Source organism: Heteronotia binoei, chromosome 1, assembly GCF_032191835.1.
Source record: "Heteronotia binoei isolate CCM8104 ecotype False Entrance Well chromosome 1, APGP_CSIRO_Hbin_v1, whole genome shotgun sequence".
Lineage (NCBI taxonomy): Eukaryota > Metazoa > Chordata > Lepidosauria > Squamata > Gekkonidae > Heteronotia > Heteronotia binoei.
The window spans coordinates 97,373,683-97,445,771 of NC_083223.1; the positions used below are offsets into that span (position 1 = coordinate 97,373,683).

Below are 72,089 nucleotides of genomic sequence, written 5' to 3' on the forward strand. Positions count from 1 at the left end.
TCAAAAGAGCTTTCTCAGTGCCACCTACCTCACAGGGTGCCTTGTTGGGAGAGGAAGGGAACGAAGATTTGTAAGCTACTATGAGACTCCGAGTGAAGGGTGGGGTATAAATCCAATCTCCTCCTCTTTTTTATGAAGAGATCCTGCAAGTTAAAAAAATTCCTTACCTAATTTGCTAGACCAGGGATGTCAAACATGTGGCCCGAGAGCCAGATCAGGCCCCTGGAGGAGTCCTAACAGCCCACAAGCAACTTGTTGTCATCTCCTCCCTTCTCCCTCTCTCTTGCTTCCCTCTGCATCACAGGTTGCTTTGTTAGGCTTCCTCAATCACATAGGAGCTATGGACCAAAGCCTCTATTTTCTCCATTGGCTGAGGCTCCTCCCTTGGGGAGGGAGTGAGAGTTTATTTTGTCAGGCTCTCTCAATCACACGGCAGAGCTACTGAGCCAAGCCTCTCTGCCTTCTATTGGCCAAGGCTCCTCAGAGCAAGAGTTGTCAGTTATCAGAGACTGTTGAATAAACAAAATATTGCAAGAGTGCTAAAGTTTTAAGCATGTTTTATTTTAAGGGTTTTTTTTAAAAAAAAAATCTTTGTGTTTGTCATATCCTTCATAAAGTTTATATCTCCACTACCTGGCATTACATTTTATGACACACATGGCCTGGCCCCACAAAGTCCCATTTATGTCAGATTCGGCCCTCATAACAAATGAGTTTGACACCTCTGAGGGTTCACTCTTATGGGGGGGGGGGGAAACAGTGAAACTTTAGAAAATATCCTTGTTTATTGATTAGTAAGAAATACAAAGTGGCACATATTTCCACATTTTCCATGCTTTCAACTATATTATTGTAACAAGAAAAGAGAAAATGACTTGCAGAGGTCTTATAGAGTTTCTCATGTCACAGTTGAAATGACAGCAGTGGAGAAAATCACGGGTGATGCAAAATACGGCCAGTCCAGTTCCTAATCTCTCATGACAGGATCTTTCCTCCTGTTTAACTTGCAACAAGAAAGTTTTCTGGTCAAGCTGTCCCCACCATGACTGATGGAAGTTAAAAGTTGACTTTGTAGTTCCAATCTGAGAGTGATCTTCATACATACAAGCCAACACTTCAATCTGCAGGTTGTGGGAGAACGCTGATATGCAGAAAATTATCAGGGTAACTCATATGCTCACTTAGCCACTGTACTGGTGTCTCCAACATTGGTTCTATTCCATGAATCACCACTTGATTCTTTTCACCATCTAATTCCAAGAAAGACAGACCACTAATCAGACAACTACAGGCTAAGAAAAGTCTCAAGCAACAAGCATAGTTTCATTACACAGTGAAATTCTCTAGTACTTTTGTTTTCCTGAACGGATCATCGTATTGCTTTTGTACAATTAACTGCATGAACAGTAAGAAACTGTTATAAGGAATGTAACAGACTTGAATCCATAAAATTCTAAAAAAGAAAGTTCATATTAAAATTGTCATAGTGCAGCATTAAGGAAGTTTATATATACCCAAAGATTTTACCAATTCTAGTTGAAAGCAGTTGCAAATGGATTTGTTTCTTTATGTTACACAAGTCATAACTGTTGTTAACTAGGGCTTTGGGAAGCATCCTAGAAGAAATTCACTTGGAATTCATTAATACTTCCAGATAAATATGGTTTATCACAAATTTAACACCTCAATATAAAATGAAGGCAGCAGTTCATAAATGAAGAAGAGAAAGGAACCACTAGGGAATATACTGGACAGAAATGGATGGCAAGTGTAGTGAAACCATTCTGCATATTTTATTTGTAACTGCCTATCAACAGTCAAGGTTGAGGGTTTCCAAAAGAAGGCAGAAGGGATGTGCAGCAGTCTAGGGCAGCATGTGTGTAAAAATATGCACTTAAAAGAAGGAACTGAATGGGTAGAAGAAGCTGGGAAGGATGTGGAGAGATTTGAAGTTGCTGCTTTAAAAAAAATGTAACAGCCATAATGACAATCCTAAAATCCCAAGGTATGCACAAAACAGACATTAGAAAGTTATTGTAGATGCTTTCCAATTTAAGCTTAAATATTTTACAACTTCTGCAACTTCAAAAAGCTACTCCTCTTTTGGGGAAAGTGAATGAACTGATGAAAAATTGGTGGTACTTTCAACAGAAGAATGAAACATAAATTAAATCTGGGAGAGAAGTTTTCATACAGCCTCAAGTCAAGCTTGATTTATGGCTCTGAGAAACACCATGGCTGCCTGTTTAAAATGCACCTGCATGGCACAAGCAGTTACCTGCACAACTTATTGGACTTCAGCAGTGTCTAGGGTCAGTGTTTAACCCATTTTGTCTTGTCCAAATCTAGGAATTTGAGCCAAAGGGTTTGGAAGGAAGAGCAATGCTCTATTATTATAGAGACAAGGGTAAAATCATCCTCTCTTATGTTTTTCTCGAACTGACTGAACAGTGTCAGTAAAAAAAAAATTATGTATATAATGCCACTAGGAATATCTAGTCACCTGGCTTAGCATTAAAATATGGAAGTTTGAAAAGATACTTTTTACTTGGGTGAATCAGCAAAAAACAAACAAAAAACCAGCTAATTAAATCCAAATTCTAAAAAAACAGACTTAGGATCTATACTGCATACATCATGTTGAAGGTTTTCTGCCTCAGTCATGGTGGTAATATTCAGTGGGGTCAGGTCAAAGAGGGTTAAAGTGAGTCAGGATATAGTCAGCCAAAGAAATACATCAAACACAGACTTTAAAAGGGCAATTAATCTTAAACAGAAAATGCTTCCTGGGGAATGAGATCTCAATCTTAAGAGCACACTACATGATGTAGCAGTAAAAAAGTACATATATAAGCCTAGAGAGCTTTTATCCTGTGATCACAAACAGAAGGGAAGTGCTGTTCAGAAATACAAACCCTCAAATTTCTTCCGGGCTTCTGCCCAGTGAAAATAAATGGTCAAGTCATGATGAGTTACACAACATCAACAACCATTTGCACACACAGTTTTTAAAGATCTAAGGATTAAATATTTATTAAATTTGGCCACAGAAGAAACTGAAAAATCAAGAGCAGAAGATATAATTGTATGCTTTGATGAGAACTTGTGTTAATAAAGAAATAAATGCAGCGGTAACTTCCAAATATAAGTAACAGACCTTTTTCAAATAAGCAAAAAAGCCAAAGGGGCAGGGGTGGGGAAGCTTGCTGTTCCTGACTATTAGAGTGATTCCTCAGCGGAACAGGCTTCCTCGGGAGGTGGTGGGCTCTCCTTCCTTGGAGGTTTTTAAACAGAGGCTAGATGGCCATATGACAGAGATGAAGATCCTGTGAATTTGGGGTAGGTGTTTGTGGGTTTCCTGCATTGTGCAGGGGGTTGGACTGGATGGCCCTGGAGGTCCCTTCCAACTCTATGATTCTATGACTTTCAGCCACCCCAACCTATGGTAAGATGGCTTTTCTCGCTGGCTTCATCAGTTTCTGGCACATCACTGAACTGAGCATCTGCTGTGTCCAACGTCACTCCAGGAAAAACCCTTCATATGTTGATTATTCTAAAATTGTCTTCCTTGACTTCTCATTACATCAGTCTATGGCAAGAAAGGTAACGTTTTTAGAATGGCTAGTGTCATATGGTGAAATAATTAAGTGAAGAAGTCCAACACACAAATAACATTAATTTCCAAACTACCCAAGGACCTATTAAGTAATCACTACCAAAGCCAGACTTTGAGCGGACTTCAGAAGATAGTGGAAGACAGGAGGGCCTGGCGTGACTTTGTCCATGGGGTCGCAAAGAGTTGGACTCGACTGTATGACTGAACAACAAAAAAACTGAAGCCAGGTGTGAGAATAGCAGCCTTCCTCCCATCCCACTTGCATATGTCAGCTCTGACACAAACACTATCACTGAGACAAGCTTGTGCACACCTTATACACGGGTCTTGTCATTATTGAGAAATAGTCCCTACATCCCTAGAGTAACTTGTGACAACCGAGCAGTCTCAGGAAATCTTGCCAATCTCAGATCCAGAGACATTCTGCCCTTTCAACCCTATTTTCACTTGCAGTTCCTTATTAACAGGATCATATAGCCAAGTCCATAGAGAGAGGTAGGGAGAGAATGTGCAAACAGAAATTCTTAATTTCACAGCTGTTTTCCTAAGCAGACACATTCTGTAATGTAAAAGGTATGTAGGTGGTATGAATCAAAGTTTTGAGTTATGTTCCTGGATAGTAAAAGGCTTATTTAGTTGAAAACAGTTTCAGTTATACATACTACATACAATGCATGCTTGCTTAGTAAATGTATTTAATTGGAAAAATTTATTTATATTATAGTTCACCTCTCTCACTGCAAGGCACATTACACACAATGTATGTCAATACAATCAACAGGATGGGACATTTAATAAACAATACAATAGGATATAGGTTGCAGAAGTCTGAAAACAGAGCTGAAAGAAAAAGAATACTCATTACCACGGCATGCTAAATAATGCAGCAGTAGGACCATACTTACAGCAAGAGACAGTACTACTATACACAGCAGTATAGTCAACAGTCCCTGCCCCTTTACCAAAGCATACCAGTATAAAAAACCCCTCCTGAATGATCCAGTTTTGCATAATTTGTGGAATGCCAGAATAGGAAATATGATTTAAATTGGTCCCATGTCTTAGTGACTTAAATTACTCCAACCATATCTGATTAAATAGCATAAGCACAATTCCACTGAAATGATGCACCACTATATATCCAATTATAAACTTTGCCCCAGAATGTGGATTAAAAAAACCACACAATGGGGCCAGATAAAGAAAGGGGAGGTATTTCTACAAACATGAGGGCACCAGAAAATTTAAAAGGGAGCGTTTAAATTCATAATAGAAAAGCATTCATGCACTTATGGACACTTCACAGCTTCAAAAACAAATAGGCTGACCAAGATTTCACAAGATAACAGTCTACCTCAGCAGCAGACTGGTAAGTGAAAATGGCTCTGGAGCAAGTTGAACTGAGTGGCCCCTGAGGTTCTACAAGCCAGCCTTCTAGGGTCACTCAGCTCACCAATACAAAACAGCTCACCCATTGCTTCCTTTTGAAATGTGGCAGTATTGTGTGAAAAAACAGACTGTAAACTGACACCAATTACCACTGCCCATGAAAGGTCTGCCTCTGATTTATTCTGATAGTCTAGCGGCTCCCTACATATTTTCCTTAAAAGGAAAGAATGGCTAAACAGAGAGGAGAAACCGGCCTGGGTGTGTGTGTGTGTGTGTGTGTGTGTGTGCGCGCACAAATGCAATGGTGTCAAATGCAGTGGTGGTACAAAGAAATTCTGCTTCTCTTGTTTAGGAACATGCTAAGAAAACTCAGTTTCCCCCATTGCATATGCCCACACTTGAACCAATAAGACCTGTCCATACACCATCATACAGTCCAACAACCAACCCACCAGCACTGCAGATTATATGATTATTGCACTACATGGTCAAAAATAGCATCTTACTCTGAAAAACTTTTTGCTGGCTCACTTTATAACTTTTTTGAGTGAACTTGTCTGCCAACTTCTGGCTTCCTTAATGAAAGGGCTTAATGGCTTTGCCCTTTCAGAATTCTTACCTGAAGTTTGTACAAGGTGGTCAAAGGGGGGAAAAGGATACCATATTAATCCCAGTTTTTTAAAAAATAGAAAAATGGGAAGGTAAGAGTAAATAAGTAAGGTGGTTTGTTGATCTATTCTACCATTTGAAATGAAAAGAAAAAATATCATATGGAAGAGAGGGACTGAAGAAATAAGTGGCCATTAATTTTCACCACTTAATGAAGATTTACTCTGTAAACTTCTGAGGAAGTCACCCAGCAACAGAACTGAAAGCTTAACAAACTGCCAGAGTCTGATACAGCTCAGTTCAACGACTGCAGTCATCTCACTTAACGCATGAGGATTACTAAATTAATTTCAGCTCTGTTTTATGTTGCATTTAGGTCCCAGAATGGTTTTTATTGCCCCATTTTATCATTGGTATTATTGTTTTAATTGTGAGCAGCCTTTATCAGTTTAATGCATCAATTTATTTATTAATTAAAATACTTTATACTCCATCTTCCCTCTTGGTATTACACACAAACAGGCTGTCAGTTCCTCAAACCTAATTCCAATTTAAAATGAAGGCTCACTTAGCTATTGCAGTATTTAAGCATCCCTATCTACAACCATCTGACTAAAAATGGTGCACTCTTACATATAAACAGATACATGGCTTCCACATCTACATTCTGTAAAACAGTTTTCAAAATGATTATGCTTCGACTTGTTTTTTTAGCTTGACAATTATTTTTCAAGACAAGCTGGTTTAAACAGGTTTTGAAATTTAAGAAAAATGAAAGTGACTACAAATAAGGAAGCATGCATATTTTATACAGTACCTTCAGAATTAATAGCAGCAGGACAAGCTTCTTTTAAGAGATCTCCCAGAGTATTTAGCTGTCCATCCGCCGCAACAGGACGGAACAGCTTTTGTATAAAAGGTTGCTCAGTTGTTGCCTGACAGTAATAGAGAACATTAGAAAGATGTTACTTTACCCCACGGCACCATGATAGGTAATATACATCAACAAGCCAGCTACATCACTTGCAGGTTATAAATATCTACAATACTAAGCCTCCAAGGGATTCTACACTTGATCTTAGGCTTCCGGTCGAGATGCAATAAGGGATTCTTGTAACAGGCAGTGATCATAAGGCCTCTAATCCTACCCTTTTTCAACTTCCACATACTTAATAAGAAATAGAGAATGTATATATTCTACAGCTCTGGTGTGCTGGGGGGAAAAGATCTTTAAAAATTGACATTCAAATGAGACTAACACTCTTCTTCTAGCCCTAAGCAGTATATGTCCAGCACCATTATAATTTACAAAAAATAATTGCTGCTTGTCATTCCCATTTTGTCTGATGAAGTCTGCTCAAGAGCATATGAAAGCTTACATTCTGAATAAAACTTAGTTGGTCTTAAAAGTCACTTGTCTACTGCTTTGTTCTATACCACATAAGATAAGGTGTTTTTAAAGTCCGTCAATAAAAATTTAAGCTCAAAATACGTGGGCAAATAAGCTTCTGGTGCTATTTATTTATTTATTTGTAATTTATATCCCGCCCTTCCCACCAGGTGGCTCAGGGCGGCTTATATATATGCTATGTAAAAACTTATCAAATCCGATACCAAGAGATGAGCCCAGAGGAGAGTATTTAGTAATTGAGTAGCTCACTCACAACTTTAATTCCAATAGCTCACATAGTAGAATTTTTGCTCACAAGACTCCACAGCTTAGAGGGAGCATTGGTCACAACTGAGAAGGTCCTATCTCTTACTGCTCATAACTCTCATAATAAAGGAAGCAGCAGGCAAGATGGACAGGTGTGCAGCTGATGGACAGGTGTGCAGCAGCTGGCAACTCTGTAGATACCTTGATCCCAAGTAAAAAGCTTTAAAACGTAATATCCAGCATTCTTGTGGTTCTTAAGTGAATAGGCAATACTGCGGTTGCAAGACTGGCATAAAATCATTGTTATAATTAACGCCAATCAGCAATCTGGCTGATGCATTTTGTGCTGAGACTTCCATGCCATTTTCAAATGCAGCTCCATAGAGAATGCATAGCCATAATTTAACCAAGATGTGACCAGAGCACATGTAATTATGGCAAGGTCTTGCTTTTCAAGGTGTTACCAAAGAGATTGTAGCCAAGGGCAACAGCCTTCCAACATGAGGTGGTCTTTCCTGAGAGCAGAGACAACCCAGTACCCTGAAAAACCCACAGACCTCCACAGCAGTGCCCCAGAAAGCCAGGCCTGGCACTAAAGGTGGGCCTGCCAGGAGCCTTGCTTGACCTGAGAGAGACACAAGTTCACAACAACAAGCTGGTTGCCACATAGTGCAGCTCCCCGCCCCCGCAAGTCTCCTCTCTTTCTTAAGAACATAAGAGAAGCCATGTTGGATCAGGCCAATGGCCCATCCAGTCCAACACTCTGTGTCACACAGTGGCCAAAATATATATGCTTGTAGCTGCCACCACCTCCTGTGGCAGTGAACTCCACCGCTTTGGGTGAAGAAGTACTTCTTTCTATCCGTTTTAACCTGACTGCTCAGCAATTTCATAAAATGCCCACGAGTTCTTGTATTGTGAGAAAGGGAGAAAAGTACTTCTTTCTCTACTTACTCCATCCCATGCATAATCTTGTAAACCTCTATCATGTCACCCCGCAGTCAAAGTTTCTCCAAGCTAAAAGGCCCCAAGCATTTTAACCTTTCTTCATAGGGAAAGTGTTCCAAACCTTTAATCATTCTAGTTGCCCTTTTCTGCACTTTTTCCAATGCTATAATATCCTTTTTGAGGTGCGGTGACTAGAATTGTACACTGTATTCCAAATGAGACCGCACCATCGATTTATACAGCGGCATTATGATACTGGCTGATTTGTTTTCATTTCCCTTCCTAATAATTCCCAGCATGCCGTTGGCCTTTTTTACTGCAATCGCACACTGTCTTGAAATTTTCAGTGAGTTATCTGCCATGACCCCAAGATCTCTCTCTTAGTCAGTCTCTGCCAGTTCACACCCCATCAACTTGTATTTGTAGCTGGGATTCTTCGCCCCAATATGCATTACTTTGCACTTGGCCACATTGAACCTCATCTGCCATGTTGATGCCCACTCACCCAGCCTCAACAGATCCCTTTGGAGTGCCTCACAATCCTCTCTGGTTCTCACCACCCTGAACAATTTAGTGTCATCTGCAAACTTGGCCACTTCACTGCTCACTCCCAACTCCAAATCATTAATGAACAAGTTAAAGAGCATGGGACCCAGTACTGAGCCCTGCGGCACCCCACTGCTTACCATCCTCCACTGTGAAGACTGCCCATTTATACTCACTCTCTGCTTCCTATTAATTAGCCAGTTTTTGATCCACAAGAGGACCCGTCCATGACTCTCAAGCTTACTAAGGAGCCTTTGATGAGGAACTTTATCAAAAGCTTTCTGGAAGTCAAGGTAAACAACATCTATTGGGTCTCCTCTGACCACATGTTTGTTCACCCCCTCAAAGAAATGTAACAGGTTAGTGAGGCAAGATCTTCCCTTACAGAACCCATGCTGAGTCTTCCTCAATAACTCGTGTTCATCAATGTGCCTACTCATTCTGTCCTTGATAATGGTTTCTACCAACTTTCCCAGTATTGAAGTCAGACTGACTGGCCTGTAACTTCCCGGATCTCCTCTGGAACCCTTTTTAAAGATGAGGGTGACATTTGCTACTTTCCAGTCCTCAGGAACGGAGGCAGATTTCAATGAAAGATTACACATGTTTGTCAGAAGACCCACAAGTTCAACTTTGAGTTCTTTCAGAACTCTTTGATGTATGCCATCCGGACCTGGTGACTTAATAGATTTTAATTCGTCTATCAGTTGTAGGACCTCCTCTCTTGTCACCTCAATCTGACTCAGGTCTTTCAACACCCCTTCCAAAATAAGTGGTTCTGGAGCGGGCAAACACTTCTCATCTTCCACAGTGAAGACGGAGGCAAAAAATGCATTCAGCTTCTCAGCCATTTCCCTATCCTCCTACAGTAATCCTTTTACCCCTTGGTCATCCTTCCTGGCTGGTTTCCTGCTTCTAATATATTTGAAGAAATTTTTATTGTTGGTCTTTATGTTTTTTGCAATATGCTCCTCATAGTCCCTTTTTGCCTGCCTGATCACAGTCTTGCATTTGATTTGCCACAGCCTGTGTTCCCTTTTATTAATCTCACTTGGACTAGCTTTCCACCGCTTAAAGGAGTCCTTCTTACCTTTTACAGCTTCCATTACTTTGTTTGTTAACCATGCAGGCCTTTTCTTATACCTGTTTGTGCCTTTCCTAACTTGTATATATTTTATCTGAGCTTCTAGGATTGTAGTTTTAAATAACCTCCAAGCTTCCTCAAGGGTTTTGACTGTATTTACCCTTCCTTTCAATTTCCTCTTCACATGCCTCCTCATCTCAGAGAATTTACCCCTTTTAAAGTTAAATATGGTTGTGCTGGTCTTTTGGGGCAACTCTCTATTTATACAAATGGTGAAATCAATAACATTATGGTCACTGCTCCCAAGCAGCGTGATCACTTTTACATCTCTCACAAAGTCCTGGGCATTACTTAGGACAAATCCAGGATCGCCACACCTCTGGTAGGTTCTGTGACCATCTGCTCCATAGCACAATCATTGAAAGCATCTAGAAACTCAATCTCTTTCTTTCGACCTGAACACATATTGACCCAATCAATCTGCGAGTAATTAAAATCACCTATTATGACACAGTTTTTACGTTTAGCCGCTATCTTTAATTCTTCCATCATATTATAATCATCCTCTATTTTTTTATTTGGTGGGCGATAACTAACTCCCATAGTTAAATTTCCTTTTGGGCCCTATATTTCGACCCAAAGCATTTCTTGGTGGAACAATGGATAAGCTATAGCTATAATACAAAAGCCCCCATTTCTAATGTGCTAAAAGGCTGGCTCAGGAGTTCCATGGCACAGAGCGGTAAAGCTGCAGTACTGCAGTCTGAGCTGTCTGCTCATGACCTGAGTTCAATCCCAGTGGAAGCTGGGTTCAGGTAGCCAGCTCAAGGTTGCCTCAGCCTTCCATCCTTCTGAGGTAGGTAAAATGAGTACCCAGCTTGCTGGGGGGAAAGTGTAGATGACTGGGAGGCAATGGCAAACCACCCCGTAAAAAGTCTGCCGTCCAAACATCGTGATGTGACGTCACCCCAGAGTCAGAAACAACTGCTGCTTGCACAAGGGGCTACCTTTGCCTTTTTAAAGGCTGGTTATTATCTGACAGCAAGCACAGACAAAGGGCCATACCTCTAGTATGAATAGATTATGACTGCTACTGTGTTTTCTATTATAAACACTGTCACAGTCCAGGTTCAGAAGAACCTCTCCCCTCCAGCTAATCACGTCTTTCCTGACAGTTATTCTTCTAGTTGATAGTCCTCATCTGCATTTTCTCTCCTCAAGCTCCAGTCTATCAAGAAAATAATTAAACTTCCCAGTTTTACCAAATAGCCATCTCCTGGTTCCATTCTATTAGCAAACATAGAATATTACACTTTTTGTCTAACACCTGGGAGAACTCAGACCTTGCTTTTGTCAAGATCTCAAAAAAAAACCATCAGGTTATTGTTTAAACCATGTAACACACTCAGCCATATCTCCAGGTTATGTTTTTGTCTATTTAAGACACTCTGGACATGCTCAGTGTGTCCTGTCTTGCCAGAGACTTGAACCCCAAAACTCTGTTTGGGTCAATTCCATATTCACATTCTCTGCTCTATGGACCACACCTGGATAGGTAAATATCACCTCTGTAACAATCCCTGAAAGTCTCTATTCCTCACCACTATTTTCCTAGCCTCTTGATTGTGTGTATTGTGATTGCTGATGTGTGACTGTATTCCTAAACATGTTAAGCTATTTTAAATTTGGAGTCTTCTTTCTGACACTTGAAATCTGTATTACTGGTGAGAGAATCTGCTCCAAAATAGTTCTACCTAAGTCTCCCTCTGCTAATTCCCCCATAAAAAGAGAAGACAGCCAGCATTTCTGGTAGCAAGGTGTTATGAGCCAAAGGAAATTTCTGCTTATATCTGCAAAACGGGATACAACAGCACCCTCAAGTTATAAACCTGTTCCTTCAGGGGAACTGAAATGCAATCTAGAACAAATTGACTCTTTTTGATTAGCTACATCACTGACCAACAATATTTCAGCCTTAATCTGGATTTAGGTTGTTTATTTTCATTAAGCCCTAGGTTGTAAATTTTCATTAAACCCTCCATGCATAGGGGTTCAGCACATTAACTAATTCATCTGACTCAGATAAGGAAAAGTAGAACTGGGTGTTATGTGTACACTACCAACACTTCACATGAAATCCCTAGATGACTTCCTCAATCAGCTTCACGTATACGTTGAAAAAAACAGGCGGCAGAATCAAACTCTGCCCTGAGGAAAACCATACAGAATTCAACAGTTATCTCTTAGTAACATCTTCTGGTACTGCTCTCACAGACAGGACCAGCACCACCATGACTGGTGGCATCAAAGGCACTGAAATATCCCAAAATAATCCCTAGGGTCATACTTTCTCTGTCTTCATCTATCATTGTGACAGAGTAATTTGAATTCCCAAAATCAGGCTTTGAAACTGTACTGAAAACCTGGCCAGCTACCACCCACTTGAACATCTTGCCTAAAAAAGGACTATGTGCAGGAGTGTCAAACTCATTTGTTATGAGGGATGGATTTGACATAAATGAGACCTTGTCCGGCCAGGCAATGTGTGTCATAAAATATAATGCCAGGTAGCAGACATAGAAACTTTATAAAGGGCACAGACAAACACAAAGATTTTTTTAAACAACACATTAGCACACTTGCAATATTTTGTTTTGCAGTCTTTAATAAATGTCACCTCTTGCTATGAATTATTGCATCAAAACTGCAGACAATGTCTGTGCTGTACCAATCTTGAATATGGTGTTCAGGTGTTGTTTGGATGTGCACATCTACAAGTTGCAAACCTACTTTTGGTTTCTTGACATTCATTACAGAGATCTCATGGTCAATGTTTTGAACCCAAAACTCAAGAGGAAAACATGAAGCAGCTGGGCATTGTGAGTTTTTGTACATAAGTTGCTTCATGTGCTGGTCAAGAACGTGTGAAGGCACCATGGCACAGACTGAAGGCTATGTGCTTGTCTACAAAACTATAGTCTTCCCCAGAAAAATAACAACTCCTATGCAGCAGTGCAAGAACAGAGAGAGCCATGTACAGTGGTCAGTATCAGCCTACCAGACCTGGCGCCCTAGGAAGCACAGCTCCGCCCACCCCTGAATCCCCACGCCTGCCATGGGCCTACTTGAGAGTAGACACGGGCAAGGGAGAAGGAAGCAGACAATGGCTAGTTGCTGGCGGGCCTGATTGGCGCCCACTGGGGGCTCGATCAGGCCTGAGGACTGTATGTTTTACACCCCTGTGCTATAGGATAACAGTTATTGAGCTCTTTTAGATCCAGGACTGCTTCTTCAGTAGGGGCTTTATAACTGCATTCTCCAAGGAAGGCTGCTACTAATTGCTTCTTTAGCAAATCATGTATTGTTTCCAAATAGCAAGTAGATGAAAGACCTAGTATTCAGATTTTGTGTCTAGGGTAGAGATACACTACTTGTTTAGAAGAATTGTAATGGAATAAACTAGATAGATTGAAAGCTTTTCAGCCAGTAACCTATAGTTTAAGACTTGCAGAGGTGTCATAGTTCAATACAGCAAAATGAAGGCAACAATATGACGAACTGATATTAAATAGCACCATTTGTTCACAGGCAACTTGAAGAACTGTTGCTCTTTGTAAAACATTACAGATTTTAAGTCATTAAATGCTTTACAGATACAATCATAGCATGAAAAAGCTCTATAACATATAAATTATCATTCTTAAGTCAATGGACTAGCTCATCTTTACACTGATGTAAAAATGGCTTTCCTAGTTCTATTTAAAGCACTGCAAATTACTTACATGTTGAACCTACACCTCTGCCTTCTTATGATTTCTTGTACTGTTACTTATGTATTATTTCTTATATTACTTATGTATTTCAGTACCATTTCAAAAATTAGTCTCTAATCAATTCATTTTGAAACAAAATAGCTGACACAGCATAAGATTTTAAACACTACCTGTATTTTTAAAAGTAACTCAGCCTTCGAAATGAAGCAATGCATATTACTTAAAGCAGTGGTCCCCAACCTTTTTGGCACCAGGGACCGGTTTTGTGGGAGACAATTTTTCCATGGACTGGGGGGGGGGAGGGGGGATGGTTTCGGAATGATACAATTTTGCAATTTATTTATATTAGTTTGGTGTGGTGGTTAAGTGTGTAGACTTTTAACTGGGAGAACCGGGTTGATTCCCCACTCCTCCGCTTGCAGTTGCTGGAATGGCCTTGCGTCAGCCATAACTCTTGCAGAATTGTCCTTGAAAGGGCAGCTTCTGGGAGAGCTCTCTCAGCTCACAGGGTGTTTGTTGTGGGGGAGGAAGGTAAGATTTTGAGCTGCTCTGAGACTGAGTGGAGGGCAGGATATAAACCCAATGTCATCTTCTTATTACTACATTGTAATATATAATGAAATAATTACACAACTCACGGTCCAGTTGCTAAAAGGCCACGGACCGGTACCGGTCCATGGCCCGAGGGTTGGGGACCCCTGACTTAAAGCACCACAAGGTTCTCCTATTGTTTTACCTTATAGTGACAAAAATCCTTATTCCTTACTTGATTTAATTGAGTCAAAATATTATTTCATAGGGCCTTTTATTAGATATTTTTACATTTAATCTATTAACAGTCAAATACAATTAATCTATATTCTGACAAAATAAGACTCTTGTTGATGTCATATCAGTTCCTACCACCATGCAAAATTCCTGGCAAATATTGTACAGCAGCTCAATTATTCTGGTCTTGGACAGTCTCCCATCAGTGGCCATCAACTCACAATGACTTTGAGGTGTATGCATGGTGGCTAAAGTACTAAATACCCCCTTTGCATTGATGGGGATGCACAAGTGGTGATGGATACAGGGCCATCTTCATGCTCCAATTACCTGCAGCCAAATTACTACCACTATTGGGATTCTGGCATCTTCGTGGCAGGTGAAAGGGACTGACAGGACAGGAAATAAGGCCAAGATATGCCACCTCAAGAGTTGGTTGACACCTACCAGAATGTCCTTCTTTAGGAGTGTCTACACAGCACAAGGCTTTTAGACATTTAACATCTGAGCTTCCAACAGGTTAAGAAGGCTAAAAGCCCAAGAGATATAAAATATTACCAAATATTAATATATAAAACACAGTAAAACTAAATTTAGTTTGAAAATGTTTAAAGGGGTCACAAAATAAGCTTCTAGTAGATTAAAGAAGGAAAATCCACCAGTGACTGAAAACTTGCACTATTAAAAATGTTTGTGCAAATTTTAAAAGCTGCCAAAAACAGCATGAGTGACATTCCTATAATTAGCTGACAGGAGATTTAAGCGATGATAATCATAAGAATGATTTGAAAAAGTAACAATAAAAGGGGTAATCAGAGAAATTTATTATATAGTCCACAAAAAAAGAAAATGAAAAATTACAACAGTTTTTGGCAACTGAATCTCAGAGGAAAAGAGCTTCTGAGTGTGTGGAGTGCCAAACAGCTCAACAGTGGGTATACATTAAAATGTGTAAGAAAAAAGGCAGTGATAAACAGGAACTGTAGGAAAATGTAAGCAATTCCTGCCAACAAATGGGATGGAAAGGAGAAAGCCTAAACAACAAGATTCTCACAGGAGACGTTGCCAATCCAATAATTCAAATTGGCTTGTCATTAAAATACAGGCTTCTTTAAGCCTAGTCTCAGACAAATAATGTGACAAAAACCAGATCAATGGGTTTTTTTATATCCACTACCAGGCTGAAAGAGCTCCCAAAAGTTTCAGGCTGAAGCCATTTCAAAACTGTAAGAAGAGATTTAGACAAAGGACAACCTACATTTCAAGGCAGCAGACCAAGCAAAAGTTGCCAGTTGATTCACATGCTGCTTCATCAACCTTTCGCCTTAAAGTTCACATCTGGACACACCAAAGAGTACATGAAGAAGAAATGACTGAATGGATTCAATATGGGCTTAAATGCTTGAATCCATACAGATTGAAAAGAGAGTTTTCTGGGGTAGGACGGGCCAGTAGGGAGGGTCCCCTCCAGTAAAGCCCAAGTACCAGGGTGGTGGCTGTCAGTTGAATGTGTTGCCTGCTCCAGGGCTAAAAGGAACAGAAGAAAAGGAGGGGTGTGTGGAAAGGGAGAGATCCATGAAAGGGGCATTCCATGTGTGGCAAAACCTGCACAGCCCTTCCCTCTCCCATGACAAGCCAGCAATCTGATTGCCACTAACCAATTAAGACATTTTGAAGATAATGTGAAAACTGCCTTATGCTTGAGAAATCCTATTTACCCCACTCTTCTTGAAACACAACTGAATACAATCAAAACTAGTTTCCTTCCTACCGTAACTTGCCTTACACAGTATGAGCAAAACTAAACATCTCTCTGACCAAATTGTTTTAGTGTTGGCAATCCTATCTGTGATCTCTTCAACCTAAATTCATGAAAAATTCTGGATCACTTATGGCTTTTGATTTCCAAGAAACTGATGTAAAGTGCATTTAAAAGTTCTTAATGAACAAAATGTATTCTTGCCTACGGAATAATTTTTAACTTATTGATTGCACTGGAATATCCACCCTATACTGCCAACAACTGGAAATATGATCTATAAAGGTTAATCTATAGACAGCCATTTTAACTTTCGAAGTGTGGATTTTTTAAAACATCAGCTCTATTGAACTTTGAAGCTCTGTTGTTCTTTTGAAAGCTAATCATTATATAGTTCTTAAAAATCAGAAACAAATACATATGCAGCACATCCGCAGCGGAAACCTTTAGTTGTCATGGTCTGTTATTTAGCAACATGTTATCATTATGTCTAACAGTATCAAAGTAATGTCAGTAATACTTAACCTAAATACTATGAATGTCTCACAGACTGTGGTTGAATTAAGGGCAGCCATTAGAATTACACACACATCTGGAATGAAGCTAAATGTATTTATTTTTATGGAGTAAGGTTTATTACAACTTTGTCTAGACAATGATGCCAAAAAAGATTTTGGTCACAAATAGTTTGGGGACAATTTTCCTAATCATATGTGGGCAACAGCCCATGTCTTCCTCACATCCTTTCATTTGGCAAGGTATAGTCTAAGGAACAAATGTAACTTTCCCAACCTCCTATATGATTAACAGCAACATTATGTCAAGGCCTACAGATAAACTATGGCAACTGTTTAGACTGAGTCTCCCACACAGAGTGCTTATAAAGTTACTACCAACCACCTTCAAAATGCCACCCAAAAATGTTTTATGGTTTATTCAAGTTACTTGTACTCTTTCCATAACCTTAATACACATCTAAGCTAAACAGCCTGCAGCAATGACAGAGTGAACAGATCAAACCTACAACTGCAATTCTGAAATACAGCATTGAGTCATGGGACAGTTTGAAATAGTTTGCTATTCTCAAGCAATGATTATCCTTACAAAGTGTAAAGAAAAACAGGGTTGCTCTTACCTTTCACTGTTGTTCATCGACATTTTCTGTGTAGACACACATTGGGACTGCACTTGTGCAGGCCAGTTGCATAGATTCATTTTATAGCTTTAAAAATTCTAGAATTGGACTGTCTGCCCTAGAGAAAACTGAGCATGATCAGAATTTCCCACCCAAGATGGTCAACTCATATGTCTAATGGAAGGTGGTGCTCTGCAACCATGGATGGCACCAAAGGACAATACCAGAAGCCATGGAGTGGGCCACAACCTTTGCAGAATGCTTTCCTGCACTGAGTCAACTTGAGCCCACACCAAACACATTTCTTAAACAAGGCTCCTGAAGCCAGATGAATGTCCTGACACAGAGAACCTCAAAGGAAAACCAAAGAAAATAAGAAAAAATATGGAAAAGAAATATGCCAAACAGCAAGAAAAAAATTCTACCGAGATAATGGCCTCAAATATCAATCAAAAGGATTATAACACAGAGGAAAAAGCAACAACGAATCAATCTTGCAGTAGTAAAAAAGGAACTGAGGTAATGGGGGCCATCCAGCTTTTATCAGCAGACCACTCAGTTTTTTAAGCTATAAAATCAGCCTCTGTGGCCAGCCTGCACAAGCGCAGTCCCAATGTGGGGCTGCACATGAAGATTGACAATAAAGTTTCCTTTTCAACAACTCTTGTTTAAAAGCTGTCTGAACAGTGGTCAACAAAAAGATATGAAGATGAATACTCTTAGAGGAACTCCAAGTGACATATGAAATGATAGCATCTGCTGTAGATGCCTGTGATCCATTTTACTATTGCTTTTTACATTTACATACCATCGTCTCACACCTTTTCACACAAAATAATTCTTTACAAGATGAGAAAATCTGGAACAATACATAATTAATTAAAAATACTTATACCCTGCTTTTTCACAAAGCAATTTCCATAATAAAATAAAATAAATTAAGAGTCCACCAACTAAGAGTAATCCATTAAACAACAGTATAATGAAATCACATAAGCTGATGTTTAGATGTTGGTTTGAAAGAGTGGTAGTATAAAGAGAGATGTATGGCCACTTTGGGTCATGTGAAATTCCACTGGCAGACCATGAGGCACTTATGGATCAGTAGGATGGCACTGTTTACTAAAAATGCTTTTTTCTAATTTCTTCTGGTGTGGCAATCAGGTGCACTCCTCGATTCAGCTGATCTATGCTACTGTAAAAATAAGGCTGGATTACTGTAAATCACTTTATGTGGGACTGACTTTATAACGATCTCAGAAATGTAAGTTAATTCAGAATACAATGGCTTGCCTCTTGATGAAAAGAATTTGTCTTTTTTATTTAAAAAATGCACATGTTGCCTCTCCAGCAACCTGCCTAAGGTAAAATACAATCATAACTCTTAATACGGTCCAAATATATGGATCAAAAAATTCACATCATACAGCCACGTACAGATAGGGGATTTTTCGCTGCAAAGCTAGAATAACATTGTTTTGCAGAAAAATCCCAAGCATTTTCTTAAAATGGAGGGATTTACAAAAAATCCTGAAGGAGGAAGGTTTTTCTATTCACACAAAGATAAGATAAAGGAAACAATTCTCAGGAAACTATGATGGTAGAAAAAAAGGAGATTGTTGGTGCCACTGCAGCCCACCAGAAAAGAAGCTGGGCAGCAGCGGTGTTCAGAAAGTGGAGGAGGCAATGTGACTTTATCCTTTCTTCCACAGCCACCAGCCAAGTAGTGATGGCTGAGATTAGGGGTAGAGGGAGGAAGTGGTCCAGCTTTTTTCTTCCCTTTCCCCAATCCCTGCCTCTGTGCAGGAGAGCAAACTGCAGTGACTGAGCAGTAGCAGCTGAGGCACTTCCTCCCTGTGTCCTTCCCCACCCACTGCCCCAGACAAAAGGCATTGCGCTATGCAAAAATGTTTCTAATAGCAAAGATACAAAGTGAACCTCTTGTGCAAAGGTGTTCCAGGGAAAGTCCCCCAACCAGAAATGCACTCTGTGTCTAATTACAGCCCATTTCACCTCTGTTGCTAGCAGTACCAAGACCTCTGATGCCAACCTTTAAGAATGGGCAGGTTCACAAAGAAAGCGATAGACATTTAGATATGCTGAGAATAAGTTGAGGGCTTCAGAGTCAAAACCCAGCACTTTTACCCCAAGCAAACTCGAAGCTAATGAAGATTTTGTAATACAGTGGTAATATGCTCATGTCCAATGTTTTACACAAAGAAGAAAAAGAAAAGTTAGGAAGCCCCATAAAGTGTGTACAGTGTGGTAAGAAGAGAAAGTTGCTAAACTCAAGATTCTTGTACTACAACATCTGGAATGAAACCTATAAGGTAACAAGCATTTAAAACACAAAATCTAATAACTTTTTTTTATTTTTACAAAAATTATGCTTACCTGATATATTCTAAAAGGGATGTAGCGAAATCCACTATCTTCTGGAGGGTACTCCATGAGTTTCCTGTTTATGGCCCAAAACTGATCAAATTTGTCTGAAAATGAGAATAATGTTACATGTTTTAATAAAACAGGTCCTGATTTTACTGATTTTTTAATCATTTCAAATTGTTTGAATATCTGCTTCAAATAGAAAGGTGATAAAATAAATAAAAGGAAAGTATGCAGGAACAGAACATATGTCTCTCCCCATATTTCAGTCGGTCCTGATCTAAGCTGACAAAGACTCATTCACACTTAGGCAAGAAATCATTAAATCAGTTGAGTAATTCATGGAGGGGAGAAGAATCACAAACTATGTTTATCAAATTTCAGCACAACACTGAACTTAAGTAAGGTCTTGTAGCAGTCAATATAATAAGGTTAAGTGCACTTCTTGAAAATTCACTAAACAATTATACACAACCCACACTCCTAGTTTATGCAACACTTTAAAATGTGTACATCAGTTAGCTAACAAGTAGGTCTTCTATCCCAAAGCAGCAAGCAACAGTATTCAGAGTATTATGGGTTATAATCCATTTAATTTACATAGGTTCCAAAAAGTTGGATACAGTAATCAGGGGTGTTGAACTCATTTATTATGATGCCAGATTTGACATAAATGAGACCTCGTCAGGCTGGGCCATGTGTGTCATAAAATGTAATGCCGGGTAGTGGAGATATAAACTTTATAAAGGGCACAGACAAACACAATTAAAGACTTTTAAAACTTAAAATAAAACATGCTTAAAACATTAGGACTCTTGCAATATTCTGTCTATTTAATAGTCTCTGATAACTGACACCTCTTGCTCTGAATTACTGCATCAAAATCTAGAGACAATGTTTGTGCTGTAGCAATCTCGAGTATGCTGTTCAGGTGCGTATCTGTAAGTTGCAAACCTACTTTTGATGTACTGACATTCATTACAGAGATCTCATGGTCAATGTTTTGAGCCCAAAACCCAGAGGAAAACATGAAGCAGCTGGGCATTGCAAGCTTTTGTACCTAACTTGCTTTGTGTGCTGATCCAGAGCATGTGAAGGCCCCATGACACAGACTGAAGGCTTTGTGTTTGTCTATAAACTATAGTCTACCCCAGAGAAATAACTACACTCCTATGACGTAGTGCAAGAACAGAAAGACATCAGTGATCAGAAGGGCTTTTGCCCAGCAGGAACTCATTTGCATAGTAAGTCACACACCCTGACACCAAGCCGGCCAGAACTGCATTTCTGTGTGTTCCTGCTCAAAAAAATCCTGGTGATCAGTATCAGCCTACAATATGGGAAGTATAAATTCAAAATTCCCAGTCTACAAAGAAATGTGCTGGGTGAACTTGGTTTGGACACACACTCTCAATCTAATCACCTCACTGGCTTGTCATTATTCCTCATCTGAATAGTTCATATTGCATTCCTACTGAGAACGACTGGATTATGAAGGCATGAATACAGTAAAAAAGAGGAGGGGAAGCCAGTTGCACCCAGGACAGTCCTGGCATAATGAGCCCAACAAAACACTTCTCCCTCTGTCTTGTGCTCTCTCTCTCTCTCTCTTCCTCTTGCTCTGTATCTCCTGTGTGACTGCGAGAGCCTAGCAAAGCAAGCTGTGATCCAGAAGAAAGCAAGAAAGAGGGAGAAGGAAGCACACCACAGCCAGTTGATCATGGGCAACCTACAAGCCCTGGGCAGGCTGCATCCATCCCATGGCCACATGTTTTACACACTGTGCATACTATTAGGAGGAAAACACACTGTTGAATCAGCAAATTTGTTTTTATATACTGTAACTAATATCACCAGACTCTCATAAACCTAGATAAACTCAAACTACAGAATGTCTATTATGAATGCAATAAAATCATATTTTGTTCACAACATCTACAAGACTACCACTGAGTGATAGTCCTCAAAAGCTGCTCTAAAAAAACTCTACACAGTATGCCCCCTCAAGTATCCCTGTCATTTTAATGTTATGAACACTTCAAAAGTAAGTTACTCAAAGTATAAAAATGTTCCATAGAAAAATTAAATAGCATTTCTGGGAATAAAAGGAAAGAGATAGAATACTTTTGCTATATCAGTTTCTATACTGGAAGTTTTGATGTGTATCAGTGATTTTTTTTCATATCACTCCCTATTATTAAAGCTGCAATGAAAAACTCATCTTACAGGTAGAAAGCTGATAATAAGCCTGAAAACTGGAAACTAATAAAATTGTTGTAAAGTTTAATTATTAACTATTTTTATGCTGCACGCTTTGACTTATAAAATGTAATTCGGCTTCTTTATTAAAAGTTTGTAAACAAAATCATGTCTTTAAGAAAGCATCTCAGAACTGTCTGACATCATTTACACCCATACCAGAAAATTCTTTGAAGTGTAAAGAGGATGGTCCTGCAGATATTAACACTTAACTGCTCTAAAGTCTTCAAGATGATCTATATGACAGTTTGAGAGGCCAACTAACACTATAGAAGGTGGCCCACACAATTCACCTGATTCACATACTTGAATACTAGTCACCACAGGTAGATGCAACACAAAAGGTGAGGATAGATCTAACAAAAAAGAGAACCACAGATGAGGGATACTGAGCCTTCCTATTTTTCTGTTTGCAGCCCAATGTCCTTCCTGGTTTCTCCCAAAGGCTGACCTCCAGTAACAGAGCCTGAAAAAAATAACTGTCAAGGAGGTTCAGCACCATGTTTTTTGTATTTTAAATAACACCTCCTACTTACAAGACAAGTGTGTCTAAACTGCCTGAAGAGTTAAGCCATGAGATTCTTGCAAGTATGCAGCTCATTTTGTCACTAGTCAAAAGGATCAGACAGCTTTTAGATGCCTCCTCACTGCCTAAGACACAAGTCATACTACTCTACCAGTCTGACTGTAGCTGCTTCAACAATAGCTATACTTGCCAGACATTCCAGATTCAATATAACTTGAGGGCTCGAACCCTCCTGTAGTAGAAATTCCTGCTGCCCCAAAATCAACAAGAGCTATTTCTATCTTCACCCTCTCTCAAATTCACACAGGAATTCACCTCAAGATTTATCAGACTTGCAGTGCAAACCTGAGCAGAGTTAATCCAGTCAATCCATCAAAGTTGATGCAGACTAATGTGATGTGCCAAACACTTACAATTCTATAGCTAGCCCCATTGTTGTATTACATGCTCTTAAATATTATATGTATTGTGTGGCTTTTTAATCAATAGGAAAATGTATAAATTTTCATTCAAGGATTTATGCATCAGTGCAAAGTCAGTTACAACCAACTAAAAGTGCCAGGTGACTATTTATATATCCTTTCCAACATGTTAGCACATTTTTCTTAAATGCCAGTATTAATACAAACTGAGTTGAGCTTGTTCAGTATATTTTACCTTCAATAAATGGCTGTGTGATAGGCAGGCTTAGATATCTCAAAAGGGATATGAAATTAAACAGGACATTTCAGAAATCTATAATAGGCCAGATAAAACTACTGTGTGACTCCCAGGTTTCCAGAAGCCCAGTTATAATGAGCATTCCAAAAAAGAAGCAATAACAAAATAAAGATCTTCACTGCCACTGAAAGTGGTGGCAGCTACATTAATAGATGGCTTCAAGAGGGGACTGGATAAACATATGAAGCAGAGGTAAATCAGTGGTTATTAGCCACAGACTATAGATGGAACTCTCTGTCTGTGGCAGTGATGCTCTGTATTCTTAGTGCCTTGGTGGGGGGCGGGTGACAGTGGGAGAGCTTCTAGGGTCCTGACCCCACTAGTAGCACCTGGGGGGGGGGGGGTTGGCCACTGTGTGGCAGAGCACTGGACTGGATGGGCAATTGGCCTGATCCAAAATGGCTTCTCTTATGTTCTTATCTCGATTTGGGAAACTTTTCTAGCCCACTTTCTAAATAGTAAATTGTTTTGTTAAAAAATACCAAATTATATTTTCATCTCAAAGTTTTAGGTCCTCAAGAATCACTGTCTCCGAGAAACACAACTTCTACTGTTTGCAACAACTAAAATTTGAATTAATGCCAGCAACAGACAAGTAACATGATGGTAGGTAGGCTATCTAAAAATGTGTTTCCAAAATTGTGCAGCTCCAAGTTTTTGATAGCAACATGCAAGAATGCAGAAGTCTTTAGCATTGTATTGTATTAAACCATTTAGTCTGATGAAATGCAGCTTACAAGGCTATTAGTAGGGAAAAATATATGGTCTTTCATAGAAAAAGCAACTTGCAGATGTATCATTAACTCTGAGGCAGTTATCACAACTGCTACTTTCTTTTCTTTTTTGTGGTCATCAATTTTGTTTCACAGAGGGGTTTAAAATCTTCAGCCTATCTATAATGAAAGCCATACTGAAAGATGCAGCATTTATTTTGAAAAGTTATCTTGGTTTCATAAGTTTTTCTTATTTCTCTTTTACTAAGTAATGAAATATAAAATTAGCATTTGAAAGCTTTCAAAACATTATCTGTTAGGTTCCACAGGTGCAGTTTCCAATGACACACACTGAAACCCATACAACCAACATTTCTAGGCAACCTCTTATCTTGGGATTACCACAATGTTCTCCCAAACAAGTCAAACACATGTCTACTTCAAACATTTTAACAGAATAGTTGATAACTAAGAACATTAGTAGAAACAAAGCTTAGAAGTTCACCTACACAAATCTATACCTCTGCCCAAAAGAGTTTTTCATTAAACTCTTTGCTTTGCTTAAGCAGACTTTTAAATTTCCAGTGGTGAAGCCTTTCACAAGCTCACTTTTTATTCATAAGCCAAACTAAGCTCACTTTTTATTCATAAGCCAAACTATCATTACATTCCCTAAACTGACCTCAAGTTTGATCCTGTACGAACAGAAGCAAATTTGGTAAGCAGCACTGGGGCAAAATGTTACATAGACACACTGAAACCTGTGCTATTCGAACTTTATACTTGAGATGTCCAGACAAGTTAAATTAGGACTCATGCTTAGCTTTAACTAGCGACCCTGTGGTGCAGAGTGGTAAAGCAGCAGTACTGCAGTACTGTGGTCGGAACTCTCTGCTCACGACCTGAGTTCGATTCTGGCGGAAGCTGGATTCAGGTAGCCAGCCCAAGGTTGACTCAGCCTTCCATCCTTCCCAGGTTGGTAAAATGAGTACCCAGCTTGCTGGGGGGAAAGTGTAAAAGACTGAGGAATGCAACGGCAAACCACCCCATAAAAAAGTCTGCTGTGAAAGTGTTGTGAAAGCAACGTCACCCCAGAGTCGGAAACGACTGGTGCTTGCACAGAGGACCTTTCCTTTCCTTAGCTTTAACAAAATAAGTGAAGGTAAGAGTTCACGGTCCTATGTGATTGTTGCAGTTACACCAGTGTCTAGAATTGGATTAATCTCTTTCATTTAAATATCTGTGTACCATCACTGCTACGAAAAGTTTATCATTCTTTTTACCTTTCATCTAATAAAAGTTGTAAACACTTGAATGAGACACAAGGGGCAATATTTAGTTTCAAAAACGTACAAATTTGAACAACTTCCTGTAGCATTTAATAATGCATATGTATAAAAACAGAAGGAAAAAGCATAAGAACATAAGGGGAAAAACATAACAAGCCATGTTGGATCAGGCCAATGGCCCATCCAGTCTAACACTGTGTATCACACAGTGGCCAAAAACTCAGGTGCCAGCAGGAGGTCCACCATCAGGGCAAGAACTCCAGAAGTCCTTCCAGTATTGACCCCCAAGCCCCAGGAATACAGAGCATAACTGCCCTAGAGATAGAGTTCCGTCTATACCTTGTGGCTAATAGCAACTCACGGACCTCTGCTACATATGTTTATTCAATGTCCTCTTGAAACTGTCTATGCCTGTAGCAGTGAATTCTATGTGTTAATTACTCTGGGTAAAAAAGTACTTCCTTTTATCTGTTCTAAGCTTTACTGCTGATTAATTTCACTGAATGTCCACAAGTTCTTGTATGGTGATAAAGGGAGAAAAATACTTCTTTCTCTGCTTTCTCTATCCCATGCATAATTTTGTAAACCTCTGTCATGACACACCTCAATCTATATTTTTGTAAACTAAAGAGCCCTAAACTCTTTAAAATTTCTTCATAGGGAAGGTATTCCATCCCCTTAATCATTTTAGTTGCCCTTTTCTGATGCTATAATATCTTTTTAGAGATGCAGTGACCAGAACTGTACACAGTATTCCAAGTGAGGCCACATCATAGATTTATACAGGGGCATTATGATGCTGGTTGATTTGTTTTCAGTCCCCTTAATAATAATCCCCAGCAGAGCACTGCCTTTTTAATTTGCCTTTTTATTTTATTTATTTAAGAGTCAATATCTTCAGTGAATTATCTACCACAACTCTAAGATCTCTCTCCTGGTCAATTACCACTAGTTCAGACCACATCAACATATATTTATAGCTTTGGATACAATGTGCATTACTTTGCACTTGCCCACATTGAACCTCATTTGCCACGTTGATGCCTACTCGCTCAGCCTCAGATATTTCTGGAGTGCCTCACACAGTCCTCCTTGGTTCTCACTGCCCTAAACAACTTACTGTCATCCAGAAACGTTGCCACTTCACTCTTTATTTTCAACTCCAAGTTGTTAATGAAAAAATTACAAAGCACTGGAACCTAGTACCGAACCCTGCAGTACCCTATTGCTTATCAAAAGATAAATAGAATGTAACCAAAAATACCCTCAAGTGAAAGTGAAGCATTTCCAGAAATTCTAAACCGCTATGTTTTCTTCTTTACTTTGAAGAAAATCACACTATCGCTTTAACAATTCCTAGGGCATAAATACAACAGCCTACTTAAAAAAATTAATCACTTCCCTTAGAAATGGCACTTACCATTCTGTAATCCCATCCAAAGTTGTTTATGATCCTTTTTTTGCATCTCATTGATAACTTGACTTTTATGTTTTAGGACATCTGCTTCTTTTATAGAAGCCATGAAATGAGCCTCGATAACATCTTTAGAGGAACAATGAAGAAGGTCTTTCTCTGGAAAGTTCTAGAAAGAACAAGACCATTATCATCATTATCAAAACAAGGAATGGTTCATCAACTCAGCAACATTTTCTGTAGTGTAACCAATGAGAATAAACATAGTGCATAATCCTCATTTAGTAGGGATGAGCACAAAGAGAGGAAAACGATGGTTCATTTCATTTCCTGATTTGTTGGATTTCTGACCTGGTTTGGGGTTCATTTGGTGTAAAACTCACTAGGAGTCTCCATCAGCAGGCTCTCCTCCAAGTTTAGCAAAGATTGGATTTGGTATGTCTGAGTTATAGTCCCCAAAGCAGGTGCCCCCAGAAAAGCTCAGCTTCTGTCCTCACAACTAATTCTTCTCTTTTCATGCTGCAGAATGTGAGCTCTGTGATTGGCTCCCAGAGCTGCCAATGAAGCTATGGACAACTGCTTCCATAAACATGTTCAGTATTTCTAGTATGTTTAGTATTTCTAGGGCTCCTGGAAGTCCACCCCCAGTGCTGCCTAGCAATTGACTGAATCAGCACCAGACTGTCTTGGAAAACGAACTGCAAAGACAAAACAAATGAAGCATCATGGTCAAAAGTGGTTCAAAACAATCCACAAATTGGCCCAATTCATGCATGAATCGCAATTCATGGTTCGGTTTGTGCCCATGCCTACTCATTAGCCTTAGAAATCTTGATTTCTAATTATGAACTAAAGGTGCTTTGTACAGGAGAAGGCATGACGTGCAGCAATAATACTTAGGACTCCCATAGAACTCCCAACTCCATAATATAGTAGAACAATTAGAAGACGTTTGGCCTTTCCTTCTTCCAGTTTTCTAGCCCAACTTGAAGGCAACCAGCTGCAAATTCCTTCCAGGACCCTACCCATCATGCACTCTGCACCCTAAGTCTCCTTCCTAAGCAAGAAAGCCTGAAATTAAGAGAGAAAGCATACCAACAAAAAGAGAAGTTACATGGGAAAATAGGTATTCTGCTAGTGAAACCCCAGCGTAGATCCCACAGACTTAGTCTGTGTCTTCAGTACTAATTTCTCTTTCAGGAATCATCTGGTTTTGCAGCAAGAACGACATTGTAAAGTAAATACCTCTTTAAAAACTCAATTTTGTACCCAAATGTAGCTGAATTGAGCATGAATTAAAGCGGGGAGAGACAGATCAGCTTCCAGTTCTTACAGGCCAATAAGCTAAAAAAATCCCAAAAAACCATGTATCAACTAGCAATGGGCACGAACCAAATTACAAACCAAAATTAATCACAAACTGAGCCCGCTTTGGCGGGGAGGGCGGGATATAAATAAAAAAATTTATTATTTGTGAACCTCAGTTCATGCCATCTTGCTCCCATGAACCACCCAAGTGGTTCATGTGGTTTGTGTCAGCAGACACACTGGCACCAGTGAAGATGTTTTTAAATCTTTTTATATGCCTTCTCCATGCTGTGCTGCAGCACAAACAATTTAAAGGGATCTCTTTAAATGGTTTTTGCAAGCCACACTGAGAAGGCATTTAATGCCTTCCTAGTTCACTTGTGCATCACACTGCTGCTACCACAGTGGCACAGATTGCAAAGGCCATTTAAAGCCAGGTGAAATCACCACTTCTGGGTGACTTTGCTGTTTGGATTCTACTCCTGTGTGGTACCCTTTAAATGGGTTTCACAAGTGGGTGCCACACAAGAGTGAAGTCCAAGCGACATGGTAAATTTGCCACTTGGACTCCACTCCCACACAGCACCTACTTCCAAAAGTCATTTAAAGGCAATGTTCCTGGGAGAATGTTCTCCCAGGAAGGGAGATTTTCTCCCCCTTCAATTCTGCTGGTCTCGGGGAGCTGCCCCCAGCAGAAAGAAGGAAGATTTACCAACTTCACTTACTTGAACTGGTTCGCAAAGCAGGGGAGGTTCATACCCATTTCCCAACACCAACCCAGCAGCCATCACTTCTTCCCCTGCTCCTCATGCATACAAGAAATAATTTTGAGGACCTCTAGTCTCAAACCTATACATTAAAAAATACCTCAAAATGAAGACAAATGTACCTTAAAATGTACTGTGATATTCCAAGGAAGGGCTGTATTTGATGCATGAAGATCAAAGAGCAAGCCAATAGGATAATGCCTAGAAACAGGTGAAAATGCAGAAGGCAAGAACCTTAATGGCTAGAATTGCAACACTAACCATTACCAAGACAGGAATGTTTCAAATATATATCTAAAATATTTCCATATTAGAATGCTGTCCCTCACACACACATTTCCCCCCGACTCCCAACTAAAATATAATACCATCTCTGCCCAATCCCTTTTAATTCAACAGCATACTGCTGAGGCAGTAACAGTTACTGAAATATAATTTAAGGCATTTGATTATGTGTAAAGTGAATTAATTTCTGTTCTTTTGTGTTTCACCCACATGCCAAAAAGCATTCTAGATGAGAATACCACATTAAATTTTTAAGCCCACAAAAATATATGATGCAAACCGGCCCCATGGATGTTCACTCTATGCATGGATGTGGCCAATTTCAGCAACAAACATATCTTGCATAAGCTGAGATGTAATTTTGAAAGCAAGCCCCTTTCATCCAAACAATAATTATGGGAAGCGACAATTTACGTAGGAATTCCTTCATGCTATCAGTAAATGCATAGAGCCTTAATGACAAGATAAGCAATTAAACAAATGGCAGTCTAGATTTGAAAAAAAATAGCCAATAGATAACCAAATATGTCTTCAGGACCAAATATGACATTTAACCTGGGAGCAGAGAAAAAACATGGTAGTAGAATAATGTGAAATAAGAAACTGTGTGACCACTTATAAAAAAGGTTTTTATCCCCAGGACTTGAGCAGGCCATTTCCAAAGTTACACTGTAATTCTGAGCCTCTTTCTTAGCTTTTAGTCTCTGATAATGTTTTTTTACCCCTTCTGAAGCAATAAATCTGGCTGAGGGGCAAGGAGAGCCAACAACAGCTACTAATGAGCTGCCATTCCAGCTTCTGATGTAGGTCCATCTAGCCTATGGCCAGACAACCTCAAAGAATCAAACTCCTGCCCACATCACAATAGAGGTGAGACTGCAGCAGAGCAATAACTTGCACTATGACTTTTTCCAACTCTCTTTATGTTACTCAGCCTGCTGAAACAAAACAGTTTTTCAAGATGTGTAACAAACTCAACTCTGCCAGTGAGTCCGTTCCAAGTGTTTCTACTGTAGTCATCATCCTGACTAACATTTTATTTCCAGAGAAAACTTCAGGCCTCCACAAATTTGGATTCCACAAATCTGTTACAGCTACCATATCCAGGTAAGCAACAGACACCTTCCATTTCAAATTAAGTGACCTATCACCTGTTTTGGAAGAGTTACACAATACTTTATCTGAGAAAAAGAAAATCATAACTGCATTCATAATGAAGGCAAACTCACTCCTGTACTCTGCTCTGCTGATTTTCATTTGAGGACAACTGAGGCTAATTTGATTCCTCCAGTTTCATTGGTCTCAACTTTCCAGAAGACAGTGTCAAGAAAAATTGCAAGTAATTAGGTCAAAGCTAGAGTTCTTCATGCTTATGTTTCATAAGTACTCCGTGTATACTTTGGCCATCTTGTGATGCTCCCAAACTACTCTCATAATTCAAATACCAGTAAGCCCCCAAAACATTTTTCAGTTATGAGAATAGGAATGCTTAAAATGGATTAATCGAAGTAAAGCATGCATATTTTTCCTCATACCCAGACAAAAGAATTGCATTATATCATTTTAAAACTCATTTCTAAAGCCACAGAAAGCGGGGGCTCCATCTAAATTAATCTTCAGGTCTCTACCGAAGATTCATACTGCCTTCAGACGTTTAAAAGCTAGTTGGATGAAAAATCCCGGCCCACGCCTAACCTCAAGTTCTGACAGGTTTACTGGTAGCTCTTGTCGAATTTCAAGGCTGTTGCTGACAGAAACTGAAAGTGGTAAATAGTTAAACTGACAGAGTCAGGACACAGACTCCCTGAAGCTAATAGCCACACACAATTAGATACGCCCTCAGCAGTAATAGCCTTCTATCACCTCTGCAACCATCCTTCACCAACTACCAGTATCTCAAGAAAAGTTTCAACATAAGCCTTGGATACTCAACATCTTTTCACCTCTTCAAAGAACAAAGAGTGCTCAACTACAAAACAGAGTGACATTTCCCTGAAAGTAGCACAGTTTGTTTGGTGGGTATGAATACCACTTATGGATAGCAATAATATCAAGTCTACCAGTAAACGTATATTTGGAAAGATTGTAGAAGAATTTAGAATTAAGTCTGTCAGCAAATCTGCTTACAACCATTCCGCTAGACAAAGAACCACCAATAATTAAGACCAATAAAAATATTTATATATATATATATATATATATATATATATATATAATGTGTATATGTACTGAACAGATCCAAACTGAATCAGATCTATAAGCTTGAGTTTATAGAGTTTCATGGTACCAACAGGAGAAAAGTGATTTGAGCAGATTCACAAAGGTCTGTGGGAATAAGCCATGCTGTTTGTATAAGAATACTAAGCTGGTCTCAATGACTATAATTCCATTGTGATTTTTAAACAGTGCAATTACTACCAGGCAAAGTGAATTGCAAATGTTTTTAGATAAAAACTCAGAGTAACAAAAATGAAGAACAGAATTTCAATGTTGGAGACTAATATAAATTCTATTTTAGAGAATGGCATAGTTAGGACAGTCAAAATATGATAGCTTTGTTGACTGAAGCGACCAGACACAAGCAAGATCAACTATACAGGATATGGCAGTTTCTTTACACATACTTAGTTATTTAGCACCATCTGCTGGTTACTCTACTCAGAGTTAGGAGGCAGTAATTGAATGGATTTCAGGACATATAAACGTGCCATCAAAGATAAACATTTAATACTTTTTAACAATCCATCCAGCTAGTTCTCAGATTTTGACACAGAGCCCAAATAAATTACCAAATCTTCTGAAATTCTAAAGCACTAGCAATTCATCTACTGCATCAAAACAAACAGTATCTTGGCATCTTGAAAATGAATAACACTATGGCATATGCCACAAAGACTTATGCCACAATAAACCTGTTCACCTTTAACTCTTGGGGGGAGGGGTGTCTCTGAAATATACACGATTTCCCTACATATATACTATAACCCTGACCTGTTATGACTACAGATATTTTAATAGTATTTCAGTTCTTGAAGACCAGACTTTCAAGAAAATGGTCATGGAATTATGTTGCATAAAGTGTAAACAACTATTTTCATCATTTTACCATCTTTAGGAGATATGTTGGGGGGGGGGGGAATCAAAGCAATTTCTTGTTCAAAGTACATTTGCAGAAACTAGCAAGACTTAAATGTAAAATAAAACTCTCATTCTTAAAGAATGTCATTTATTTGCCAGATTAAACTAAAATTTGTGTCAAGTGAAAGAAATGTTTAATAAAACCTTTTCCCTAAAGCAAACAACCCCAAACTTTATCAGTTGCTGTGAGCAAGAGTTTAGGGGGGATTTGCAGCAGGGGGAACAAAAGTTTAAGCTATGAGGGAAAAAATCAGTGGCTTGATTATTCTCAACCATGGCATTTATTAATGTAGGAGTAAGGACAGATATCTCTATGGTAGGTCTTGACAAATTTTCTTCAGATCTAGGACCTAGACCCAAAAATCAAGGAGCCAGACTCATCCATAAAAGACACAATGTTTTTACTGTCATATAAGTTGCCTTGGCAGGTTTCTGGAAAAGGGGCATATACATTTACAGGAATTCAAAATGAAATCTTACACCACCTTGTCACGGTTTCCCCTCACCCCAAAACAGAAACGAGAAGAAACCTTGGGTCAAGGAGCAAGGCAAAACAAATTACAAAACTACTATAGGGAGAATAGTTCTAACTCCAGTCTTAAAGGTATCCGCTACCAGCCTCTTGACTATTTTCTCCCAGTGTCAGAGTGAAGAGACAAAACTTCTCCAGGAATTAACAGAAAAGTCAGCCTCTGCAAGGTTAGCTTGCAGTCCGAGTTTTCAATCTAAGATGTTACCAGAAGGTGGTCAAATCCAAGACTTCTAGATTTAGCCTTTGAGGCTACAGGAGACAAAAAATCATGCCAGATTTAAAAATATAATTGTTTTATTAAAGTATTCTAAGCAAAGGTATTTCTTAAAGGACACAATTGTGAAGGATAAAAACAAGAACTCTAAGCATAACCAACCTAGCCGTTACAATATTAATAGTTACCAGTGTAGTTCACAAAGTTTGCCAGGTTCAGCACCAACCTCTGATTCTCAGAGACAAGTAAGGACTTCAGCGCATTTCAGGAACAGCAATTAAAATGGATTCCAAGCAAGGCTGAGCTGGGCCACCACTGACATGTTTGCCAAGTGATCACCAAGCTAAAAGCAAGACAAAAGCTGGCTAACATAGCAAAGGATTCTGAATGGTCTCAGCCCAGAGGAACCAATCAGAATCAGAGAGAGGATACAACTCTCTTCTCTTGTTTCTGAGACATGCAACCACCTCACTGCAGATTAGAAGTCCAGTTTCTCAGGTAACAAGGTAATTTCTTCAGAAGTTAGGAATTTGCCAATTAAGAGGCCTAAGCAAGGATGGTATCTTTCCATGGCCAGATGCAAGCAGTTAGCCTGAAAGTCACACTCTTGTTCTACCTCTGTGAGAAAATATTTTGTAGGCCTTAAGCCTGAACCAACATTTTCACATTGAGCAAAACTTGTAGTGAACCATAATTCTTTACACACCTATTGACTCCATCAACATTTTAAAAAAAAACCCTGAAAAGACTAGAGCTCAGGGTAAACTGTGCAAGCCATAATGCATAGGGACATCTTGTATATGGAGTATTATCACAGGTTTCTCCACCTGTGGTTTGAAACAGGTATATACTGGCCAGAAGAACCTACTTATAATTCCAGTAGCATTAGAGGAAAGGAGGTATACTGATTTTAGTCAAAGGAGCTTTTGAAATGTTATGCCTTCACCCTTTGTACAGTTCCCTTTCAGCACGTGGAAAGGGGAAGACAATGCTTTATCCACTTCCAGACAGTGCCCAATTTGTACACATTGAAAGTGGCAATAAATATGAAAAAGCAGAATGTTGGAGTATGACAACAGGATGTCTGAAGCTGTCTTATAGGTAAAGTACACATTAATTTCACAAGAATATAAAGTCCTAGCAGGGTTTTTAAAAGAAAAGATTCCTCAGGAGGCTATGTTTTATAAGTAAAAAAGGGTGAGTGCATGTAGTACTTTCTACTCAATGATACAGAGTCTGTCCAGAATAAATACAACTACCTTTTCTCTGTCCCTGTTTGCCTGTGTGTTCTCTCCCTGCACATGTGCCTCAGCTCTGTCTTTTAAGAATGATTCCAACTCCACCAGTTAAGCAAGGTTTTTTGACACGCGTGCCAAAAGTCCTTAAAAGGTGTGGCTGTAGCTGCCAGATGAACTTCTTAAGTAGCACTCCACTGTCTTCCTCTGAGGCATAGCTTTTGGATGAAAGCCTTGACTAAAAGGCACAGGATGGAGAACTACTAAAGAGGGTGGGCTGGCAACTCTAGTCCTGCCTCTTAGCAACAGCTATGGGAGATAGTTCAGGTTATCAGAGGGGCTGAAGAGAAACAGCTGAAGAGGAACTGAAGAGAAACAGTAGCTACTACAGGGAATTGTCCAGGCACTATGGCCCTCTAGTGACTGGATTTCTCAAGACCTGCTCCCAGATACACACTGTATGCAGTTACAAGATTTGGGTCAAATACGTAAATATTTTCAAAAAGTACCTAAAGAACAACTGTTAGCTACTTTTAAACTTTTGCACTTACTTTACTGGGGGGAAAATGTCATTCTGAATAAACAATAATTAATGTTAATTAAAAGACACAGCTTGATTGCTGTGAGATTGCTTTGGAGTACATTTATAGGATTTATACATGTGACCAGTTTTAAAAAAGAAGTTCAACGCCACAGAACAGGGGTGTCAAACGTCCACACCTTGGGCCAGAACCAGCCCATCCAGAGCTTTAATCAGGCCTGCAGGACTCTTCTCTCCCCCATCTTCCTCTTCCTGTCCTCACCCTTTGAAGCTCCAAGGCTGCTGAAGTTTCCTGCTCTTTCTGCCTTGTCTTTGCAGGCTACAGCAGGAAGCAAAGCTGCAAGGAAAACATGGAATGGATTTTACATTAAGGTCTCTGTGCCCAGATAGATAGGGCCCAGAGATCTTATTAGAAAATTCATTCCACGTTTTCCTTGCAATTTTTGTATGTGCTGAAATGTGTTTCAATTGAATGGAAATCAGTTTCACTTTCAGCATTCCTATATAGACAGCTGAATCGCATGCTTCCTGGAGTTGTGTCCTTGCAAATAAAGAGTTGATGCTTTAAGCCAGCTTGTCTCTGCTCAATGGACCTGACCTAGTAAGTACTCTAACCTGGGAACCCACAGCCAAAGGGGGATATGACACTGGAGAACTACTGCCAATCTGAATAGATCCCAGGGGGGGGGGGGAGAAGTCTGCAATGCCGTTTCATTGTTTTCTCAGGCTCAGAGCATTTTATATTTTTAGTTTCTACAGTGATCTTTGTGCTTTTTCTTGATATTTTAAAAACTGCATTGCCAAATCCCACTATTCTCTCACCATTCCATTTTAAACAAAATATTGAAAGACTTTTAAGCATGTTTGTATTTTAAATTAAAAATAATATATTTGTGTTTGTCTGTGTCCTTTATAAAGGTTATATCTACACAACCTCACATTATTACATTTTATGACACACATGGCCCAGTCCCACAAACTCCCATGTGTGTCAGATCTAGCCCTCCTAACAAATGAGTTTGTCATCCTTGTCATAGAATGCAGTGGGGAAAATTTAAAGCCTCATCTCTATTATGTTATTCTTGATGATTACTTCTGTTTCACGAGTTCTGTGCACTCATATTTACTATGTTCATTAACTAACTACTAGAAATCCCACTCCAGAAGGTATTAACAGAGTGCAGTGCAAGCGCAGAATGAAAACATGGTCAATTAACACCTGAAGGAAAGGACTGGGTTAGAGAACTTCCATAACCCTTCAAATCAATATTATTTTAAAGGAGGACACCTAAGCTGGCTAGAGTTTTTTCACTCCTTTTCCCCTTCCCACTGCAATCTCCTGACCTATATGACTATTACTCCACATGAGTCCTGTGACCCTGGGAATAATTTTCTCAAGATCAGAAATGGTTGTTGTGGGACAGGAAGTGGGACAGTCAGGAAAATTTCAGATCTTTGCACTGGTCATGCAAGGTTCTTGCACTAGATCCATCCAAAGATCTCCACTAATGTGACATTTCACCAGTTAAAGGATGTCATAGCCCTCTACATGTTATTACAGTGTGTGTGCAGGAACAAGCAGCCCATTCCCAAATTCAGAAATCAGAAATACTATATTCACACAGGGTTAAATAGTACCTTTATCCTTGCAAAGTGGACATATTCTAAAATGCTAAACTCCTAAAAATTTTATTTCATGGAAATGAGAACTGCTGATGACTAGATATGAAAATTAAGCCACCTTGCTAGCCATACCTGATGCCCCCTAGCCACAAACATTAAATCAAGCAAACAGAAACCTCTTTAGCACTCATAATCATCAACATGGTTTAGAAGCTGCCATTTGTTTTACATTTGAGAATGTGAGGAAACAGCCACTTTCTCTCCTCATCAGTGTTATTTCCCCACAAAAGGGTTAAGAAGCAGTTTAAGATTCTATTCATTATAATGATTTTCAACAAATCTGATCTTCCAAGGCTTTAGCAGAATTCTCCTAATTTGCCTTACAAACTGAGCACCCCATAACAATAAGCAGATGGAAAATATACATACCAACATTTTAAACTCACCATTTCAGTGGTGTGCCTTCATATTCAAACCATATTTCTACAACATCTTCTTGTCTCATAACTTTCTGAAAATGTTTTTTCACTTTGTCTGTTACAAGTGTCAGGTAGCTAATTCTAGGTAAGAGCAGCTGCAAGAAAAGGTTTAAATAAGACATATCCAATAAAAAATTGAATACGTAGCTTCAAGTCAAAATATTCCTTAACTTTTAAGCCTTAATTTTTAAATGTAGCATTAATGAGTCTTTAGAAAGTCCAGAGGAAGTTCAATTCACTTACTTCATTAATACCCCACTTACCCCCATCAGTTTACATTGTTCTCTTTTCCATTTTATCCTCACAACAATCCTGTGAAATGGGGTTATGCTAAGAGTGTGTGACTGGCCCAAGGTTACCCAGCAAGCTTCCAAGGCAGAGTGGGGATCTGAACCTGGGTCTCCCAGATCCTAGTCCGGTACCCTAACCACTACACCACACCAGCTGTCAAAAAGAGGAAGAAAGAAATACTAATGGTTATCCTTCCTCTGTTTAGTTTGGAGACTGAAGGTAGGGAAAAATGGATGGGAGGGGAGATGAAAAAGTGGAAGATTTACTCTGGTCATTATAACTATAGTAATGCGCCAGCATTTCTACCGTCATAGGTCTATAGATCTAGATTGGAGTGTTGGCATTATTTTCAAATGAGATTTATACAGGGATGTCAAACGTGTGGCCCAGGAGCCAAATCAGGTCCCCAGAAGGTTTCTATCAGGCCCCCGAGCAGCCGGCTGTCATCTGCTTCCTTTTCTCTCATTTGCTTCCTTTTGCATCACAGCATACTTTGTCAGGCCTGCTTAATCACACCAGAGCTACAGAAAAATACCCCTGTTGGTTGAGGTGTCTCCCGGGGAGGGGAAGAGGATGGGGGAGGGAGAGCTTGCTTTGCCATGCTCTCTCAATCACACAACACAGTTACTGAGTCAAGTTTCTCTTCCTTCTATTGGCTGAGGCTCCTCCACCTCCTGGTACCCTGGGAAAGGAAGGAAAGAAAGAGCCAGAGCTTCCTTTGCCCAGTTCCCTGGACCCCATGGGAGAGATAGAAAGAAAGCAATGTTAAGTCCAACAAGTGCTAATGTTTTAAGCATGTTTTATTTTAAGGTTTTTAAATATATTTATTTAATTGTTGTTTGTCTGTGTCCTTTATAAAGTTTATACCTCTGCTACCTGGCGTTACATTTTATGACACACATGGCCTGGCCCCTACAAGGTCTCATTTGTGTCAGATTCGGCCCTCATAACAAATGAGATTGGCACCCCTGGATAACATACAACATAGAACTGACATCTAAAATTTAACTCATTTTATACAGGTTGTTCTGAAAATCTATTTTTGTCTTTAATATATCAACAGCTTTAAGGAAAAATGTCAAGCAAATTATGTGACTAGAATTGTACTTGCCTCCCAAACACATATATCAATTGCATACTTACAGGCTAATTGTATACACTGGTTTACTAACCAATTTTACTAAATACTTAGAATTACAGCTTTCAGAGAAAGAAACGTTATCAAGGGTACAATCCAACAAGAAGACCAAAATTCACACAAAGAAGTTATTCAGCAGGAGAAACATGTTCCTTCTGAAGTAATAGGGGGAAAGCATTCTTGTACACAAGTAGGGAAAATTACTCTCAGTGACAATCAGTATAAAAGAAAAAGACAACTCTGCTTAACAGTGGAATCCTAAGAACACTTTCCTGGGAGTAAGTCCCATTGAGCAGACTTTAGTAGAATTCTGAGTAGACCTTCTTAGGATTGCACTCTAAATGAAGGTGGTCACACCTTAATTCGATTAGTGACTTTTCAGATGTATCTGAGAAACTGAAGATTTTTTCACCCTTGTACTTTCTGGCTGCAGGTGTTTCTTGGAAATAAGAGCAGCAACTAGTCTACCAAAGAACCCTGTCTTGTTTGGGAAAGAAAGCTAACTATAGGGGCATTTTGAATGATTGACAACACCTTCCACTCCACAAAAAAGACGTTCTGAGCATCAGGCCTTATGCTAGGCAACACTGTTCCAGAAGAGGGGCAGCATTAAGCTGCATATCTGTAGATCACGGGTGTCAATCTCATTTGTTATGAGAGTCAGATCTGACACAAACAAGACCTTGTAGAGCCAGGCCATGTGTATCATAAAATGTAATCCCAGGTAGCAGAGATATAAACTTTATAAAGACAAACACAATTAAATATTTTTTTAAAAAAACCTTAAAATAAAACATGCTTAAAACATCAGAACTTGTTGGTCTTAACATTGCTTTCTTTCTATCTCTGCCATGGGATCCAGGGAACTGGGCAAAGGAAGCTCTGGCTCTTTCCTTCATTCCCCTGGGGATCATGAGGGAGAGGAGCTTCAGCCAACAGAAAGAAGAGCGGCTTAGCTCAGTAGCTCTGCTGTGCAATTGAGAGAGCCTGGCAAAGCAAGCTCTCTCCCCTCCCCTTCCTTTCCAAGGGAGGAGCCTCAGCCAATGGAGAAAACAGTTTTTTCTGTAGCTCCTGTGTGATTGAACAAGCCTGGCAAAGCAAGCTGTGATGCAGAAGGAAACAAGAGAGAGGAAGAAGGGAGCAGATGACAGTCAGTTGCTGGGGGCCTAATAGAAGCCCTCAGGGAACCTGATTTGGTCCCCAGGCCACATGTTTGACACCCCTGCTCTAGATTGTGGGAAAAAGCATTAGTACCCATTTGTTAGAAGATATGCCACAAAGTAGATTTTGCATACACAGGGAATATTTTTGCACAACATGCTTTTATAATACCTACATAGTAAGGTTCAGCTTCTCTTTCAGTAATCTCATCCTGATATAGAGTAAAACAAGTTGGTATTCGCCCAAACCACACTTTTCTAAGTACATCTTTGTCATCTGTCATTCTTCCAGGAAACACAGAAGCACATGTAGCCTATCCCTTCAGAAAAAAAACCCCTGCAAATAAAATATAACTGATCAGTTTTTAGAGAGACAAGGTTATTTATTATAAATATTATTGTAATTTATAGTCCACTTTTCTCACTGAGACTCAGAGTGGATTACACAGTGCAAGCCAATGCAATCAACAGGATTCAATAGGAATCAATAGCATCTAATAAGCAATGTAATAGAACTAGGATACAAAGATGATGTTATGCCTTTAACATGTTTCCACAGGACAATAATAAGGATGCTACCTCTTTTTGTTTAGACAAACTATGAGTCACAGAGCGACTCACTAAAAACTTGAAATTCAAAAGATGAAATCCTTTGCCAAGAGGCAACATAGTGTATTTGTGTGTGGGAAAATCAATGCATTTTATCTATGCTTACTGATAATCCCTAAATTCTTAGAACACAACTACAATGTACAAGTATTTCTCTTTTAATAACTATGCAACTCATTCTGGTTGAAGTTTGGTTGCAACTGTCATAGCCTACTAGGAAAGCACTATGTAGGTATGGCATAGATATTTCAAGGATTTTTCCTTGACAATAAATAATGAAGTCAGTTTAAAGATGAAGTCAGTTTCAAGTGGAAAAGTAGCATACCAGTTCCACCAGGTGAAACTTTTCTACATCAGACAATGAATGCTCACATTTTTTCCTCCCCCACTGTGATATGGCTGCCTAAGACAGAAGTCTTTGTAGCCTTCAAGGGAATACATTTCATTGGATCACATCAAGGTTTCATCCAGTCCAGCATGCTGTTTCCAACAGCAGTCATCCAAATATGCTTACAAGGTACACATGAAGGCAACAGGCCTACCCATTACTTGTGCCCCGATAAATAATTTTCACTGGTTTATCATGGCTAGCAACTGACAGATGTCACCTGCATAATTTGTCTAGCTCTTTCCTTTTCTAAAAGGCATGCAACCTAGTAGCTGCCTGAAGTGAAGGACTTTGTGCTGTCTCTTAGCCTCAGCCAGGGACTAGAGAGAGCCAGAAATAAATAGGTTAGGACCCAGAACCTCCTTCCTTTCTACTGCTCTGGTGCTATCCCTTTGATGCACAGATTGCTACATTCAGTGAATCTTCCTTCCACTTGACACTTTCTCTCCACACCTTTTTCCATCCTGGCACACTGAGGGCAGGACATGCCTCTTGCATCTCTATCCACCCTAGCTAGCTAGACTAGAATCCTGTCTAGAAAGGAGTTGCTTACCCTAAAGGACTCATATTAGTTTAACAAAGGGGCTCCATATGTAACTTTTTTCTTAGCAGCACACCAAACCAGATAGATTCTACTGCATTATGAACTTTCGAGCACTCTAATAACCTAATAGTCCTTCAACAGCCACCCCGCCATATGATTCATTTCAGAAGACCTCTGCTTTTCAAGAAAGACTTCTCACCTTTTATGGCCTCCTTGACATTTTAAAAAAAAACTATTCTGGCATCCCATGGATTTGTTCATCCACTTTCTCATTTGTATAGATTCTATCTGAGCAACTGCTTAAAATGGTTTCAAATAAAGTCCAACTCAGGAAGGGATTTAATCTTAATCCTCTTGACTCTCCCCCTTCAATTTCCGTTTAATAACGGATTTGTTTTTAATTTTAGTAGTTTTGTGGCACTTTTCACATTATTTCTTCCAGGAAAAAAACACTGGGTTTTAAAGTGAACCTACTGTTAAAAATTGGACTTGACAAAAATGTATTTTAAAAACAAAATAGCTCAAAAGCATTCACGGATATGATTTCAACAATAAAATATGCCTATGCACTAGTTTAAAAAATGTTCTGGTTTACAAAAGAATATCAATAGTTGGTTTGGACAGAGCAGCTGGGGTAAGGAAAGGACAAGGAGCTGAAATTGCTCCATATTCCTCAAGCACAGCTCTTCCGAGGAGGAGGCAGCGATTCTATCCTCATGTCCCTCCTCACTCCCACAGCAGTTCCTAAAGTCTGGTCCTCATCATGGTCATCCAACCTCAGGAATAATCTTTCCAAAAATAATCTTTCATGGTCAGAAAGAGCTGCAGCAATGGACAAGAACACTGTAAAACAGTGTGTGTCTGTAACACATGGATGGTAGGATACTAGCCAATAATTTAAGAGTAGCAAAACTCAGACATCAGTCTGGAGATGACAGAGGCTGTAGCTAGCTGATTGTTCCAAATATGTCTAAAAATTGCATTAATACTTTTTTAAAAAGCCTAACTAGCAAGACAACAAGCAAACTGTCTCATTCTCAGTACTCTTCTTGAGTCTGGGTGTTCAGTTTAAGACAAGAGGGAAGAAGGGGGGAGATGGATTAGGACCTGATATAAAACCCCACATTGGATACTGATTACTATAATAGTGTTACTACACTGGAAAGCCACCTCAATTTTTAGCTTTCTAAGCCAACCAAGCAATCCTAAATAGAGTATACCTTTCTAAACTCACTGACATAAATGGACTAGGATGGGCAAACTCTGCTCTGGATTGCAATTCTTTTAAAGGTCTGAGTGCTAGTAGAAATTTACTCCCCCACAAGATAACTCCAGAGGTTATCTCAGATAGCTACCACAGGGAGAGTCATCCAGATTAATGCCTGGGTGGAGCAGTGACAGCTATGGTACCCCAATGGCAGAAAACCAGTTCTTGGACAGGTCTCCAATCCACAGCAACTACCTCCCGTTATAAACACAACCTAGCAAATCTGAAAATGGACCAAAGGGCAGAGAGAGTCAGTCTGCTGGGGTGGAGGCACTTCCACTGACATGCGGAAAACACACCCTCAATCTCTCTGGATACAGAGTTGCTACCGGGTTCCCCCCGTTTCTCCATCGTTTATCCCTCAACTGCAAGGGAGAAAAGTTAGACAACTGCGCAACTGTCATCACACGCTCATTTTCCTGACTAATTAGCGCGTACTAATGCAAAAACTAGGACTGTGCGTATGCAAGGCACACAGTGAGTTAACCCACCCAAGAGCCACGAAGGGGCTTCAAGGAACTCCTCGCCTGGACTGAAAACTCAACAGGAGACCGGGGGGGGGGGGCTCGGCTCCCCGCGCTTCCAGCCCCTGAGCCAGCCAACCAGATCAGCCCATCCATTTCCCAATGGCCATCGCCTCCACGGACCCCCGAAAGGTGGAGGGGACAAGGGACGCCGCCGTTACCTGACAATCGTTTCGTTCCCAGCCAGCCCCTTGTGCCGAGCTCGGCCACAGGTCAGCTACGCGCAGACTCTGCCCCGCCTACTGGCAGGAAGGCTGCCGGCCATACAGAATGTGGTCAGGCCCCGCTTTCAACTTTCTCCCCTCCCGGTCTCTATTGTAGAGCCTTGATCTTTCACGTCATGTGACCCTGAGATTCTCTCTCTCCCCCACCCTCCCTAGTCTGGCTCCTTCTTCCTTTCCTGTTCCCCCCCCCCCCCCTTACGCGCGGACAGAGGGAGGGAGACAAACGTTTGGGACAGCCAACTACTGCAGCCAACCGCTTTCTGCTTTGGGATTCCACAACCCGGAAGTAGCGACTGGGATTGGCTGTAGAGGCGGGAAGAAAAGAAACGTCATGCAGAATCCAAGAGAGTTGCAGCGCTGAAGGCTTCCTCCAGGGGGCAGCAGATATAAGAGAGCGAGGGGCAGTATTGTGAGAAGGCAGAGGTACCAGGACCCGGGCATCTTTTAACGCGGGGAAAGTCAGTGTTTTTATGCAAGAGTTAAAAACCCGCTGGGTGAACGCTCTTCTCCCTACCTCTTTGCTTTTAATAGCTGTATGACGTGCAGAAATACAGCCGTGCTTGTGTTTGGAGTGTAGGGGTCGTAGTTAGAGTCTCTCTCTCTCTCTCGGCTTGGCTTCGCGAACGAAGATTTAAGAAGGGTGCAATAGTCCACGTCTGCTGCAGGCTCGCTGGTGGCTGACAAGACCAGTGCGGGACAGGCAGGTCCGGCCACAGTGGCTGCAGGGAAAAGTCTGATTTAGGGTTGGTGCTGTAGCAGTGCGATTCTTCCTCAGTCTCCTTTTGTCCTCAAGACCAGCTATGCGTGCGTTCTCAAAGGAAGAGACAGCCTGGTGGATGGTGTGTCTCCATGCATTGCGATCTGAGGCTAGGTCAGACCACTGGTGATGGTTGATGCGACAGGTGCCAAGGGATTTCTTCAAGGAGTCCTTGTACCTCTTCTTTGGTGCCCCTCTATTTCGATGGCCGGTGGAGAGTTCGCCATACAGGGCAATCTTGGGAAGGCGGTGGTTTTCCATCCTAGAAATATGCCCTGCCCAGCGCAGCTGCGTCTTCAGCAGTACTAGTTAGTACTAGTTAGAGTACTCAGCTACGATTGAGGTAGGGTGGCCCCTCCGGGTTGGGAAATACCTGGAGATTTGGAGGAGGAGAGACTTCGATGGGGTACAATGCCATAGAAAGCACCTTCCAAAGTGAACAGATCTCTATCATTTGGAGATTAGGTTGGCCGCCCTAGATAATCCTAGGCTAGATTGGAGGTTATCCGGGGAATCAAGTCTGCATTCAACCATGACGTTCCCTGGATGATCACTGGCCAGATCGTTAGGTCTTAGATTAGATCATTTTGAGGCATGTTCTAATGGCTGCTGCAGGTTTGACGCCTCATTCCATACATCGTTGGATACTGTGTTGTCGTTGCTTGTGTTACAGCAAACATTGTCAACTGGATTTTCCTGTCTGGACAAGACAGTCCAAGACTGCTAAAGTGTTCCAATAGTACAACATCCAACTATATGAGGATGCAACTTGTTGTGTTTTGGCTCTTTTGACTCGGTTTGGAACTTATGTTGCATATGATGAATGATCTCTGGGTTGGCTGATGTATTATATATAAAAGCATTTAATGGATGAATGTTAATATATAGCCCACATGTTTATCACATTTTGATTCTCTGCATCACTTTCAGCAGCTATCAGTAGAACAAAGTTCAAGTTCAGTAGCACCTTTGAGACCAAAAGCATTTTATTCAAGGTATAAGCTTTTGTGTGCACACACACGTCTTCAAATACAATGACATGGAAGTTACCAGTCCATAAGTATAGGCAGAAGGTTAGCAGCAAATCAGCATACAGTATAATGAAGATATTTAACAGATTCAAGGACCAAACAGGTAAAACAAGCTTAGTTTATATGGTTACCATTTGTTTGGTTTAATTCCAGGGGAAAACATAGTGAAGGAAATAAATCAGAGCTTGATGGGCAGATGTACCATTCTTAACTGTGGAATGCCGAGAGTAACTAACTGAGACTTGTTGTGCTTTGTCTCCTCTCAAGTATAGAGGCAACCTGACATCATCCTTTTCTTTGAAGAGGGGCAATTGGCTGTGTAGAGTATCTCCTCTGTCCCCAGACCAGAGAAATACATTCCAATCTACCATTCCAAATTACATTATATGCTATTATTTATTACAGGGGTGGCCAACGGTAGCTCTCCAGATGTTTTTTGCCTACAACTCCCATCAGCCCCAGCCACTGGCTGTGCTGGCTGGGGCTGATGGGAGCTGTAGGCAAAAAACATCTGGAGAGCTACCGTTGGCCACCCCTGATTTATTACATTACATTACAATCTAGCATGTTAATGGACTATTCCAAATAAGAAATGAAATGAAATAGGCTAGCCACCAGTGGCTATTGGTATAATTTCTAAGAATCTTAATTGGGTACTGAATGACAATTGCAGCCCTGATAGCAGGATCAGGCTTTAGACTTCGGAGTTATGATTTTGCACTCAGTAGCTTGGCTGCTTTTAATGAAGTTGTTTACTCTGTGACTAAACACAGTTCATGGCACAGTCAGGAATATGGATCAGAGCAACAGACTCACAATGCACTTTTACAAGTTTATACTGGGATAGGTGTTACTTGGGAGAGGAAAGCTACTTTTGGTGGCATTGCCAGGATAAAAGTAAAAAAGCTTCCATATAGCCAAAGCAAAAGCATAATCGTAAAACACAATCATAGCTACTTTTGATAGCATTGCCAGGATAAAAAAAGGCTTCCATATAGAGAGTCATTACGTATCAAGGTTGAGTCTTTAGGAATTGTACTTTCTAGCCCCTTCATGGTTGCCTTTCCCAGTCTCAGTCTCCTTCTGATTTCTTGGTTGCAGTCTCCCTTTTGGTTGATGACTGATGACTATTTTTCTCTGCCACACGTAAATCTATACTAGTTCTATCTATATTAATTTCTTCTTCTTTCTCTATACTACCATGTATTACTTGCACCTTCATCTTTACCTCTTTTGTCAGTTTTTTAAGTCTCTCAATTCCCTTCTCTCCCATTTTTTTTTCTTTTCCACAGACAAGCATTGCTTTGCTAGATCAGCTTCATATCTAGTCTGGCTGATGGTTCTGGAGCCTCACTCACAGCAGGAAATGGTGGCAATAGCCAGCCTCTGTTGTTATAGCCAACATCTCCTGATCACAAGTATGCTTTCATTAGCTATTCAAGCTAATAACCATTGATAGATGGCAGTTTGCCTGATCCTCTGTGTGTGTTCATGCTGTGTGGCCTAGACCAGTTATGTAAATATTGGATTTCTTAGTGTTTTGCTGTCCTCCTTCAGCTGTGTTTCCAGTCAAGCTACTAAAGTAAATGTCTGCACCAGTTTTTCCGTCCTCCAAGCTAATAGGGCTCATGACGCAACAATCACAGGACTGTATGCGGTATTTATAGGCTAATGAGTCAAATATTCATTTCCAGCTATGTGACAAGTTCAGGATTAGAAGAAGCATCATCAAAAGCTGCATCTTCTCACAATGTAGTGAAATGTAGCCAACAAATGTATGCCAAAGGGCATTACTCTTCCCCACTCATATGCACAACACAACATGTTAAGGCTCAAAGGCAGCACGACATCTTCTGTTTTATGGAGGACTGTGGTGACCACACTCTTCAGAGCTCCATAGGTAGATGTTTGACTCCCTTCCTGCAAGCCCAGTGGAGATTTTGGACAGTGGGAACGCACAGGGAAGAAAGCATGGGCACTTCAACCAGATCATATTTCTGCAACTCACTTGGCAAAGGGAATACCCAGTAAAAGGCCACGGCTTCTCCCAGGCAAAGGTCCAGGCTCTGATGGGGGAGAATAGGAGGACACTAAGGAATAGGACAGAAGGAAAGGAGAACACAAGTACAGTAACAACAAAACACACAATTGCACATTCAGAGAAGATGGTACTTCTGTCTCTCCCCCTACCCCAATAGCTCTCACTGGAAAAAGCAGTCATGGGAGTAACAGGATTAAGGAGATTTGAATATCACAAGGCAGAAATGGAATAAGATACAGTTCAGCTGATTAGCTACCAAATAGGAAGAGGAGGCAAGACTAGGACTGACACGCTGCAGAGCATTCATCTAATCACATGGTCAACTGGGCCTGCAGGAAGGGCTATGTCATGGGGCTTTTAGAATCCTCCACTGACCCTAGTATTGAAAACAGCAATATACAGTATTCCAGACAGTGCAGGACAGACCATAACAGTGCAGGCCTAGGTCGTTTTCGCACTCACCTTAATCAGCAGCGACGACCCTCTTCACTGTGCTGGCTCTCCTGCATGGTTTATGCACACCTGCAGTAATTGGGGGATTGTGAACCTGGAGGATCCTGTCCCTCCCCCTTGCCAAACGTTGGAAGATCCTGTCAGCTCCCTCCCTATGTGAGTTTCTTGCTGAGGGCAGGTGAAGTTACTAATGAGCAGGAGATGGGCATAGTTCCCTGTATACCAAACTCATTTAAACAGACACACTTGTGAAACAGTCTAGATAGTTCAAGAAGGGAGTTGCAAATGCAACTCATTTGATCTAGCAAAATCCTGTCTCTTTCAGTATTGCACAGGCAGACACAGGGTGGGATCAGATGAACCAGTTGCCATGGTGGTCTCTCAGCTATTAAAAAGCCAATCCTGTTAGAGGCACAGGTCACACACATGCAGATGGAGTGACACAGGCACAGGTCACACACATGCAGATGGAGTGATCACACCACTCTTGCACATGCATGGCACACCCAGGCCAATCACATAACCCGAAATGCACTACAGAAGTGCCACAAGGACTTTGCCACCAGGAAGTTCGCAGTGGCTGTTTAGCCTGTTGTGGAGTCATCCCAGCACAAGGTAGGTGCAAGTGGGCCATAGGGGACAGATGTGCATGTGTGATTGTGCCCATTAAATCTGGAGGTGGGAGTGACTATGGCGGGCCAAAAAGCCCATCTGATTGCAATCACAGAATCAGTGTCACTGAGAGGGACAACAGCGCTGACAAAGAGCTAAGCAAATTATGCAGAAGTCAGATTGGAACAAGAGACATTGTTTCTGTCTATGTTTTCTAAGGAGGCACACTGTGAGGGCAGAGCAGTGTAGCCCGCACATCCTATCCTGTTTGTAGCACCATTGTGTGTAGCAGACACACCCCTCATGTCCCAGAAACATGGGTGCTGTTGCTTGGAAGGGCTGGTAGTTGGCAACAGTGAAACCTCTGTCACCAGAAGGATGGGAACAGGGTAAGTTGTGAGCCATCCTGATCTGCAAGCCTCATGGCGAGGGCAGCAGTAAGACTGAATCTACTGTAAGACTGGATCAATATATGCATCCTCTATGCCAACCCAGAGCCTTCTTTGCAGCCGCTGCACTCTCATCTCAGCACATGGACAGCTGCTGGGAGGACAGCAGGCTGGCCCCCAGATACTGCCATCTTTCCACAGCCATCTTGCTCTTCTCCAGGCACCTTGGAAGCCTCATTGTTTGTCCTGAAATACTGAGGAGAGAGCAAGAAGGGGAGCAGAGGGGAAGCCAGTATCACACAGGCGACTTGGAAAGAGAGGCTTCACAATGCTGCTGGCTGGCTCACAACAGGCTTCTGCAGTGGGTATCCTAACATCCTTTACTTCCCTAACTGCCTTTTCACTCTCTCCTGGTATGAGGCAGAGTAGACTTGGCCATCTGAACTCTCACCTGAGCTGTGGGCCTCATGCCAAAGAGGGAGAGAGAAGATACCAAGGAAAGTAAAGAGCGCACAGGCTTCTGGCCCAGCCTGAAGTGCTGGCTTAGAGCCTCCCTTTGGGATAGTTGTGACATCATGGACGATGCGAAGAAGAGTGCTGCTGGCTCCAGCTGACCTCAAAGACACTCTGTAACGGAATATTACAGACCAGCTACAAGAGCACTTCGCTCCCAAACCCTCCGTCATAGTGGCCCGCCATGCATTCTATGTGAGGAACCAGGCAGTCGGGGAGTCGATCATGGTCTTCGTAATGGCTCTCCGGCAGGCGGCCCGCCACTGCAATTTCAGCAACCCGGAGGAAGCCCTCCAAGACCAGCTGGTGTGGGCCTCAAGGATGAGCAAATCTAATGGAGGCTCCTGACAAAGAAGGACCCCACATTTTAGGTCGCATTGGAAGAGGCTCTCACTGCAGAGGCCACCAACCAGTTTGCCACTGAGGTCTGCCAGTTGCAGAGCCTGCTGATTTCACAGGGGCCTGCTGCAACAGCCCACCATGTGGAGTTGGCCAACGAAGATGAAGTGGTCCTCCAGATGCCCAGGCCAACTCACCATGCCACACACCCTACCACTGCTCCTCGCATGGCTGTCCCCACAACCTCAACACCCTGCGCCAGTTGCAGAGAGTTCCACAAGCGGAGGTCCTGCCATTTCCTCAATGCCATATGCTGAAATTGCAGAAAGGTCAGACACATCGCCAGAGCCTGCTGTTCCAAGGGAACCCGGAAGTGCCAGCCTGGTCACCAGGAGTACTTTCACACGTCAGAGCTCCACAGCACTTCACTTCAGCCACAGCAGGTACTGCATCTGCACCCCAATAAGATTAAAGTCACTGTTGAGATTGAAGGGGCTCCTTGCCTGATGGAGCTAGACACAGGTTTCTCCATTTCAATCATTTTGGAGGAGATTTTCAGGAGACTCTGTCCAGAGGGGGGGGGCCTCATCTCTGGCCTGCAGGTTTCACCCTCAGAGACTTTTCTAAGAACAAGGTGGCCATAAAGAGGTGGTCAAGTTCAGGGTACAGTACAGGCACTTTAATAGACTTCTGGACCTGCTAGTGGTTGAGGAACACCACACAAGTTTGCTTGGACTAGCTTGGTTTGCGCCCTTGGGTCTTGCAGTCACCATGGTGCACAGCTTGACTTTAGAAGACTTGTGGAGGGTATGCGATGAGTTCCTGTCTGTCTTCGATGGAACTTTGGGCCAATATACAGGGCCACCGGTATCCCTAGAGCTAGACCTCCAAGTGCAGCTGATACGGATGAGGGCCAGGAGCATTCCATTCGTGCTCAAACCTAAGATTGAGGCAGAGATAGACCAGCTGGTGGCCCAAGGAGTGCTAAAGCCTGTGCCTCATGCAACCTGGGAAACCTCCATAGTGACCCCCATTAAGCCCAACGGGGCATCCGCATGTGTGCAGATTATAAGTGCACTTTAAACGAAGTGCTACGGGACCACTCCTACCCGGTGCCAGTAGCCATGTTTTAGTATTCCTGGCTGGTGCAAATATATTCAGAAAATTGGAACTGGTCCAGGCCTACCAACAGCTTCCTATAGATGAGGCTACTGTGGAGGCACAGACAATTGTAACACACCAGGGGGCATTCCAGGTAAAGAGACTGCAGTTCAGGGTCAGCGTGGCCCCAGGGATCTTCCAGAATGTAAAGACTCTCTTTTAAAAGGCATCCTGGGGTCCAGCCCTTCTTCAACGATGTTCTGTTCATTACCCCTACGGATTGTCAATTGTCTCCGCACCATCCTGCAATGTTTTGAATCGGCTGGGCTCAAAGTGAAGCAGGAAAAGTTTTTCCTGGGAGTTCTGCAGGTCAAGTTTCTGGGCTTCCTGGTAGATGCAGAGGGCATTCATCCAGCACCCGGCAAGGTTCACACCATAGTCGATGCTCCCAAACCCAAGTCCAAGCAGGAACTGCAGGTTTTTGGGGGGCTCCTGAACTTTTATCATTCCTTCCTGCCCCTGAAAGCAATGTTCGCAGAGCCACTTTACCACCTTCTCAACAAGAAAGCCCCCTGGGTCTGGGGCCCTAGGCAAGCCTCTGCATTCCAGGCTGTCAAAGACCTTCTGACTTCCAACAGGGTCCTGACTCCTGGCACACTTCAATGAAAAGCTGCCAGACATTCTCGCCTATGACATGTCCCCATATGGTGTTGGCGCTGTCCTCAGCCACCAGCTTCTGGATGGCAGAGAGGTTCCCATGATGTATTACTCCCACACTCTGACTTTGGCTGAGTACAACTATGCACAAATTGATAAGGAGGCGCTGGCCCTCATCGTGGAAGTAAAGAAATTCCACAACTACCTCTACAGGCAGCTATTCACCGTAGTAATGGACCACAAGCCTTTGCTGGGTCTCAGACCAGCAGACCCCCCAAATGTTGTCTTCAAAGGTGTTGCACTGGCAGGCTACCATTTTCCTGGGTCACGCTGACACCCTCAGCCACCTGCCGCTTCATGCCAATGACCCCGATCCGGCACTTGCATACTAGATCCTGTTCCTTAAGGACCTTCCCAACTGACCCCTAAAAGTCACGGACATCGCCTGCCATTCTGCTAAGGACCGCATCCTCTCCTGCATTCTGGACTGGGTGGGAAGGGGATGGCCCACTACCTGGGTGGGTCCAGAGTTTACAGTCTTCACTTCCCACCAGGATGAGCTTTCTATGCACAAGGGATGCCTGCTCTGGGGAAGTCCCAGATCCCTTGTGCCAGCGCATTTTGGAGGCCCTGCATGAACCTCACCTGGGCATCGTGGGGATGAAAGCACTCACCCGCAGCTATGTGTGGTGGCCAGGAATATGCAGTGAAATTGAGGCCTGGGTCAAGGAAACCCTGCCTGAACCACCCCACGCTCCCATACAACAGTGGGAGTCCACCTGCAACCCCTGGTCCCATTTGCACTTGGACTTTGCTGGCCTCTTCCAGGGGCAAATATTCTTTATCCTGGTGGACACATACGCCAAGTGGTTGGAGGTGGTGCCGGTCACCTCCACCTTCTCCTGAGCAGCAGTCCAGGCACTATGTAAGATTTTCTGCACACATGGCATACTGGACACTGTAGTGACAGACAACGAGACTGCCTTTACATTGGAGGAGTTCAAAGAGTTTCTGAGCCACTAGCTGATCACGCATGTCCTCTCTGCTCCATTCCACCCAGCCACCAATGGGCAAGTGGAGTGGATGGTGTGCACCTTGAAGGAATCTTTCTGGCGGCTTATCCATGGGGATTGGGACCACTGCTTAGCCGCGTTCCTTTTTGGCCATCGCATGACCCCAAGTGCCACCACTGGCTGCAGCCCTATAGAGCTCCTCATGGACTGCCATCTGACAACCCGGCTGGACCGCCTGCACCCAGATCGAGCCCTGGAGCATCTGTCCCCAGAGCACCAAGAAGCACTATGAGGGTTCTTCCCTGGCGACTCTGTCTGCGCTTTGAACTTTAGCAGCGGCCCTGCCTGGATCCCAGCCAGAGTCATCTGCGCCACCTGCCTAGTAACCTACAAGGTAACAGCCGATGGATGACAAGTCCTGTGCAGGCATGTGGACCAACTCCACCACTGCATGCTTCCTGCTGAACCAGACCTGTTGCCTGTCACCAACTGCTACCACTAATGCAAAAGGAGCCACCAGCACACAGAAAGACAGCCACAGCCAGTTGCCACAGACATTCCGGTGTCTGCACCAACTCCTGTTCCTCCACTACCCACTAACACAACTCCATCAACCTCAACCGGAGTTCCTGACACCTTGCCTGCACCAAGTGTGCTCTGACAGTCCAGCACACCTCAAGGACTATGTTTGTTAGGTGTTTTGGGACTTGGGGGGGGGGGAGGAGTGTTATGTATTGGTACTGGAATGTTCCTGGGTGTGTTACCAGATATTTTGCTGAGCTTGAGGCTTCAGAACAATAGCCACCTGGACTCTGGGAGGTGACCAATCAGGAGTCAATGGGAGTCTGGGAGGTGGCCAATCAGGAGTCAACTTGTACCTATAGTTAAGAATAATTGGATTTGGGGTGGGTCCATTTGCGTGTATTTAAGCAGGGCTGTTGGCCCTGGGTTCCAGTCTTAGTTTAGTCTTTTCAATGCTGTAATCATAATAAAGAGCTGTGGTCACTCTACTATGAGCCTCCTCATGCATCGAACCCAGTATTTCATACAAACCCTGCTCTATTTGTTCTAGAATTGTTGTAGGCATCAATCCATGTATTCATTGCTCAGTGTAACATTATTCATTCATGTTAACAATGAACAGTAGATCTGGACTTCTCTGGTCTATAAGTTGTCTATTCAAAGCCAAAACTCTGAATCGCTGGAAGAGTGAGGGGGGTGGGAATGCAAGCTTCCAGTTCAACAACAAAACGAAAACAGATTCTTAGGCCTGTCTATGCTAAAGATTCCAAGCAACATTTCCTGTTAACCTTAAAGTTCACAACAGGTTTAGGATACCAGTGAAACCCTACTTCTCCCCGGCATGCCCTTCATGATGCCCATTTTAGCCCATATGCCAGCATGGGTGTGACCCTGGCAGAATGTACTATGTTGGCATATCTCTGAGTTACGTTGGCATGGTGATTATTAGCAATCCCAAACAATTTGTAGACATCCTAGGACTGCACCCTTAAGTATCTTAAGTAGCACATTGCTTCACTGTGTCTGAGCTGACGATGCTACATGTCCACCCTGCAGACTTGTTGCAAAAGCAGAGCTATGATCCGTAAACCAAATCAGAATAATGAGCTTCAGTGGGATTAAATCAATTGCTATCCAAATATCTCTCATAACTGGAATGTTGATTGATCTTTGAATTAGACATGTGTGTTCTTTTACAGCTCTTTAAAAGTGTGCTAGAGTGATAGACATACTTTATTGTTCAAAGAGTATAAATTATTTCCCCAGATATGACAAGCATGGAGGGCTTGTCTGCTGAATTACCAAGTAGATCTTCCAGATAAAAGACCATTGGGAGAGTCTAACTTCTAGTACTTCCAAAGTAATCAGTATTTTTCCATATCTGTGATTCTAATAGAAGTCAATTTGCATTGCTTTGAACACTCCAAATATAATTATGCACATAAGGTGAGGTTCTGGTGAGAACTAAAGGCTTGGGTGGAACTAAATAAATTGGAAAACTGGATAAACTGGTTCCAAATACATTCAACGAGACAGAACTACATACTGTATCCGAGTAGCTGACTTAAAAGGGAACCACCAAGAAGATGAGAAGGCACTGAAAGGAGTCCCAAATTTCCTTCTATTGATTTATGTAGCTCTTGAAGTTTACTACAGCTGCAATGTAGCACATTAAATGCTGTAGCATGCCTACTTTTCTTACCCGGGAGACATATCAGCTTCAACAGGGGCTCCCTGTGACTAAATATGTTCAGGATCAAGCTGCAAGACTTAGGAACCTTTCTTCTGAATGGGATTATCATGTCCCAAATCCCACATCTATGCTGATTTGTTTTGTTCACTCCTGATAAGACCCACAGCAAGGGGGAATACAGTGGTTCAGTTTTCTCATCGAACTATTTGTGTGGAAGAGAGACAAAAACAAGATATTACTGTTTTCAAGGGTTTTTTTGAGCAGGAACAAACAGGAACACATTTCTGGTCCTGGGGGTGTGGCCAAATAAGTAAATGAGTTCCTGCTGGGCTTTTTCTACAAAAAAAAGCCCTGACTGTTTTTCTTATATATCGATCAACATGGTGATGTCCACTCATTGGCTAGAATGCTAGAATATGGAAACTGGTAGTTTCTTGCTAAACCAATGGGCAGTATACTGGTAGCACATTTTCCTTCATACTTTTGCAGCCACAACACCAGGAAACAGGGAAATAGAGCTCAGTTAATACTGAGAGGTGAAAGTGGCTTCATGGCAGTGGCCTCCAGCATTGTATGTAGCTGTGCACAAGGCAATATATATGCGTGAAAACTGAGGATAGATTTTGCACCATTGTCCTTCTTCACATCATGGAAGTACCCGTCTCCAAGCACCTGCATAGGGCTATAAAAAGGCTAAGAATATAAGCTACAATAACTTAACAGTGGAACAGTTAAAGTGTTGTCTGTGAAGAAACACCTACACCAGAAAACCTGAACATACAAAGCTAGAACTATGTTATAGATGTCACACTTTTTACAGTCTAGTGATATTTCAAAATAACAATGTGATTGTGAAACCTTTATTGTAGAAATTCAGTTATCATGCAAATAAATTCCAAATAATAATACACTGGGTTACTTATGGGAACAAATGAAACTATAGCACTCTTGCATAATTGTATGTAGAATGACTTGAACGTGGGTACTGAACAAGCCTGAAAAAAATAAAAAATGTCATTATACAATGTAGCATTCTCTTCTTCTCCCCCGCCAACCAGATAGTTTTATTCAAACATACACCAAGTTGCAGAAATATTGCGCTGAGTCTCTCAAAATACAATGCTGCAATTCTATCTTTTAACCACTAAGTGTCACAATTCTGCTACTTGCACACTTCATGCATAGAAAAACAGTTCTTAGATAATATTAAAAACAAATTTGTTATGCTCCATTGGTTTTTGAATTGAAGAAAATCTCAGTATTTGCAGTTATGTTTTATATTTTCTTTACTTTTCCTACCGAATTTGATATGTTGTTTTATATCACAAATTAATTGAAGTAGCGCATGACTGGGCATTCAGTTGCACCGTATTTCATACACACTTTGGATATTATACTCTCTGTGGATATTGGCAATTGACATTTATGGAATGGCATTAGCTGCTAGGGTAGGCAACTCACTATGTGATGATCCTAACTCTTATGTGAGTTGCTGTAAAACCGTGGGCTATTCCACTGCCAATAGTGGAGAAGGTAAGAAACAAATGACAGTGCAAAATCTAGACTGATTCAAACTTTCTTTGTTAAAAAATATTATAATGCTTGTATGGCTGGTGTATAAAACACAAAAAGCATTAGAGGAGTTGTGATACAGCAAGGATTTAAAGGTTCCGTGAGTGCATGACCAGTGCACACCCTCCACCTTTCTAATACCATTAAAGTAGATGGGCTTGGAAGGGTCTAACTGGAGGGCGCTGCAATATTTTAAAACCACATGGATCTTCAATAAAATAGTTTTTGGAATGTTTAATTGTAGTTTTTATTGAAATATGTTATAAACTCACCTTTGAGTTATTTATTAAAGGATTTGGTAGCATTTCTGCCATTTCTGAGAATGTGTAAAACAGAAATGTTTAGAAGGGCCTTTTATAAAGGGGTTGGAACTGTAATACAGTGGAATAGTTCAGGAGGAAATAGAGCACAGTGTTTATTGTATGTATGCTCTTGCTTTCACTTCATTGTCGTCTACATTTGTAATCCACTTTCGCATGATGCTATCTCATGCCTTTGTTTATTTGCATTGTTTTCCAATTGTAACGCTAGTCCTATTGTGTTGTATATTTCAGGGATCCCCAATGTGGTGCCCGTGGGTGCCAAGGTATATGTGCCCAACCAGTGTTTTTAGGAGGTGACTTCTGATTGAGTACTGGAAATTCGATTGGATGTGCACATTTTTTAAAAAAATGTTGCTTTGGCAGCCCCTGCCACAACAGGATCTGCACTGTGTGACTGAAATTAAGCTGTGGCCCTCATTTTGTAGCTGGCTCCGCCTCCTGCGGCATCCCTTTTGTGGCATCCCCTTTGTTGCTGCACTCACCATGCTGTCTCAAGATTCCAGATGTTCCTGCAGGCTCAAACAGGTTGGGGACCTCTGGTTTATTGGATGTTGTTTGATCAAATAGTATGTTGTTTGATCGAATAGTATTGCTTTTTTCAGGTATGTAATTTCTTTTCTGAAAAGAAAACTATATCATTTATATTCACCATATATACAGAAAACAGAAAACAAAGGTAGTTTATATAGTCTTTAAAGTTAAATAATACCTCATTTACCTTTTATACCCATTTTCTTCATTTGCAGAAAAATTTCCTACTTCCAGTTACTTGTAGCCAGTTGTACAGCCTATCCCATCTATCTACTGCTGTTTCTCTCTATTTGGCCTTCAAAAGTGTCATTAAAATATCTAATTCTGCTATTCTTAGAATTTTCTCTAATAACTCTTCCATATTTGGCACCCTCTTCTGTTTCCAACTTTTGGCGTAAAGAATTCTTGCCACAGTTACCACATGCACCACTAAATACGTATTTTCTTTATCTATTACTTGCTAAGTCATACTTAATTTTAAAAGGTCCAGTTTGAATGATAATACCTTTTCCACAACCACTTGTAATATTTCATATACTTTAACCCAGTTAGACTTCACCTTCTTAATCTTACATATCCACCAAAGATGAAAGTACCTGGGTGATCCTCACACTTGCAACACATTTTTGATATTTTGGGATATATTCTTGCTAATCTACATGGTGTCATGTACCATCGATAGAACATTTTTAATATTTTTTTTTAATTTACAGATTTCATAATTTTATAATTTACTTTCCACAACTGTGCCCATTGTTTTAGATCAATATTGTGTCCCAGATTTTGGAACCATTTAATCATCACTTCCTTAATTGTTTTGTCTTCCATTTTCATTAGTAGTAGGTAGTTATAGAATTTTTTTGTGAGTTTGACATCATTTTTGAATAACAATTTATCAAAACCAAATTTTAAGGGGTGAAAACCCATTATTTTGTCTTGATTAAATTTGGATTTTAATTGAAGCATTGGCCACCAATCTAATTTCTTAGACATGTTTTGTTTGTTTTGCATTGTCTTCTAGTTTTCTATTGTTTTCTTTTGCATTGTTTACTAGATATGTTATGCTGTATGACTGGATTGTTTTCTTTGCTTTGAAATCCATCTGGAATCTCTGAGAAAGGTGGGCTATAAGTAAAGCAAATAAATATAGAAGATAGATAGAAGAAGAAGATATTGGATTTATATCCCGCCCTCTACTCCGAAGAGTCTCAGAGCGGCTCACAATCTCCTTTACCTTCCTCCCCCACAACAAACACCCTGTGAGGTGGGTGGGGCTGGAGAGGGCTCTCACAGCAGCTGCCCTTTCAAGGACAACTTCTGCCAGAGCTATGGCTGACCCAAGGCCATTCCAGCAGGTGCAAGTGGAGGAGTGGGGAATCAAACCCGGTTCTCCCAGATAAGAGTCCGCACACTTAACCACTACACCAAACTGGCTCTCCTTACACCATATATAAATAGAATGAATTTGTAGCAAATATGAAGATAGTAGTGGATCTTAGAGTATCTGAACATCCCATAGGTATGCTCCATGGGCATATTTGCTGAGATTTTCCAACCCATTCATTGTACAGGTGTTGTTGTTGTATCAGAACAATGCAAAATGTCTAGAGACTGTATTCTGTGGTCTCATTTCCCTGCCAAGCAGGTGTCTTAAATGAAATGTGGGACCTTGAGGAAGTTATAACTTATGGCCACGCCTAGCACACAACAACAGTTCCTTTCATGGTGAGGAAGCAACATGCAGGAAGTCTTTCTTCCTCTGTGTCTGTACTTTCGCCCCTTTTCTGGTTTAAAAATGGCTTGGGGGCAATTTAGACCAAGGAAAGGGCACAGGAGAAGGATTCACCACCTCTCCTGGGCATTGCAGGGTTGCTTCAACCAAATTTAGAATGCTCTGTGGCTTCTTTTTAAAATAAAAAAAAATAAAAATTCTAAATAAAAATTAAGGATAGCAAACATGTCATGAATCAGGTTAGCTCTCAAAAACAGATGTACAGTCAGCCCCCTTGGTAATGTGGTATAGGATTCCTTCCTTAGATGAACCTTGTAGACTGAGCAATGCAATTCATGATAAGAGTTCCACTTTAATCTGTAGCAGCAAAATGAAACTGGAATCTAGTATAACCTTAAAAACAAACAGTATTTATTACAGCATGCTTTTGTGAGTAAAGCCTGTTCCATCAAATGCATCCACTAGGCCCATACTTTTATATTCTAAACAGAAAGGTGGTGTGTGAGGAGAAAACAGTACAAAGAGAGGCCGATTTAAAACCAGATCCAATGCAAACAGTAATCAGTTCATTCAGAGTGGGCGTGGGCCGCTCCTAACTGTTGTTAGATAGGCAAAGTATGATGGTGTCACTGGACCAGGGCTGGATCTAGGGGGGGCAGAAGGGGGTGCTTGCCCTGGGTGCCAAAAGAGGGGTTTGCCAAATTGGGTATGGAGTCCATTGTATTCTATGGAACCATAAAATAGAATGGCTCATAAGGGGGCGCCATTTTTTAATTTTGCCCCCCTCAAAAAACACATAAATCCGGTCCTGCACTGGACTCCTGTTTTGCCTTGTAAAGCAAAACACATAAAGCTAAAAACGAAAAATGTGCTTTGGAAACAGAAGTTCTAGCACTGGGCTTGTGGCTTTTGGCTGCAACCCATCCTGACTGCTCCAATCCGTTACAGCAGTTTTTGCAGATGTTGTACAGCTGCACAGCTATGCAGTGTTCCAAATTCCAGGTATATGAGTAGTGTGTGCCAAACCTCAGCTGCTTCCACTGCTACTGTGGGGTGGGGGGAGTCATTGATCCGTACAGAAATTTGTGGATTCCACTCTTGGAGATTTTTTTAATTGTTCTTTGAAATCACCATGTTCTCAGAACCCCCATCTTTCATGCATAGTTAAATCTTTTATCTTCTCTCTTTAGTATTTTCCCTTTAAAAAAAACTGTTTTGGATTTTTAATGTATTTTGGAGTTTGCATATATTACTTAAGCAGTATAGGATAAGTTGGGGCAGTTGTTTTTATGCACACCCCACTTCCCTGAGTGGTATGTTCTAGGGGACTGGTGCTTACCCTGTTTGGCTCACATTGGAGCAGAGAACACTTTGGGCCGATGGTGTGTTTGTTATGTTTTGTGTAGTGGTTAAGTGCACTGACTCTTATGTGGGAGAACTGGGTTTGATTCACCACTCCTCCACTTGCAGCTGTTGGAATGGCCTTGGGTCAGCCATAGCTCTCGCAGAGCTTGTCCTTGAAAGGGCAGCTGCTGTGAGAGCCCTCTCCAGCCCCACCCACCTCACAGGGTGTCTGTTGTGGGGGAGGAAGATAAAGGAGATTGTGAGCCACTCTGAGATTTGGAGTGGAGGGAAGAATATAAATCCAATATCTTCATCCTCTTCTCCTCCTCCTCCTTCGTCGTCGTCTTCTTCTTCCTCCTCTTTTTCTTTTTCTCCTACAAATGTACAAGTAGAACACAGGTAGAGGAACTCTCAGAGAGGGATCCAGCTCCTCTAAGGTTCCTCAGTCATGTCCCCACTGCCTTTCTGCATCTTTCTCTGTCTCTTTCTTCCAGCACCTGAAACAGTATTTTCTTTTTCCACAATCAGCCACCTTCTCCCACAGTGGGGAGAAGTTCCCCCCACTGCTGTCCCACTGCCACCGCCGCCCACCATTCGCAGTGCTGCAAGGCAGCGCCACGCTCCGTTGCCCCCCCTCAGGGTGCTCCTCTCCCCTCCTTCCAGAAACCAGAAGTGAGGGGAGCGAAGTCTCCTTTGGCGGGCTCTTCAAAGGAGTAGATGCCATGCCACCAGCTGCATCGAAGGCGGTAAGCCCAGGCACAGAGCGCCCTGAGAGAGGGCAATGGAGCACGGTGCTGCCTTGCAGCGTTGCGAAGGACGGCAGGGGGTTGCAGGCAGGCTCTGTTGCTCTGAGCGTGCCGGGGAAGGAGGAAGCACAAGAGAAGGAGGGGGCAGATGGCAGCGGGGGTGGCAGGCAGGCTCTGACGCTCTGATCGCGGAGGGGGGGAAGTGCAAGAGAAGGGAGGGGATGACGATGGGGGAGGCAAGCAAATTAGGCATTTGCCATGGGCACCAGGAGAGGGGAGCACAATTTGGCAGCCTCCACCTCCTAGCACCCTAGGCAACCACCTAGTTTGCCTAGTGGGCGAGCCGGCCCTGCTCCCACCCTTCAGATGGGGGAGGGGTCACTCCCTCCAAGCCCTGATGTGTACAGGGTTAGAGCCTTTTCCTAATACTAAAGCAGGGGTGGGGAACCCGAGGGCCGTGTAAGGCCCTCAAGGTCATTTGGTGTGGCCCTCAGAGATTGCTGGACCAAACCGAGCCATGTGGAAGCCTCCCTGGGGCCTGGCTGGCCAGTGAGGATCGTGGGGCCCAGCCACGCTGTGCAGCAGCCTCCCCAGGGCTAGCCAGGGATCACAGGGCCCAGATGTACTGTGCAGCAGCCTCCCTGGGGCCTGGCTGGCTGGCCAGAATTGCTGCAGGGCCTGGAAAAGTTACTGTCACTGTTCAGCTTGCACTTGATTATCCCAGATGGTTGGCCTAATATGCTAATATTAGGGGATGTGGTCTAAAATGCTACTGAGTTCCTGCTGGGCTTTTTCTACAAAAAAGCCCTGGACCTATGCATTTGCCTAAGGCAGTGGTCCGGGGGGGGGGTGCTAGATTAGGCTCTCCCCACATGACTTCAAATAGAAAAACAATTATTTTTATTAATTTTGCTGGCCTGAATCATTCTCCCTCAGTGGAGCACTGTTTTTTAAGTTGATAATTTTTTATGGCCGGCGAATGATGTTATAAATATCCATATGGCCTTTGGCAGAAAAAAGGTTCCCCACTCCTGTACTAAAGATTCATTGAGGGGATATCTAGAATCATTAACCAAAATTACCATTATTTTGTCTTAAGACTCTGACCTGACACCTTAGCCAAGGGGTGTCAAACATGCGGCCTCGGGGGCCATATCAGGCCCCCAGAGGGCCTCTGTCAGGCGCCTGATCAACTGGTTGTCATCTGCGTCTTTCTCCCTCTCTTTTGCTTCCTTCTGCATAACAACTTGCTTTGCAAGGCTTGCTGAATCACACAGCAGCTACAGAGCAAAACCTCTATTTTCTCCATTGGCTGAGGTTCCTCCCTTGGGGAGGAAGGATGGAAGGGATAGCTTGCTTTGCCAGGCTCTCTCAGTTGCACAGCAGAGATACTTAGCCAAGCTTCTCTTCCTTCTATCAGCTGAGGCTCCTCCCCGCTCCTGGTCCTCTGGGGAAGGAAAGAGCCAGAGCCAGTTTGGTGTAGTGGTTAAGTGTGCCGACTCTTATCTGGGAGAATCGGGTTTGATTCCCCACTCCTCCACTTGCATCCGCCGACGCAGGAATTCAGGGGCTAGCCTTACAATGGCTCTCCTCCTTCCTGGAAGGTCGGGGACAAAGGGTGGCAATTGGGGGGGAGCTGTCTCAGAGACACCCACTTCATTGTGGGGTGCCTCAGGGAGCAGTTCTCTCCCCTATGTTGTTTAACATCTTTATGCGCCCCCTTGCCCAGATTGTACGGAGGTATGGGCTGGGTTGCCATCAGTATGCAGATGACACCCAGCTCTATCTATTGATGGACGGCCGGGCTGGCGATGTCCCAATAAACCTGGACCGGGCGTTGCAAGCCGTGGCTGACTGGCTCAGGCTGAGCGGGCTGAAGTTGAATCCAGCGAAGACTGAGGTCCTTTGCGTGGGCCGCGGCGGACCGGGAGGGGAGATTACGCTGCCGGCTTTTGACGGTGCGCCACTAATACCAGTGTGCAAAGTCAAGAGCCTGGGAGTGCTACTGGAATCCTCCTTGTCAATGGAGGCCCAGATAGCTGCCACTGCTAGATCCGCCTTCTTTCACCTCAAGAGGTCAGTGCGAAAACGCCCATAGTCTGGCTGAAATGACCTCTCCCCCCACACACACTTTTTTTACAAGTTAACGTATGTTGTGCTTTCAAGGTTCTCTAAAATAATAGTTTGTATATTTTTATTTGTCTGGTTTCTTTAGAAGTGCCAGGCTCTTCCCTGGGAAATTATAGGTGTCCCTTTAAGGGTTTGAAACAGTATGCAGTCCTTGTGCCCTACTTCTTCACCAATCTTGTGTTCCAGCATCCCCCATCTCTTTCCTTTCCATGAGGTAAAACTAGATGATTACTTGCTTGCAGGCAGGAAGTGGAATTAGAATGGGAACAAGGTAGCAGACAAATGAAACGACCTGGGAAATAGGATGGCAACTAGAAGAATGGAATGAGCCACCAGAGCGGCCTGCTCTCCTGCTGCCTCCAGGCATTTTAAAAGAGCAGTCACGAACCCTAGATGAGGGCTTGGCAACCTGTCTTCTGATGCAATCTTAATTGCAGCTAAAATTTTAGGGCAATTATGTTACATATATCCACACATTTCATCTAAAATATTTCTTTATTTGAGCCATGATATTGTACTCTTCACACATAACATGTTCAAATGCTGAGCTTGCCCTGCTTGCAGTATCCATTTTTTTTGTTGAGCTGAGCACCACATATTCTCAAATTGCTGTTTTTTTCACAATTCAAAATGAGCTATAGTTCACATATATTGGCATCTTTGTAGTTGGCTGTATAATTCACCATCACTGGTGGACTAAGGTTGCCAATCCCCAGTTGGAAGCAGGGGATCCCTTGGTTTAGAGGCCCTCCCTCCGTTTCAGGGTTATCAGAAAGTGTGGGGGAGGGGTTGAATGTCTGCTGAGCACACCATTATACCCTATGGAGACTGATCCCCATAGGGTATAATAGAGAATTATTATCGACTGGGGCCCTGGGTGGTGCTGTTTTTTTGAGGTAGAGGCACCAAATTTTCAGCATAGCATCTGGTGCCTCTCCTCAAAAATACCCTCCAATTTTCAAAAAGATTGGGGCAGGGGGTACAAATCTATGACCCCCAAAATAAGGTACCCATGGAGGAAAGGCATTTAAAAAGAGCACGGTCTATTGGTAGTTAGTAGTTCTGTTCAGAAAGACTGAAAAGAGTAAATGACAAGAGTGATGGACCACTATGTCCTCAGTGTAAAGAACCATCCCTCGAATTAGGGATGCTCATAAAACTAAGATTTGTGGGAATGGCACAGGAGAAGCTGGTGGGGAGAGGAACTGGGGGGGAATTCCTTGTTTGTACTTATATGTGGAGATTTGTAAACATCCAGTATGAACATTTTTAAGTGTTCATGGGGCATGCTTGGAAAAAAATATGAGCAGTTTGGGGTTGAATGTGGGATTTTTGCTCATCACTGATGTCAGTGCTATTAATGGTAAGAGGGGAGATAATAGTCAAACCATACTGCTTTTTACTAATTGATAAAATATCAACAGTCTCCTTCTAAGCATACTTGTAACAAAGTGAGTAACATGGAACCCAGCAGGACTTACTTATGAGTAAATATGTTTCAACTGGATTGTGATCTGTAATCAGTGATCTGACAAGAACAAGTAAGTAATCGCAAAGTCTGGCATCCAGGTCTGACATGATAATTTACTGCACTAACTTTTGACAGCATTCATATGGCAAGATAATTCCATAACACTTTTCTGTGGAAGCTCGCTTGAGATAGTGTACAAACCTGTTTCACTGCAATAGTACAACCAGAAATTACTAGTGTTTTTCAACTGACTTTCCTCAAGCCACACCTAATCTCCGTTGGCCCCAAATATTTTTTCCTAGTGACAATATATTTTCTAACACATGAAAAAATTACAATTACATTCTGGGTTTGTTTGTTTTTAAGTTGCAGATTTAGCCAAGGTGTTCTATAAATCACCCATCCCTGACAGAAATGTAAAGCTTTTTTGGAATGTTATAGCTGTCAGTATGAAAGTATGTAGGAAAATTGGGTTGTATTGAAGCAGCTGAGTTTCTATTGAAACATCTGTGTGAGATCCATTTGTGAATTCCTCCATGTAGACAAGATAGAGTTGCCAAGTCTGTGATGGAAAATATCTGGAGACTTTGGGGGTGAATCCAGGAGATGATGGGGTTTGAGGAGAGGAGGGACCTCAGCACAGTACAATGCTGTAGAGTCCACCATTCAAAGCAGCCATTTTCTCCAGAGGAACTGATCTCTGCCAGCTGGAGATCAGTTGTAAAAGCGGGAGATCTCCAGGCCCCACCTGGAGGCTGGCAACCCTAGGACATGTTCTGCAGTTCTATGAGCCAACTGATGACCCATGACCTAAAAGAAGTCCCCCTATGCCATGGGCAATGGTGACAATCGTGCTGACCCCCATCTGAGCTGATAGCACCAAGAGAGCTTGCAGCTGGCCCCTCTGATGTTCCGGGAGTGGCCAGCTCGCCTCCACCACCCGAACCAGCATCCCCACACCTGGCCAGCAGCTGCAAGCTGAAAGCCAACCTGACTTACCTCCATGGGTAGCTCAGCTGAGAGGGCAACTCCACCAGGACTTAGCGACCTGTGGAAGAGACACATGCCTGAGGGGAAAATAGTCGCTGAGCCCTGAGTTCTAACAGAAACCTCCCTGCTTGCTAATTGGAACATCACTGGAAGCAACGTCACACCCTTGATGCCCTTATATCCACCTTGGCTTTCACTCCTGATTGGATTTCTCAGCTTCCTGACTCTCTGCTTCAGTCAACCATGCTCTCAGACCCTCAGTTTGACTTCCTGACTCAGCCGTTGTTCAGACTTTCCTGGCTTGACTCTGGACTGGACCTGGACTTTGCTTCCTGTCCACGCCCAGCCTGTGACACCCTACCTGATAGTCTCTATGATTTAGTTCACACCAGAACCTCCAAAGTAGTCCCTATAGTTGGCTGTGGAAGTTACCAGTTCTGACAGGGGCTGAATCTGGCTGGAAAGCCTCATTTGAACCCCTCTGCAGGGCTAGTTTCTGGAGGGAGCAGGGAGGGAGTCATACACCATTGTTCACTCTCACTTCTTTCTGAAGAAGCCATTCACTGCTGAGTAGGTCACAAATGATGGGTGCTGAGGGGAGATTTTTCATCTGGTGATAAAAAAAAGTCAAGCCATGGTACCTGATATAGCCAAATGGAGGCTTCCGTATCTGTGAGGTCTGACTCATGGGTTCTTGTATGAACCATCTGACCCAATCGCTGTCTATTATAAGTGGTCTATTAGAATGGAATGCCATTGTGTTGAGAAGAGTACAGTGACACTGTTGATGTTCTTGAATCTGTGGATTTATGTCACCAATAAGTGGAAATGCAAGTAGCACAATGCAGAAATGAATGACTTCTCAAACAAATTGGTCCATCCTTTTTTTGACCACAAGAAGATACAACTTTGGGCATGATATAAATAAAGATGGAGCAGGAAGCAGAAGTGCTTTTTGTTCTCCACATCTCAATCCAAAACAGAATCTTCTATTCCACCACACCTACAACTGCTAGGGTACAGCATCACAACCATTATTTGGCAGTGGGTGTTTCCTTTTAGTAATAATTTTTGTAGCTTTTTTTTTATTATTCAGACAGTCTCTCCTTAGATCTGAACTGATTCTTGAAAACTCATCATAAATAATTCTAAGTAATTTCAGATTTCCCTTTCTCATCTCAACCTCAACACCACAGAGTCGATGGAACTATACAGTCTCAACTCCCAAAGTGGTGCCACATCCTTAGTCCTTCAGTATTGCAGGATTATTTTGTGTTCAACTACAGAAAGCATAAAAGAAACAGCACTGTCTGACTGCAGGGTTTGTGATAAGTTCTTAATTAGGCCAAATTAAGAAAACAAATCAGTATCTTCCTAAACACTGTAGTTTGTACATATCAAGTTGAGCCAAATGTTAGTATATTTTTATTTACGTTAATTTATATAATGTATGACATGTAACTTCAATAAAGACGATTTACTTTCCAAAAAAAAAGTTGAGCCAAAAACATTTCATTTACAGCCCACACAAATTGTCTCTCTCTCGGCTTGGCTTCGCGAACGAAGATTTAAGAAGGGTGCAATAGTCCACGTTTGCTGCAGGCTCGCTGGTGGCTGACAAGACCAATGTGGGACAGGCAGGTCCGGCCACAGCGGCTGCAGGGAAAAGTCTGATTTAGGGTTGGTCCTGTAGCAGTGCGATTCTTCCTCAATCTCCTTTTGTCCTCAAGACCAGCTATGTGTGCGTTCTCAAAGGAAGAGACAGCCTGGTGGATGGTGTGCCTCCATGCTTTGCGATCTGAGGCTAGGTCAGACCACTGGTGATGGTTGATGTGACAGGTGCTAAGGGATTTCTTCAAGGAGTCCTTGTACCTCTTCTTTGGTGCCCCTCTATTTCGATGGCCGGTGGAGAGTTCGCCATACAGGGCAATCTTGGGAAGGCGGTGGTTTTCCATCCTAGAAATATGCCCTGCCCAGCGCAGCTGCGTCTTCAACAGCAGTGCCTCGATGCTGGTAACCTCTGCCCGCTTGAGGACTTCAGTGTTGGTCACAAAGTCACTCCAGTGGATGTTGAGGATGGTGCGAAGGCAGCGCTGATGAAAGCGCTCAAGGAGTCGCAGGTGATGACGGTATAAAACCCACGATTCGGAGCCATAGATGAGGGTTGTCATCACAACCGCTTTGTAAACATTGATCTTTGTGCCTTTTTTCAGATGCTTGTTGCTCCACACTCTTTTGTGCAGTCGGCCAAAGGCACGGTTTGCCTTTGCCAGCCTGTTGTCAATCTCCTTGTCGATCTTGGCATCTGAGGAGATGATGCACCCCAGGTAGCTGAACTGCTGGACTGTCTTCAGAACTGATTCACCCACAGTGATGCAGGGAGGGTGATAATCTTCCTGGGGTGCAGGCTGGTGGAGAACTTCTGTCTTCTTCAGACTAACTTCTAGGCCGAATAGCTTGGCAGCCTCTGCAAAGCAGGACGTCATATGCTGCAGAGCTGATACCGAGTGGGAGACGAGTGCAGCATCATCAGCAAACAGTAGCTCTCGGATGAGTTTTTCCATTGTCTTGGAGTGTGCCTTTAGTCGCCTCAGGTTGAACAGGCTGCCATCGGTGCGATAGCGGATGTAGACACCATCGTCCTCATCTAGATCTACTGCGGCTCTTTGAAGCATCATGCTAAAGAAGATCGTAAAGAGAGTTGGCGCGAGAATGCAGCCTTGCTTTACACCTGTGCCTATTGGGAAGGGCTCCGAGAGGTCGTTGCAGTGTCTGACTTGGCCTCGCTGGTCTTCGTGTAGCTGGATGATCATGCTGAGGAACCTTGGGGGACATCCTAAACGTTCCAAGATTTGCCACAGGCCTTTCCTGCTAACGGTATCGAAAGCTTTGGTAAGGTCGACAAAAGTCACATACAGAGCCTTGTTCTGTTCCCTGCATTTCTCTTGGAGCTGCCTGAGAACAAATACCATGTCGGTGGTGCTCCTGTTAGCTCTGAAGCCGCACTGGCTCTCTGGGAGGAGTTCTTCTGCAATGGTGGGCACCAGTCTGTTCAGGAGTATTCTGGCAAGGATTTTGCCTGCTATGGAGAGCAGGGTTATCCCCCGGTAGTTGGAGCAGTCTGACTTTTCCCCTTTGTTCTTGTATAGGGTGATGATGATTGCATCGCGAAAGTCCTGTGGTAATTTGCCTTGTTCCCAGCAGGTGACAAGTACTTTGTGAAGTGAGCTATGTAGTACTGTGCCCCCATGCTTCCAGATCTCTGGTGGAATTCCATCAACTCCTGCTGCCTTGCCACTTTTCAGTTGCTTGAACTACGCGGTTGGCACTGAAGAGAACCTGAAAATACTCCGACCACCGGTTCAATATGGATGCCTTGTCTGTGAGGAGCACTTGGCCGTCTGCACTATGCAAGGGACTCTGAGCCTGATATGATGGACCATATACTGCCTTCAGGGCTTCGTAGAACCCTCTTAAATCACCAGTGTCTGCACACAGCTGGGTTCTCTCTGCAAGCTTGGTCCACCACTCGTTCTGAATGTCTCGAAGCTTGCGCTGGAGGTTGCTACATGCAGCGCGAAAGGTTGCTTTTTTCCCAGGACAGGAGGGCTGAGCAAGATGTGCTTGGTAGGCAGATCTCTTTTTTGCCAGTAATTCTTGGATCTCTTAATTGTTCTCATCAAACCAGTCCTTGTTCTTCCTTGTGGAGAACCTGAGGACTTCTTCAGAGATCTGCAGGACGGTAGTTTTTAGGTGTTCCCAGAGTGCTTCTGGAGAAGGGTCTGTGGGGCAACTGAGGTCCTCAATTCTTGACTGGAGTTTTGCCTGGAAGGCAGCTTTAACTTCGGCTGACTGGAGGCTGCCAACCTGAAACTTCCTCCGAGGGATACCTCCTCTCCTGGGTGTGGGTTTAAAGTGAAGACGGAGATTGCAGCGTACAAGACGATGATCCGTATGACATTCTGCGCTGGGCATTACTCGGGTGTGTAAGACATCTCGAAGGTCTCTCTGGCGCACCAGAATGTAGTCGATAAGGTGCCAATGCTTGGACCGTGGGTGCATCCAGGTTGTCTTCAGACTGTTCTTCTGCTGGAAGATAGTGTTGGTGATGGTGAGCTGGTGCTCCATGCAGAATTCTAGCAGGAGGCGCCCGTTGTCATTGCAGTTGCCAATGCCGTGTTTGCGAAGTACTCCTTTCCAGGCTTCCGAGTCTTTACCTACTCTGGCATTGAAGTCGCCAAGGATGATCACCTTGTCCTCTGTAGGGGTCTTCCGTACGAGGTTGCGTAGATCAGCATAGAACTTGTTCTTTTCTGCAGGATCTGCTTGAAGGGTTGGGGCATACACACTGAAGAGTGTTGCATGCTGCTTGTTTTGAAGTGGGAGGCGCATGGACATGATGCGATCGGAGTGACCTGTTGGAAGGTTTTCGAGTTTGGAGGCAATGGAGTTCCTGACCATGAAGCCAACGCCAGAAAGGCGGCTCTCAGCCTTTGACTTACCTGACCAGTAGAGGGTATAGCCAGCACCGTGTTCTTGAAGACTACCTTCCTCAGGAAAACGGACCTCACTGAGAGCTGCTATGTCGATATTCAACCTGAGAAGTTCGTGGGCAACTAGAGCAGAGCGTCTTTCAGGGCGACCACTGCCTACTGTGTCAAGCATGGTTCTGATGTTCCAACACGCAAGCTTTAGTCTTTGCACACTTTGTGAGGCAGGTGCATGCCTTTTCTTTGTTGTTATTTTTCGACCGCAAGTAAGGATGCCCGTTGACCGCGGCTAGCCAACTGGGGTGGGGGAGACGAGCTTTGTTTAGGCCACCTTTTCTAGGCCCCTCTCCGTGTGGAGCAAGCAGTGCTGTCCCTAGATAAGGCTGCTTGGTCATTCAGGGTGCTGCCGAAAGATGCTTTCGTCTCCGGGTTAGCATCAGGCGACCAATATCCTGAACCGCCTACATGCAGGATCGGGACTGCGGCTTCCAGTGGCACCTTCCACCTGCCGTTTCGCCCCTTGCCTATCGCTGCAGGACTTGATGCGTTGTGGGTTGTGTGTGTGGATATGCCCTTCAGGCCTGCGCAGAGGAATTTTTTAGGTGAAGCGCAGTGTGCACGGTACTGGCTCCACCCTTTCACCTGGAGGTCATCTGCCATGGCCCAGTAAGCCGGGACGCCGGCAGTGAGTCCTCCAGGTGGTAGGTGTTACATTAACGAGCTCTATCTGCCCGGGTTTGATGTTAGAGTTTTCCTTCTCTTAGGCTGACGAGGTTGGTGGGCCCAGCCTGCCCATCCGGTTATAGTAAGTAAGTAAGTAAGTAAAATTTTATTTATATCCCGCCCTCCCCCGCCGAAGCAGGCTCAGGGCGGCTAACAGCATTTCAAGTAAACAATACAATAATAAAAACATTAAATTCACATTAAAATTCACATTAAAACCAGTCAATAGTCAATAATTAATTAAAACATTCCTAAATTAACACTGGCGGTAAACATTATTAATCTGGCGGTAAACATTAATTCAGTTATTGGTGAACGCCTGTTTGAAGAGGGTGGTCTTGCCGCCGGACACTTCGGTCGCACCATGACGTATGTCACGGCTGGGGCCGGGTCAGGCAAAGTCCAGAGGCAGTCCGAGGTCTGTAGCCAGTAAGCAGGAGGGTCCGAGGCGCCAAATCCGAATCACTGTAGAAGTATCGCAGGTCTGAGGTCCAGAAGCCGAGGTCAGGGAGTCCAGAAGTCCAAAGCCAAAGTCAGGGAGTCAGGAACCAAAGTCAAGCCGGAGTGGATGCTAGAATGTCAGGGAGATGACTAGTTGCTTCCACAAAGCTTCCTCCCAAAGCCCACAGCTATATAGCCCTCTGCTGGCTGTTGCCCGTTTGGGCTAATTGCTGGCTCAGGGAGGCAGCCAGGATCCTGTTACCACTCAAGCATCCTTGCTCTTAGAAGGGCCAGAATCCTCTCAGAACTCAGGGCTCAGGGAGCGTCTTGCTTGTGAGCGTGCCGCCCTCCTCCGATCCCTGAGGTCCTGCCGGAGGCGGTCACGCACACGAGCCACCCGAGAGGGCGAGGCAGGGGGGCTGGGATCTTCTCCAGCAGGAGGCAGGGGCACTGGTGCAGGTGGCAGGGGCACAGTTTCCTCATCAGACTCAACTTCCTCTGAAGGGTCCCCAGCACCCATGACACTATCCCCCCCCCCCAGGGCCCCCCTCCATCGAGGGACCTGGAAGGTCGGGGTGGTCGTTGTGGAACTGGTGCACCAAGTCCGGGGCATGAAGATTGTCCTCGGGCTCCCAAGACCGGTCTTCTGGGCCGTATCCCTCCCAGTCCACCAGGTACTGGAGGCCTCCACGATGGTACCGGGAGTCCAGGATCTGGCGCACCTCATATTCTTCCTCGTCATCCACCAACACTGGTGGTGGCGGCGGTGGGGAAGGAGTCCGAGCTGGGTCAGGGGGTGCAGCCGGAACAAGGAGGGAGCGATGAAACACGGGGTGAATGCGGAGGTGGGGTGGCAACTGGAGCCTGAAGGCGACGGGGTTTATTTGTTCAACGACGGGGTAGGGTCCAATGAACCGTGCATCCAGCTTGTGAGACCGACCAGGCCGGCGCAGGTAGCGAGTTGAGAGCCACACCTGATCCCCCGGCTGCACTGGAGGGCCTTCTTGCCTCTTTCGGTCCGCAGCCCGTTTATATGCCTCCTTGGCTTGCTGTAGCTGCTCTCGGAGCAAGTCTTGGCTGGCACGGAGTTCTTGCAGGTAGGCATCGACGGCGGGGACATTCGTGGGTGGTAGGATCGCTGGGAAGAACCGAGGGTGGTACCCGTAGGTTGCAGCAAACGGGGTCATTTGGGTGGATGAATGGACCGCGTTGTTGTATGCAAACTCCGCTAGGGGCAATAGAGTGGTCCAGTCATCCTGCTGGTAACAGGTGTAGCAGCGGAGATATTGCTCTAGCGTGGCATTGGTGCGCTCTGTCTGGCCATCTGTCTGTGGGTGGTAGGCCGAGGACAGGTGCACTCGAGTACCCAGGCTGGAATGGAGGGCTTGCCAGAACCGAGAGGAGAACTGAGGGCCCCGATCGGAGATCAGATGGGCTGGGAGTCCATGCAGACGAAAGATGTGTTGCAGGTAAAGCTGGGCCGTCTCCTGAGCTGTGGGGAGTTTCGGGCACGGAACAAAGTGGGCCATCTTGGTAAATAGGTCGACGACCACCCAGATACAAGTCTGACCCTTGGAGCGTGGAAGTTCCGTGATGAAGTCCATCGAGATGGTATCCC

The 72,089-nt window shown here is 42.7% G+C and overlaps 1 protein-coding gene across 2 annotated transcripts; it reads right to left on the reverse strand.

Moving 5' to 3' along the window:
- Positions 1-766: 766 nt before the first annotated feature.
- Positions 767-43,139, reverse strand: ATG5 (autophagy related 5). Of its 2 annotated transcripts, none has more exons than XM_060237635.1 (8): positions 42,795-43,139; positions 39,478-39,638; positions 36,680-36,807; positions 28,788-28,866; positions 26,597-26,759; positions 19,679-19,773; positions 6,432-6,549; positions 767-1,250 (listed from the first exon to the last, which is right to left on the reverse strand). In XM_060237635.1, the coding sequence occupies exons 2-8, from the start codon at positions 39,583-39,585 to the stop codon at positions 1,117-1,119; spliced, it is 825 nt and encodes a 274-aa protein (XP_060093618.1). In that variant the 5' UTR covers positions 39,586-39,638; positions 42,795-43,139; the 3' UTR covers positions 767-1,116. The 2 variants fall into 2 exon arrangements, with proteins under 2 accessions (XP_060093618.1, XP_060093611.1); XM_060237628.1 differs by having other exon boundaries at positions 42,601-42,970.
- Between the last annotated feature and the right edge of the window lie 28,950 nt (positions 43,140-72,089).

Bases quoted from the DNA above. Each gene is read 5' to 3' on its own strand.
- ATG5 (XM_060237635.1), bottom strand. From the start codon at position 39,585: ATGACAGATGACAAAGATGTACTTAGAAAAGTGTGGTTTGGGCGAATA. The intron at 28,867-36,679 runs GTGAGTTTAAAA...ACCTGTTTCTAG, and splicing joins GAAGGCACACCACTGAAATG to GCATTATCCTATTGGCTTGC. The intron at 19,774-26,596 runs GTAAGTGCCATT...TCTCATTTTCAG, and splicing joins TTGGATGGGATTACAGAATG to ACAAATTTGATCAGTTTTGG.